We start from the raw sequence: 72,089 nt of genomic DNA on the forward strand, positions 1-72,089 counted from the left end.
TGACAAAGAGCTATTCTTAATTGAGAAGCCTTGTGTTAAAAATGTGAATTGTTCTCTTTTTAAGTTCTATGAATCCATTTTTCAATCATGGAGTTTGTTGAAATTTTCAAGAGTGGGTGATGAAAATTATGGAGGTGCAGAACCTTTGTTTTTTAACCCTCTTTTTAAGCTACAGCCTCCAGTATCAGATTCTGTCATTGAAATGTTTTTGAATGCTGGAATAACCAGAGTTCTAGATCTGCTTGATGTACCAAGAGGTCAGTGGCGAACCGCTCAGTCACTTGCTGATCAGGTTGGGCTGAGGTCAGTGAGAATAGTGGAAGGGGTAGTTAAGAGCTTTAAGGCTTGTTTCCCCCCAGAATTCACATTATTTGTAGATTATGTTCTAAATAATGGCTTGTTTTCAAAGCCTTTTCCAACATTAAAAGTTGTCCCAAAGAATTTGGAATTTGAAGAGAGCACAAAGGTTCTTTTGTTAAAGGGGTTTGAATATTTGGATTTCCAAAGTATGGGGAAGAAAATGGTTTATCATGTTTGTGCTAAATCGGCACACTTTGGACAGTTGAAGGAAAGGATAGATACTAAATGGAGGACGTATCTTTCAGTGCCCAGAGAAGTAAATCCCTCATGGAGGCTGTTGTACAAGCCTCCTATTCCAAAAAGATGTGGCGATCTAGAGTGGAGAATACTTCACGGTGTGTTGGCTACAAACAACTTTGTTTCTAAATTTAATGAAGTGGTTTTACCTGAATGTTCGTTCTGTAAGACTTCTGATACTGTTTTACAACTATTTTGTGAGTGTTCAAGGCTGGCTCCACTTTTTGTACTTTTGGAAAAACTAATTGTGAAACTGGGTTTTGCTTTTACAAACACCCTTTTTATTTTTGGTTGTAAGTATAAACAGTCATGGCGTGAACAGTGTGTGCTTGCCAATTTTTTTATTGGTCAAGCCAAGTTAGCAATCCTGAAAACACATCAATGTAAAAATGCTGGTCAAGATGTTGATTTGTTGATTCTTTTTAAATCATTGGTTGAATTTAGGATTGCCATTGAATTTGCATACTATAAACAAACTGATAATGTACCTTTTTTTACAATGAGGTGGGGTGTGAGAGATGCTTTAGTGACAATTAGTGATTTTGGGAATTTGGTTTTTAATTGGTAAAATTACCAATTAATTTTGTGTGTGTTTGTCTGTTTTTAATTTATTTATTTTGTGTGTGTTTTTGTATACTAGCTCTGTGATGTTCTAGAAAATGGGGTGAATTAAAAGGGTTTCAAAAGTCTCTCTCTCTCTCTCTCTCTCTCTCTCTCTCTCTGGGGATTGTGGGTAGTAGGAAGTGGGAAGAAGAGTTCAGGAGCACGCTTTTGAGAGTTTGTTTACTTTAATCTTTTTTCGTTTCTTTCTTTTATTCTTTGTAAGATTTCGTTAAAGGATTTAGGTTAGTTAACAAACTTTAGTTGAGCGCCGACTGAGGTCGGACAACATAATGGGGTCAAGCGGAGATTTCTCACGCTTGACTCTTAAGCATGGATTGAAATGCACACCTGATGATTCAATATCTGTGGAAGATGTGGTGGTTGCAGTCAGCGAACAGGTTGGTGGGTTAAACATTAAGTCAGCTTCAAGGATGAATAAAGCTGTTGTTGTTTTTCTTGCTGATGTTCAGTTGGTTGATGGTTTGGTTGAAAACGGGATTACGATTAATGACACGTTTGTGCCAGTTATGCCGTTATCGAGTCCGTCAAAGAAAATTGTACTATCGAACGTTCCTCCGTTCATTAAGAACGAAAGTATCCAAGGCGTTCTCGAAAGATATGGCAGATTAACAGCACCTATAAAAATGATTCCGCTGGGTCTGAAAAATCCGAATATCAAGCACGTTATGTCTTTTAGACGATTTACGTACATGATATTGAACGAGCAACAAGATCCGCTCAACTTAGCTGTGAAACTTACACACGAAGGCAAAGATTATACAATCTTTATTAGCTCAGATCACATGCGGTGTTTCTCGTGCGGAGAACACGGGCATGTTAGACAAACATGTCCAAATAAACAAACCGATAAGCCGTCTAATTTGCAAACAATTGAGCAACAAGTTGAACAAAACAATATTCTAATCCCCGTTCCTGTTGTTGAAACAGCACAGGAAAACACTGATGGAAGCTTAAGAAATGTAGAAAATCATGATAGCCTGGCTGAAGAGATTGTAAATCTGGCAAGTAGCGGAGAAAAATCTACACTGACAATAAATGAAGAAGATAAACAATCAGAAAAAGAGCAGACAGTTATAGAAGATGATAAAGCAGAAGGGGGAAGAGAGGTAGCTGAAGAAGAAAGCTACACTCAGATGTCCTTTGTGAGTTCAGGATATGCTATTTCTGAAAACGATTCAGATAACGACCTTGAGAGCATAGATCTTTCTGATGTAGATGATGCTGAAAGAGCAGAGTCTTTTGGCTCTAGATTGTATACAGTAAAACAAATTAACGACTTTCTAGACAGTACTAAAGGAGTTCGCAAACCACAAATTGAGACATTTTTCCCTGATTTGAAGCGTTTTTTGGTGTCGTGTAAAATGGCAATGAACAAAGCAACCTTTGAAGAACTAAGCAGACAGAAGCGTTATCGCCTTAAGAAAATAATGACAAAAGTAAAGAACACGGTAAATCGTAATGTAAAGAAGGTTTGAAAATTTTCTTTTCATTTTTGATGGAGAGAAAAGAATTTACAACCTGTGTTTAGACGTCTTTTGTCTCTTTATTAATAGTCAGCATCATGGCATCCTTACATTTTGGATCTTTGAATGTTAATGGGTGTCGTGGTGCTGAAAAGAGGTGTGCTTTGTTTGATTTTTTTAATTGGAAAAAATCAGGTATCGTTTTTCTGCAGGAAACCCACACAGACTTGAATAATCAGGTGCAATGGCAAAGTGAGTGGAAAGGTAAATCTTTCCTTAGCCATGGTTCGAATGTTAGTGCCGGTGTAGCAGTTCTTATTTCTTCAGATATACAAATACAAGATAGTAGAGCTGAAGAAATAGTACCTGGCAGAATGCAAATTATAGAATTTAAGTTATATGAGTTATTTTTTTCTCTTATTAACATTTATGCTCCGAATGATGGTGTAGAAAGAGTTCCCTTTTTAAAAAAATTAAAAAGTGTTATTTCAAAAATTCCAGGAAATAGAATAATAATTTTAGCTGGTGATTTTAATTGTACTCTTGATTACACTATGGATCGGAATCATGTTGAACCTAATCACAAATCGTCTGAAACTCTCAAAACCGTTGTTCAGTTTCACAATCTTGTTGACGTTTGGAGAGAAGCCTTCCCTAGAGATAAACAATACACATGGTTGAAAATTAATTCTAACACAGTCTCTGGTGCAAGACTTGATAGATTTTACGTTCAAAAGAACAATAGAGGAAGATTTCTTAATAGTAAAATTTTGCCAACTTCATTTTCTGACCATCATTATATTGTAGTATCTATGACCATAACACAGAGCATTTCCCACCGTAATATCTGGCGTTTTAACAATAGATTATTGCAAGATAAGTCTTTTGTACAATTTTTTACTTTGTTTTGGAGAGAGTGGAGAGAGAGAAAGTTAAAGTATAAAACTTTAGGCCAGTGGTGGGATATTGGAAAAGTACAGATCCAGCTCTTTTGTCAACAATATTCAAGAAGTCGTATGATGGAACTCAAAGAAAAGGTCCAGTTCTTGGAAGAGCAAATTCTCAAGTTAAGCAGCTCCATCACTGATGGTGAAGAGACAGAAACTGCAAAAATGCTGAAAGAGTACAATCTGATTTTAAAGAATTTGTATGAAGAAAGAACTCGTTGTGCATCCATACGGGGAAAACATCTGCATTTAAACAGTATGGATTCTTCTACGACTTACTTTTTTTCATTGGAGAGGAATATCAGAGAAAAGAAAAATATAAACTATCTTAAATTGCCAAATGGAAAAGAGATAATGGAAAAGAAAGAAATAATTTCACAAACTTTACGTTTTTATGAAGATTTATATACAGCACAACCTTGTGACCTAGAAACGACAAATCAGCTTTTAGATGGACTTCCACACCTTAAAAAAGAAGATAAAGCTGAGTTAGATAAAGCCTTGTCATTTCACGAGTTAACTGAGGCCGTTCAACAACAATCCTCAGGAAAATCACCAGGGTTGGATGGTTTGACTTCTGATTTCTACAAGGCCTTCTGGTCCCTCATCGGACATGATTTGTATGATGTGTTTTGTGAAAGTTTTGATTCAAAAATCTTACCCCTGAGTTGTAGAAGAGCTGTAATCACTCTTTTACCCAAGAAAGGAGATCTTGGCCTATTAAAAAACTGGCGACCAGTTTCTCTTTTGGGGACTGATTATAAAATATTATCTAAAGCTCTGACAAATCGTCTCAAGGAATTTTTAGCATCTATTATTCACGAAGATCAGTCCTATTGTGTACCAAAGCGGTCTATATTTGACAATCTTTTTCTTGTGCGGGACATGTTGTACTTAACCGAACTGCATAAGGTTGATCTTGGCCTTGTTTGTCTGGACCAGGAAAAAGCCTTCGATAAAGTTGACCATGAATATCTGTTCAAAATACTTGAAGGCTTTGGCTTTGGAAAACAGTTTATTTCATGGATAAGACTTTTGTATATGGATGTTTATAGTATGCTGAAAATTAATGGAAGTCTGACAAGACCTTTTTCTGTACATAGAGGAGTGAGACAAGGTTGCAGTTTATCTGGCCTCTTGTACACAATTTCCATTGAACCCATGTTGAGGATGTTGAGAGAAAAGTTGCAAGGGTTGTCGGTTCCATCATCTTGCTTCTCAAATACTTCATCAGTGAAACTAACAGCTTATGCTGATGACATCACAGTGATCATTAGATCTGAAGATGATGTTAAACATCTAATCTCATGCCTCAACATTTATGAGAGTGCTTCTTCAGCACGTGTCAATTGGGAAAAAACAGACACTTTATTATTAGGTCATTGGTTGAATCAGAATCTACCACAACTTCCACATCAGTGCCTTTGGAATCAAGAAGGTGTAAAGATACTTGGACTGTTCTTTGGGACTGAACAGTTTATGAAAAAGAATTGGGAAGGAATTCTAGAAAAAGTGACTGGCAAGCTCCAGAGATGGAAATGGATTCAAGCCCAGCTATCTTACAGAGGCAGAGTATTAGTAGTGAACAATCTAGCCGCCTCGATGCTGTGGCATCGTCTAACAGTGTTAGACCCCCCGAAAGAGCTTTTATCGCAACTTCAAAAAGCCTTTGTTGATTTTTTTTGGGGGGGCCATTATTGGCTTCCTTCAGGGGTTCTTTGTCTTCCTGTTAGTGAGGGCGGTCAAGGACTGATTCATCTAACCTCTAAGGTGAAAGCCATGAGGTTACAAACTGCCCAGAAACTGCTTTTCTCTTTGGACTCTGTACCGTGGATCAGTTTTGGTCTTTCCATTCTACGGGGAAAAAACAAGATGGGTTTTGATAAACAAATGTTTCTGATGTCAGAAAATGTTGTAAAGGATATGTTTAAGATCAAGTTTTATGGATCTGTGTTTGAAGCTTGGAGTTATTTTAAGCCAGAGCGAAAAGAACATTTTGGCTTTAATGAACCACTTTTTCATAATCCTTGGTTTTCCAATACTTTTATGATGTCTAGCGTTGATATTTCTAGCTTTGGTTTAGCTGGTGTAACTAGAGTTGGAGATTTGATTGATTTGACAAATAGAGAGTGGGTTTCAGTACAACATTTTACTACAAACATTGGGAGTAGATCAGAGAGAATTGTTGGGAATATATTAAAGAATTTGAAAACATCTTTTCCTAAATCCTTGTGGGAATATATAACAAATTTTATGTCTGGTAATAATTATTCAGAAGTTCTTTTTCCAGAAGTGTATATAACATCGCAGGTAGACCAACATGGGAATGATAATGACAATAATGTGAATTTGTTGCTCTCTTTTAAAGGTTTACAAAGCCTTCCTTTTTCTATAATGAACAAACAAAATTTATATAATGTTTGTGTAAAGTCTTTCTTTGCTGGTCAGTTAAGAGAGAGGAGAGATACAAAATGGAGATCTCATCTCTCGGTGACCGAGAATAAATCACCTTCATGGCGGTTATTGTATAAAAACCCCCTACCAAAAAGGTCTGGTGATTTACAGTGGCGCATTTTACATTGTGCATTACCAACAAAAGTTTTTCTGTTTAAATGTGATTATTCAGATTCTTCATTTTGTACTTTGTGTAATGAACTTGATACAGTTTTTCATGTTTTTTGCGAATGTTGTAAATTATCTCCGCTTTTTAATGTTTTGGATAGAATTTTGAGTAGTTTAGGGATATTTTTTTCAAAAACAGTGTTCATTTTTGGATGTAAGTATTCTCGCGATAAGTGGGAAATCTGTACTTTTTCAAATTTTTTGGTAGGTCAAGCAAAATTAGCCATTTGGAAGACTTATAAAATTGAAATGGAGGGACAAAAAGTTAATATGGTTAATTTATTCAAGGCCTTGGTTGAATCTAGGATAAGATTAGAATATGAATTTAATAAAATGAATTGTGATATTCTAACTTTTGAGAAGAAATGGTGTGTAAATAGAGGTTTAATTTTTTATAGAAGGAGAAGATCTCTTTTTTAAATGGTAATGTTGTGATAAATTATGTTTTTTAGAATGTTAAAAATAAATTGCTTTAAAAGTCAAAGTCTATCTCTCTATCTCTCTATCTCTCTCTCTCTCTCTCTCTCTCTCTCGGTGCATGCTGGGAGTGTTTGGGCGCGTGTGAGGGTTCTCACGAGGGGAGGGTGAACGTGTGTTTTGTTTTAACTTTTCTAAAACTTCTGTTTCATTTTCCGGATAAAACTTAATTTCGTAGTGATAAGAGTATTTTGAGGATCAGTTTGGGAGCGGGATGTGTGATAACAAAGATGATAACGAAATTGAGGAGAAGAAAAGTGAATGTTTCCAAAAAATTGAAATGAACAAATCACAAGTGGTGTTTTTTACTCTGTGCTTTTTCTTTTCAGTTTCTGTCTATTTCTTATTTCTCTATATGGATGTGTGGAGAGTGGGATCATTAAATATTAATGGAGGTAGGGACAAGAATAAATTAGCACAGATTTCAGAGTTTTTAAGAATAGAAAAGGTTAATGTTTGTTTTTTACAAGAAACACATACAGACACTGATAATGAAGTAGAATGGGGATTATGGTGGAAAGGAAATTTTGCCTTGAGTCATGACACAAGAAATAGTGCTGGGGTAGCTATTTTATTTTCTGAAAGTGTGAATATTTTAAAGGTAGAAGAAATTGTTAAAGGAAGATTACTATTAACACAAATTGAGTATAAAGGAATAGAATCTGTATTTGTTAATGTTTATGCTCCTAATAATGGTCCAGAAAGGCTGGAATTTTTTATGGAATTACGAAATGTGATTGAAAAATATGATGATACTGTTTGTCTAATTCTTGGAGGTGATTGGAATTGCACAATATACTTTGTTGTTGATAGAAATGGAGAAGAGCCCCATAATAAGTCAAGTGATGCATTAAAAAAGGTTGTCAATGAATTCCAGTTAACAGATGTATGGAGAATGAGAAATGAAGGAGTAAAGCAGTATACATGGCTAAGAGTGGTTGATAATAGAATTAGTGGAGCGAGATTGGATAGGTTTTATTTAAAAAAGACATGGAACAATAAGGTGATGAATACTTTTATTAGACCTAATGGTTTTTCAGACCATCACATGGTTATATTAGATGTTAATTTGAAGAAGACACCCAGATCTAATTATTACTGGATTTTTAACATTAAGTTATTACAGGATGTCTCTTTTTGGGAAAATTTAAATTGTTCTGGGATATTTGGAAATTTAAGAAAAATTCATTTGAAAACCTAAGCCAATGGTGGGATGTGGGCAAGACAAATATAAAAATGTTTTGTCAAAACTATGCTTTCCACTCATCAACTATTTTGAAAGCAACAGTGAAAGCTTTACAAAATGATATTGAGATCATTGAAAGACAAGTTGTAAATAATGATGAAGCTGTAAACTGTAATGGGTTAAATAAGAAAAGACAAGACCTGAGTTTTCTCCTACATGAGCAAGCAAAAGGAGCATTGATAAGATCAAGATACTCTTCCATAAAAGAAATGGATGCTCCAAGTACTTTCTTTTTTAACCTTGAAAGAAAAAATGTCCAACAAAAGATGATGTGCCATCTTCGTCGTTCGGACGGATCCGTTACATCAGATCCTACAGAGATGAGGAGACTGGCAGGAGACTTTTATAGACAATTATACAGAGCTGAGAGTTGTGACATTGACTGTACTGAAGACTTGCTTAAAGAGTTACCTCAGCTTGGAGAAAAACAAAAGCAAGCATTGGACGATTTAATCACATTTCAAGAGTTCACAGAGGCTATGCGGCAACTATCTAAAGGGAGATCGCCTGGAATTGATGGATTACCGGTGGAATTTTATCAACAATTCTGGGACATAATAGGACCAGATTTATATGAAGTAATTTTAGAATGCATCACAAATAATTCAAGGTTGTCGTCGAGCAGTTTTGTCATTGCTTCCAAAAAAAGGAGACCTCGGACTGCTAAAAAACTGGAGACCAATATCTCTGTTGTGTCTGGACTATAAGATTTTTTCGAAGTGTTTAGCAAATAGACTAAAGCACTGTCTGGATTTGTTGATAAAAAATGATCAAACATATTGCATTCCTAAGAGATCTATTATAGATAGCCTTTTCTTAGTGAGAGATATAATTGATTTTAATCAGAATAATAAGAATGATTTAGGAGTGCTGTCATTAGATCAAGAAAAAGCGTTTGATCGTGTTGATCATGAATATCTATTTAAAGTGTTAAAGAGTTATGGATTTGGTGATGTTTTTATTTCTTATATTCAGTTGTTGTACTCTAATGTTTATGTGATGGTGAAAGTAGGGGGTGGTTTAAGTGCTCCAACACCGGTGACAAGAGGCATAAGACAAGGTTGTCCAATTTCTGGACAATTATATAGCCTAATTATTGAAACCTTATTATGTAGATTGAGGAGGAATTTAAATGGAACGATAATCCCTCATGTTAATGGTCATTATAAGGTGGTTTTATCAGCCTATGCAGATGACATTACAGTGTTCATTACAGGACAAGAAGATATTGAAATTTTAACAAAAACTATTGAATTATATGAAAAAGCCTCCTCTGCTAAGGTTAATTGGACAAAAAGTGAAAGATTTATGATTGGTAAGTTGGAAAATTTCCCAAAACTTCCAGGAGGGTTGCATTGGAGAAAAGACGGACTAAAGATTTTAGGTGTTTTCTTTGGAAATGAACAATTTCAAAAGAAAAACTGGGAGGGTTTGATAGAAAAGGTGTCTGCCCGATTGTCGAAGTGGCGATGGCTATTACCACAATTGTCATATCGAGGAAGGGTTCTGGTAGTAAACAATCTGGCTGCTTCTGTTCTGTGGCATCGGACTGTTGTCATGGAGCCACCAGAGGAGTTGATCTCCAATATACAAAGGACAATAGTGAACTTTTTCTGGGATGGACAACATTGGTTGCGTGCTGCAGTATTATACCTACCAGTACAAGAGGGTGGACAAGGACTGGTGGATGTGAGAAACAGAATCCGTGCTTTCAGGCTACAAGCTGCACAGAGATTTCTGTATGATAAAGATGTGCTTTGGGGAAAAACTGCAAGTGTGATCATGAGGACAGTTGGTGGCTTTGGACTTGATAAACAACTCTTTTTAATGAAGCTTGAAGAGATTAACCTGTCTGAGATCACTGTTTTTTATAGAGCTATGTTGCAAACATGGAAAACTTTTATAAGAACAGAACAGAGTATGGACAATCTGGAACTTTGGGCACCAGAGGAGCCACTTTTTTTTTATCCACTGATTCAAACTAGACTGCTGTCTTCTGTGACTATACGACAATGTTTATTAAGGAATGGAATCGTAAAGCTGGATCATTTATTGAATGAAGATGGATGGAAATCGATTGATGAACTTCAAGAAGCAACGGGCTTGAGATCTTCACGTCTAGTGTCAAAGCTAAAGGAAGAAATCTACAATGTACTACCAAGTGGATACAGAACATTTATTGCACAAAGAAGACATGAAAATGCCCAGGACATGGGGAATAATGTGAAGTTTCCAGAACTGGTAATTTCTCCAGCAATAAAGGAGGATGAAGACGAAGTGGTGGATGCCATTTTATCTTTCAAGAATCCTCAGTTTTATTCCTTTAAAAGCATGTCAAAGAAAGAACTGTATAACGTCACAGTAAAAACAATCCATCAAGACTCTTTGAGAAAACAAAAAGTTTCCAAGTGGCCAGATTTGTTGACCCCAGACTTCCTGATAAGAGACAGGTGGAGAGCCCTATATAAACCCCCTGTAGAGAAGCGTTCGGGGGATCTGCAGTGGAGGATTATTTATGGGGCGATAGCAACAGTTACAGATATAAAGGGGGAATGTCGATTCTGTGGGGAAAAAGAGGATTTGGAGCATTTGTTTTTGAAGTGTGAGAGATTAAAAGGCATTTTTAAATTGCTTGGGAGCTGGTTTAGGAAATTTGATGAGAATTTTTCAGATAAGGTGTTTATTGGAGGAATAAAATATACATTTTCAAAAAGAAAAAAAATGTGTTTATTAAATTACCTGATTGGAACAGCTAAACTGGCAGTGTGGAAAACACGGAAAAATAAAGGTTTACACTTGGCAACTATAGATCCTGAAGAAATGTGCAAGCGGCTTATAGCAGGGAGGCTTAAGATTGAATTTGCATATTATAGGTTGACAAATAATTTATTTGGTTTTTGTGATATATGGTGTGTTAATGAAGTGTTATGTATGTTACATGAGGATCAGTTTGTTTTAAATTTTTGAAAAGGAAAGATTTTTAAGGAGGTTTTAATAGTAAGAATGCAAATGTATTAATAGTAGAGGTTATATTGTTCATAATTGTGAAGGAAAATGTATAAATAAAGGTATTGTTAAACCTCTCTCTCTCTCTCTCTCTCTCTCTCTCTCTCTCTCTCTCTCTCAATTCAATTCAATTCAATTCAATTCAGAAAGCTTTATTGGCATGACAAAAAAAGTACATTTTGTATTGCCAAAGCATCACAACAACATAGAAAATGATTTATAACATTTAGTACACAAAATTATAATAATAGTTAAATTAAATAAAAAAGATAGTATTATATATATATATATATATATATATATATATATATATATATATATATATATATATATATATATATATTATCTTGGCTAGTTATTGCAAAAATAATAATACAGATAACATAAAGCAATAATAATAGTGTAAACAAAGATTAATAAATAAAATAAAAAGGATTAAATTGCAGAAATCATGTATATATATATATATATATATATATATAAAAAAAAAAAGAAAACACTGAACTTGAGCATTATAGATGTGTGTAGGTGTGATGGGATGGGTTAGGCTGTGTGTGTGTGATGGGGTGTGTTAGGCTGTGAGTGAGTGTGTGTTTATTGGGTGTTTGCTGCTATGCTCGTCCCTCAGGATGTGGAGAGATGCTACAAATCTTGCTGCTATATTGGAGCATTTGGCTTCTTTGCCAAGGATGAATCTGAGTTTTTGGGTTGGATTACAGGTGTTAAATTGGGGAAATATCTTATTAATTTTGGGGTAATATTGGTCTCTGATGTGTTCATATTTTGGGCATTCTGTGAGAAAGTGCAGCTCGGTCTCCGGCACTCCCAGAATGCAGTTTGAGCAGAGTCTGTCCTCGCGGGAGAGCCAGGTCTGTCTGCGCCGGCCCGTCTCGATTGCCAGGCTGTGCTTGCTGAGTCTGTACATCGTCAGGGTTTTCCTGAGCTTCACATCACTCACTGTGCTCAGGTAGTTCGCAACAGTGTACTCTCGATTTAGTGCCGAATAACATTCCAGTTTGTGTTGGTTTTGAATGGTGTTCGTCCAATGGGTGATGTACTTGTCTTGTTGTGTTGATAATTTGTGCAGGCCGAATGTGTGTGAGTGTGTGTGTGTGCTGAGGCGTGCTGATCTCTGCCGGAGAGAGCTCAGTCAGTCTCAGCACCAGCTTGCACAGGGGACTCCTCGCTACGCTCAGCTCTTGGTGTTTGAGGGCTCTGTAATGGTATGTGTTGGGGTCGCTTGTTTTCAGGTGTTTCCAGAATTTGATGGCTCTTTTTTCGATGTTTAGAAGGAGAGGGTATTGGCCTAATTCTGCCCTGCATCCGTTGTTTGGTGTTTTTCTTTGGACTTTGAGTATTCTTTTACAGAAATCTAAATGTAGAGTTTCAATCGGATGTTTTTCCCAATTTAAAAAATCAAATTTTATAGAAGGACCCCACACTTCACTGCCATATAAAACAATTGGTTCAATTATTGATTTAAAAAGTTTGAGCCAAATTTGGATTGGGATGTCAATTTTGATTGATCGTTTTATGGCATAGAAAGCCCTTTGAGCTTTCTCTTTGAGTTCATTCACAGCCAAAGTAAAGTTACCAGTTGGAGTTGTTTTCAGGTAAGTGTATGCTTTTGTGCTCTCAATGGTTCTGTGTGAGAGTGTGAATGTGTGTGTTGGTCCCTGAGATCTGGAGCGTTTCTGGAACATCATGACTCTAGTTTTCTGGAGGTTGACGGTCAGGGCCCAGGACTGACAGTAATCCTCCAGCAGATCCAGGCTGTCCTGAAGCCCCTCTTTAGTGGGCGACAGGAGGACCAGGTCGTCTGCATAGAGAAGACACTTGATCTCTGTGGAGCATGTTCTAACGTATTGGCCAATTGGTTGATGTAGATGTTAAAGAGGGTGGGGCTTAAACTGCATCCCTGTCTCACTCCGCGCCCCTGGGGGAAAAATTCGGTTCTTTGGTTTCCAATTTTAACAGCGCATTGGCTGGCTGTGTACATCGATTTGATCAAATCATAGAATTTCCCCCCTACTCCACTGTCGATGAGTTTTAGGTATAATCCTTCGTGCCAGATTGAATCAAATGCTTTTTTGAAATCAATGAAACAAGCAAAAATTTGTTCTTTGTTTTGATGTACATATTTGTCAATTAGTGTTTGTAATGTAAAAATGTGATCGGATGTGCGACATTTTGGAAGAAAGCCAATTTGGCATTTACTCAAGGCATTGTGCTTCATAAGGAAGTGTAAAAGTCTGGCATTTAAGATGCTGCAGAGAACCTTCCCCAGGTTACTGTTCACACAGATGCCTCGGTAGTTGTTGGGGTCTAGTTTGTCTCCGGTCTTGTGGATGGGGCTGATGAGGCCCTTGTTCCAGATCTCAGGGAAGAACCCTACGCACAGAACATCATTGAACAGTTTTAGCATGGCCAGTCTGAAGCTTTGGTCTGTGTGTTTCAGCATCTCGTTCAGGATGCTGTCTACACCACAGGCTTTCTTGGACTCAAGGACTCCTAATTTTTCTTCATTGTTATGGGGAAATCTAAAGGGTTTTGATTTGCTTTAATTGATCTTTCCAAATTGTCTAGTTTATCAGTTATTTCATTTTGATTAGAATTTAGAATTTCAGTTGGGCTGTATAATTCTTGGAAGTGGTTCTTCCACTTCTCCCCGTCTTGGATTGCCAGAATTTCTTGATTTGGTTTGTATAACATTTTCCATTTATCCCAAAATTTGTGTGAGTTTATAGATTTTTCAATTTCTTCAAACTGGTTTTGCAAAAACTGTGCTTTTTTCCGCCGGAGTGTGGCTTTATATTGTTTTAGTGCCTCACAGTAAAGAAGGCGGAGGTCCGGATTTTCTGGTTGTCTGTGTTTTTGATTTGATAAATTTCTGAGTTTTTTTCTCAGAGCCTTACAGTCCAAATCAAACCATTTGTCAGTCTCTAAATATTTTTTCTTTGGTTTAACAATTGTCAAATTACTTTTTTGTGCTGTTTTGTAGAATATGTTATTTAGGTCTTGTACTTCCTGATTGATGCCGAATTGGTTTTTAGGGTATTCCTGTATTTGGAATGAATGTATGAGGGATTGTATTTCTGAAGATTCGACGGCAGTGCTGTAATTACTGGCACTGGTTTCAGTCCATTTGAAAGACATTATTTTGGTCATTTGATATGGGGTCCTAATTGGTTTGTGTGATGTTTCAGATTGCTTTATATAGAGGATGATTTGGCTGTGGTCTGAGAAAGGTTTCAGGGGTTTGACTGTGAATGCTCTCAGAGAGGAAAGGTCGAGATCTGTGATGGTATAGTCAACAGTGCTGTTCCCAAGAGCTGAGCTGTAGGTGTATCGGCCGAGCGAGTCCCCTCGCAGTCTCCCGTTGACGATGTACAGAGCCAGTCCTCGGCAGAGCTGCAGCAGCTGCCATCCGTGAGCGTTCACGGTTTCATCGCAGTTTAGTCTGCTGGGGTGAGAAGGGTATCACAGGCAAGTCGTTATTGCCTGTGATGAATCTGGTTACCGTGCGATTCAATGAAATCTAATTCTGCTCCTGTTCTAGCGTTTAAGTCACCCATAAGCAGCACATTTCCCTGGGCCTGGAAATGGCTGATTTCTCTTTCTATATTTTGGAAGGTTTCCTCTTGGAAATACGGAGACTCGAGGGGTGGAATGTAAATTGCACAGAGGAAAACAGGCTTAGATGCTGATATCATTCCTTTTTGTATTTTTAGCCACAAGTGGTATTGCTTTCTTTTTATTAATTCTATGGACAACTCAGATTTAATCCATATTATCATCCCTCCCGAGTCTCTCCCTTGTGTGACTGATGTGAGTTTGACTGATGGTAATATAATCTCTCTGTATCCTGAGGGACAGCCAGTGAACGCATCTCCTCTACACCAGGTTTCCTGTAAGACGATGACATCTATGTCTTGAAGTTCTTTCATAAAATCAGAATTTCTACTTTTTAGGCCAAAGACTGGGGAGTTTAGACCTTGAATATTCCACGTAGAAAAACTAAGTGATTTCATTGTAAATTTTTAAAGTAATGTGTATGGTTTGTTTGCTATTTTGAGAAAAGAGAAATGATGCAAAATTACTACAGATTAAAATTAGAACAATGAATGATGGGGTTAAAGTTATGGTAGGAACTCAAAACATCAACAATTCCATATTAAATGTACATTAATACCACAGAATAAGGTTTTTTTTTTTTTTTTTTTTTTTTTTTAACCACTGTCCACTGTGTGTTAGTAGGTGAGAGCAGATGATACTCAGCATGTGTTGGATGTCGTGGAGTTCAGCGTTAGGGTGGTCTGCTCCTCCGCTGACAGCTTGGGCGTAGCTCGGTCTGCCTGGCTGGGCCGGGCTCTGCTGTGGACGGGCTTCAGCTGCCGGAGCTGTGGGGCTGTTGTAGAACGGTCTCTGTCTGTAGGGGTCCTGTCTGGGTGCTGGAGCTCTGGGCGGCGCTCTGGGTGCTGGTGCTCCGGGTGGAGCTCTGGGTGGTGGAGCTCGGTGTGGTGCTCTGGGCGGTGCTCTGGTCCGGGCTCTAGATGAGCTGTGGGCTGGGATGTAGTTTGCTGGAGTGTGTCTCGATGGATTGGCTGGGTTAGGGCTGGTTAGGGCTCCACCTGGGGCTGGTCTGGTTGGTCCTGTTTAGAGTGACATCTTTGAGTCTCTTTGCGAGGATATGTACCAGGTTCTTATAAAGGTGGACGTGGTCGTATAGACATTCAGTGTCCAGGTCTGGATGGTGGGCCAAGTGGACGTTGGGCAGGAGGGCACAATGTCTAGAGATGCTGGAGTTTATTTTATTGATTGTGTTGGGGTGGAAATCTGTCCTCTGAAGTAAAGTGGACAGGATGATTTTGGAGTTGGGGAAGGTTTCTCTAGCTTTATCCACGACGGCTCTGAGGGAGTCCGACACTCGGTCCTGCTGGCTCGGCAGGTCGTTGGTGCCCGTGTGGATAATGATATGACTGGGCCGGCCTAGCTGGGACTCTGTCAGGAGCTCCAGGGCTTTGTCAGTGGTGGGACACCAGAGTTTAACAGCTCTGTGCTGGGGGAAAAGTTTCTTAATATCGATGAATTTGCCGTTTGAATCGATGAGTAGAGCTATTTCGGGTTCCTCTGTACTGACTGGTGCTGGGCTGCTGTGAGACAAGGGCTGCTCTGCTGAGGAGTCTGATGGGGGTGCTGTGACGGCTGCGAGCGGGCTGGGTCGGGTCTCTCTGCGCTGAGGGCTGGGTGTTGACTCCCTGTGTTCGGCAACTCTGGGCTGGAGGGCAGTGTTTGAGCTCTGTGGGTCTGCTCTGGCTCTTCTCTGGCCAGGAGGATCTCTCTCAGCTCTTCTCTCAGGGCCTGGATCTCGCTGCGCTGCTGCTCTCTCTCCTCCTGTATCTCTCTCAGCTGCTGCCTCATCTCTGCTGTGGACTGCTCTCTGTCCTCTAGCTGGAGTCTCAGTGCGGTCAGCTCACACTGATAGCTGTCCTTCTCTGTCTGAAGCTTTCTCATGTGCTGTGTGAGGGCTGACAGTCTCTGTGTTAAGTGCTCTGTGTTCTGCTGGAGTTCAGTGTGAGCTGCACATGTGTCCGACTGCTGCTGTTTCAGCACAGTCTCTCTGAGCTGCACCATCTCCATCTCCAGCTTGGTGAAGTGCTCCTGTAGGAGAGGGATAGCTCTGAGCAGGGAGGGGGAGATGTGCTCAACACTTTCTGCAGGAGTGGGTCTGGGATCTGAGGTGCTGATCGGTGGATTCTGCTCAGATGACGAGCTTTCAGATAGTATAGCTTTCTCATGTTTCACAATTTCACCTATTGTTCTGTAGTCCGCCTGGAATGTTTTCAGGTCCCCCTGTACCATGACTGTGCCATTTTTGTAGATGTTCACAGTCATCACTGTGCTGTCAGGGTCATGCGGTTCTCTGATTTTGACTTTCCAGCCATTACAGATGCCTTCTTTCTTTACAGAGGGGTAATGGTTGATGATGGCTTTATGCCAGGCGCTGGGGTGATCAGAGAAGTAAATGAGGTTGCAGACTTCTCCAGTTTTGAATAGATCTGCAAACAGAGTCTCTGGATTGTTTGTCAGAAGTTTCTGCTTATAGGTTTTCCTTGCAGTGTCAGATTTCACCTCAGAGGGGTACTCTCTCTCTCTCTCTCTCTCTCTCTCTCTCTCTGTGTTGAAAGGCTACTGTTCTCTGCTTTAAAACAAATAATTTGCACACACATTTCTGTCATTTTTTTCTATCTGAAGCTTTGCCTACATGCTACATTTACGGTCTCTGTGTTTAGCGTGAAAGCTCACGTGATTGCTGCCGGCTCGGGATAAAATTCGTGCAGGACAGTCGTGCCGTGTACCAGCTGCTTTGACGCGATTATCAGTTAAACTGACTCGCAACGTGTGCAATATTTCACAACCTCCCGAGTGTCCGAACCTGGTCCGAACTTGCACCGTGTACGCCCGCCTTTAGTCGCAGCAGTCAGCTGTTTAAATTGGATCCGATTCTTCAAGATGGCACGTTAAGGGTTGGCGGAAGACTCAATAAGTCTGCCATGCCAGAAAGTGCTAAACATCCAGCAATTATTTCAAAGCACAGCAGAGTTGCTACATTGATTTTGAGAGATATACACCAAAGAACAGGACACTGCGGACGCAGTTATGTCTTGGCACAACTGAGATGCAGGTACTGGATCCCACAAGCCAATTCTGCAGTTCGAAAGATAATCAACAAATGTACAGTCAGGGTTCTTGCAGGTTTCATTAAGTCAAATTTAAGACCTTTTTAAGACATTTTAAGACCATAAAGATTGAAATTTAAGACCTACACGACGCATTACCAAATAAATATTCAAATCAAAGAATTAATTTTATTTTAATGAATTCAGTAATTGAAAAAGCATTAATTTAATTTACAGATAAATCACATTAGTAACCTTCCACACCGATATAATAATGGATGTTATAATTATATATATATATATATATATATATATAATTAGATATAATTTTTTTATAGAAAATTGTACTTTGCATAGTATACTGTAAAAAACACATAATTAGTTGATTTTAGTTGATCATAGTTGATCATAACTAGAGATGAAATGGCATGAACATTTAATTTCATGATTATAGTGACAAAAATGATCACGGTTACCACAGAATCCTGTTCAAAAAGTACTAATACTACACAATGAAATCAATTCACCAAGTTTTATGTAAAAAACAGCAAATAACAAATAAATTTAGCATCAATATGCACTTTTTGTTTACATAAACATTAAAATAATACCATTAAAAATGAACATTTTTAAAGTGTCTTGCATGTTATATACTAAGTTAAAAGTAAAAAAAAAAGGTTTGACAAAAAAGGTTTTATAAAAAGATAAACCTCACATATTTCAGACTTTAAATATTTTTTTTATAAAAAGAATGAGTCCAAAAAGATAAATTACTGACACTTACAATGCACTTTAGCTTATCTTTTATTATTAATAGTAAAATTAGGTCAGATTTTCCCGTGGCGTCTGTCGTTGCTATGCAACGTGCCCTGCGCTCTCCACAACGACAAAGACGTTTTAGTGGCTAATGGATTTCCACCGGCGAAAAACGCCTGCTGTAGCTCTGCCACAAGATTTATTTACGGAGAAGAGAAAAACACCCGTAGTGTTTGGGTGCACCCCCATCCTTCATGTTGATTAAGCTTTCAGACAGCGCCTGGAAAAAACGAGCGCGTCGCTTCAATTATGAGCACGCTTACCGCGCGCCTACATTTGAACGAACTTGAGCGCGCAAAAGACGCGATATGTGAACGGCCTCTTGGCGAGCTAACTCCAATCAGGCCGCGAGCGACGTGTTGGAGACCCCAGCTCTAGAGCTCCGCTTTGTAGGCTACGACTCGATACTTTTTTGCTACTTTGTAATAACTTTCTGCGGCCAGCGTTTCTGGAAATAAACGAGGGTAAACCCTTTTTAAGACCTGACTAAATGAAATTTAAGACCGCGGATGAAAATCTGGCCGTTTTTAAGACTTTTTAAGGCCTTAAATTTAAAGTTCAGAATTTTAGACTTTTTAAGACCCCGCGGGAACCTTGACAGTGTGTCGCAGGATTAATGGAAAGGTTGGCGAACAAAAGATGGCAAACCTGCCTGAAGATAGGCTCTTGCCAGATAAGCCTCCTTTCACAAATACCGGTGTTGATTTCTTCGGGCCGTTTGATGTCAAGCGGGGCCGGAGTACAGTCAAAAGGTACGGCGTGATGTTCACTTGTCTCACTCTCAGAGCGGTGCACATCGAGGTTGCAGATAGCCTTGACACAGACCCTTGCATTAATGCAATTCGTCGCTTTATGTGCAGGAGAGGTCAAGTTACCATCATGCGTTCTGACAACGGCACAAATTTTGTGGCTCAAAGAGAGTTGAGAGAAGCCATTCAAGGACTGGATAATGTCAAGATTGAAAAGGCCTTGCAACCAAAGGGAATAAAGTGGATATTCAATAGCCCAGCTGCTTCTCACCAAGGCGGTGTTTGGGAAAGACAAATTCGGACTGTGCGAAGAATCCTTAACTCCCTTCTGAAAGAGCAAGCAGGGAATGATGATTGTCTTCTGACAATAATGTGTGAGGTCGAAAGCATTATCAACGGTAGGCCGCTTACAACTGTTTCAGATGATGTGAATGACGTAGAACCTCTAACACCCAATAATTTACTGCTGTTGAAATCTCAACCCAACATGCCTCCAGGGATTTTCAGCAAAGATGACATGTACACAAGAAAGAGATGGAAGCAAGTTCAATATCTTGTGGATTTATTTTGGACTAGATGGACGCGTGAATACCTTTCACTTCTTCAGGAACGCCAGAAATGGCTAAAGCCAAGAAGAAACTTCATGACAGGAGATGTTGTGTTACTAGTGGATAGTTCTTCCCCACGGAACTCCTGGCTCATGGGAAAGGTAGTTGAAACGTTGCCGGATTCCAATGGAACAGTAAGAAGAGTCAAGATAAAGACCAAGACCAACACTCTGGAAAGGCCTGTAAACAAACTGTGCTTGTTGGAAGAGGCGATGTCTGAAGAGTGAAGAAAGAAGAAACAAGTTGATAGTTTATGGACATTTAGAAATGGTTTGGCTCTCAGTGTTTAAGTTTATAATTGCTTAGTCATCCTGCCTAACCAATTAGGGGTCGGGTAATGTAAGAGCCACATGGGGATTAGTTCATCTGAAATAATAATTTGGTAAAAATAATAAGAAAATATTTCATGAAAATTTATAAGAATTATTTTAGTTTAAAATGCATATTTAGTAATGTTTAGATCTGATTATATTTAATTATTTTGAGCTTCCAGTCAGATCGCATTACGTCATAACGCAAGCGATTGGATAGTTTCAGTTTGAAGTTAGAGACGTTGGAAGCAACACAGTTTTTTGACCGTGCGTACCATGTCTATGTAACAGTTTTTGTTTAATGTTTTTGAAGTAAACATTTAAAAAGAAGATCGTGGTTTGCTCGTGTTTCAAATACTGGTTACAATTTGACTGACTTCAAAAGGTGGTACAGAAGAATTAGACGCAAATAGGTGCCACTGCCACTACATTCTCCACTCGCGGTCCCAGCCGACTCCCTCCTCTCAATTGACGAAACTGTACATCCAAAACTGTGGGAAGTGTACTATGAACACACAACTGGCATTAGAGGCTTCAAACCAGATTTCAATAAACTCCGGAGCAGTTTCACCAAACTGTTGTATATGGCGGGTACTGAAAGCATTAGGTTTCCTATTAAGAATTACAGATGACACTTAACTTAAGTTACAAGTTAAGATTTGTGTAAGATCTGTAAGTGTAACTGTAATTCACTTCCTCTGAGTGGCGCAATCTGCTAAACCATGTATCTCGAATCCCGAACCATTCTGGTCGTGTGTTCGAGTCCCATGTGGGACGACTTTAAAGTTGTCATTTAAATTCCTTCCGGCTCTGCACTGCTGTTGGTGCTTAAATGCTCGCTGTGCTTCATTTACATTTATATTTAATTTCTGCTGTTTTTGTTCTTGCGGCTCTGCACTGCTGTTGGTGCTTAAATGCTTGCTGCGCTGCTGTGCTTGATGTACATTTACATGTATATTCAATTTCTGCTCTTTTTGTTCTTCTGGCTCCGCACTGCTGTTGGTGCTTAAATGCTTGCTGCGCTGCAGTGCTTACAGTACTTGCTGTGCTTGATGTACATTTACATTAAATTTCTGATGTTTTGCTCTTCTGGCTCCGCATTGCGCTACAGCGGCTTTTGCTTGCTGTGCCTTGCAGGGCTTGGCCCCGTATTGCTGCTTGCAGCTATATTATTCTTGATTGTTTCTGTCTAAATGCTCACATTACGAAGTCAATTAAATGTTTGATCCAAGCTACAAAGCTTTACAATTTGTTACTATTTCAGTAACCTAAATCTTATAACAAGAAGGTGATTTTTCGTGGCCATAAAATAGCTTTCTTCGAATTATAAGAAAGTTTTGTTGAAAATTTGATGAGTTAATCTTACGGCCGTTTGCTGGACAAACAGACTGTTCGATAACTAAATTAATTCCATTAAAGGTTATCTCATACAATCGATCTGTAAAAGACTATTGATATATTAGTGACGAACCATAACACGTTGTTGTAATCATTCATATATACAATCGATCTATTTTCAGCTTCGATAATTTAATGTAACTGTAATATGTGATATATATTAATCATATTCCTGATTGGTTATTAAAATTCCCTATATATCATTTGAGCTAATGTTAATGTAATACCTAGATTCCTTACTATTAAACATCGTATAAATTTTAAAATATTGCTGATTACTTACAAAGCACTAAATGGTTTAGCTACGCAGTACTTGAGCGAGCTCTTAACGCATTATAGTCCTTCATGTCTATTGCGATCTCAAAATTCTGGCCAGTTAATAATACCTAGAATATCAAAATCGACTGCTGGTGGTAGATCCTTTTCCTATTTAACACCAAAACTTTGGAACAGTTTTCCTAACATTGTCCGGGAAGCAGACACAGTTCAAAGCTAGATCAAAGACACATCTCTTTGACCTAGCATTCACATAATACATTATAGACTTTTATAATTCAATGTTAGGCTGCATAGATTAGGTCAGCCGGAACGGGAAACACTTCCCATAAATCCTGATGTACTCGTTACATCATAAGAAGAATGGCATCTACGCTAATTTTAGTGTCTTTGTTTATCCCAAGGTTTTCCCGCAGCCAGCCGGATCCAGGCTATCTAGATCTGACGAAGGACCATCGCCTGGACCCGATGACTACGCAGTGCTGAAGCGCCAACTAGTCTCTCCCTAAGGAGAGGATCCCTTTCCCACTCTACAGATAAAGCGTTGTCGGGAAAATTCATTTCGCGTACCTACCCCGAAGTGATAAAATAAAATTAAATTCTGTATCAAAATTTATAAGGAAAGACCAGTACTTTGTTTAGGCTTGGTTTGTAGGGAATTACAAACCTGCACACATATATTCAAACGTACATAACTATAGAATCAATTCTTAATGCTCATGTGAACGCCATCAGCGTTTATCACAGGTTCGCGTTTAAAGTCTGTGTAGAGAGAATGGTGTCGTCTTGGTGGGCCCTAATTTAATAACAAATGATAGTTGTGACGGAAGCGAATCAATCAAAACTAACCTTAGCTGGAAAATAACTTTATTAAAGAGCCGATATAAAGCCAAAACAATCTCTGTTACCTTAAATTATACGTTTATCTCTGTAAAGCTGCTTTGAAACAATCTACATTTTTAAAAGCGCTATATAAATGAAGATGACTTGAGTATGTTTCCCCCCTGGTGACTATTTCTCAAAAGCAATTTCTTTTAAATTTCTCTGTGACACTTTGTTGAGAAGTACCCTGCTGGGTATTCTTCAGGCATTTTTTAAATTCATAATTACAGCCATTTGCTTTGTTACTGAATGAATGAATCGATGACTCTCTCATAAAGACAGTGACTTACTGCCACCTACTGGCAGATTTAATTTAATATTTAAAAGCATCACTTATTTTTTACAATCACTGCATATTTCTCTATTGAACATTTCTTTATTTAAAGCATTATTTATTTGTAAAGGTAAAAAATGCACTAGAAATATTGATTTAAGGGGGCAAATATAGTCCCTTACTAAAAAAGGTGTGACTGCAGAGGGCAGAAAGTACAAAGCTAGGTTAAAGATACAAACAAAGAGGGATTCAAACAAACAACATATAATAAGGTAGAATTTACAGACTGTGAGCTGAAGAGTAATATTCAGAGAAAAAAATATGATTTTAAGAGATTTTTTTTTTTTTTTAATGAGAAGGGTGGATGCTTGACGGATGTCTTGAGGAAGAGCGTTCCACAACCTGGGAGCCACATAGCTAAAAGACCTGGCACCCATGGTTACCAAACTATTGAAACTGACTGATTATGGCACAGCCCAACCTAAGATATTTTTCACCAGCCGCCACTGATGTCAACTAAGGGTTAGGGTAAGAAGAATAAGTTGACGTACTTGCAGAGTTAAGATATTAAGCAGACAGTGAAATCATTTAAAACACATATTTACATTCAAATATTAGACTAACCTTAGAATACAGGTTTGTCTCATTATGTCTCACATCTCATATATCCATGCATTGTTGGTCCGTGTAACGCTTTGCAGTTCTTTGTTCAATTTGCACCATCAAAATTAACCAAATGAAAAATTGGCTTAAAACTTTCATTTTCCATTTCTTTGGAATAATTCACAAACGGATAATTGCTTCTCAGTTAAATTTTCAATTCTACAAGCTGGGTTGTTGCGGCCGAGTCTGATTTTTGAACAAACATAAAAAATTACTCATTGCTGTGATTTTCCATTTCTCTGTGTTTTGCTTTCGGTTGGACTGTACCAGTTCCACTGGGGTGTGGAGATGCATTAACCATAGGCAGAGCGCTGTAGCGTTTGAAGATGGTGAGTGCACGCGCGGCCGGGGCTTTCTCTCTGCTCGTTCTTATGCGGGAAAAAAAGAGATCCTGGCCAGTCTTGGAGCCCGAAACAGGAAAAGTGTAACATCTTAAATCAAAATTTTATAACCTATTTGGTCAGAAACTTCATCCAACGTCATTCATTTGATGAATGCTCAAGTCCGATTTTAGGCTATCCTCAAGGCCGAGTCCAAGCACGAGTCATCAGTCCGCGAGTCCAAGTCAAGTCACGAGTCCAGAGAATAGAATCTCGAGTCGGACTCGAGTCCAGAGAATAGGGACTCGAGTCGGACTCGACTCCGAGTCCAGGACTCGAGTACTCCATCACTGATCTAAAACAATAATTAGGCTAGCCTACTAATGATGACTTATAATAGTAGCTATTAATAAATCCTTATGTTATTTAATCGGTGATGGCTTATTCTGTTTGTCGACAACTTATAAACACATTAAATAAAAGAGGTTAGATAATTATATAAAAAGTATGGAGATTGAGTCAAAAGGACCAATATTGAGCGTGCACGTGCAATATCTCAGCGAGTCAGCGAATGCAGAGCGAATTTTGAAAGTGCGACCCGACATTCGTGTGAGAGAGAAGGAAATTCGCCTGCGAAGAGATTCGCTCTTGCGCATTAACAACCACTCAAGTGTTACAATAATATGCTCTTGACAGTCGTTATTAAAATTACACGATAGAAAGAAACTGCCTCAAAAGAACTATAGCTAAAGAAGAGAAGAAAGTGTGAAAGTTCTGACACAAAACAAAGTTGTTACGTATCCTCGCGCTTTAAGTGGGTATACGGAAATCCTTGGCCTTTTCTAGTGGGTATACGGCGTATACCTGCGTATCACGTAGACTACACCACTGCGATAAATCATGGGGACTCAGACATGCCATACACATAATGCTACAGCGCTCTAATGCCTATGGTTAATGCATCCACTTAATGCATTAAACACAAAAACCTCATCTTCAAGCACTATTTACAAAACCTCTGACTCCTCTTGTAAAATGAAACGTCGCCTCAAAGAGTTTTACCTGTGATCAAAATCAAACAAACAAAGTGATCAAAATGATATACACTATCAAGTAGTCAGTAAACAATACACCAAAAAATAGAAAACACATTGTTCAAAACATATAGTTCTTAAAAGATATCTATGGACTGCTATTCTGTTTGTAGACTTACTCGTGACACCTTACTGTACCGGTCATGAGGTGGAAGGATGAATCCTATTGCAGACAATATGCAAACACACAAGGTTTATTTATAACAGAAAACAGGGAAAACAAAGCCCACAAGGGGGTAAAACAGAGGTAAGGATGGTTGACTAACAAGCAAGACAATAACTAGACTAAGAACTGGGATATACTACATACAACTATTCAGACAAAAACTCTTACTTGACAAGGAACTCTCAGCAATGGTAAAAACACAGGCAGGTTACACATTGATTGACAATGAACCAACACAGGACAGAAAACATGAGGGGATGAAATAGGGAGCAAATGAAGAGGGCAACAGGTGATAACGGTGAAACAATAATGACTAAACAAGGATAAGAAGGGGGCGGGGTTAAGTAACCAGACAACACAAGCACATGGCCCAAACAAATGGCCATGTGCTTGTACACAAAACATGGGTCTGTCATGATCCTGCCTCAAGACTAAAGAAAGACAGGGACTAGATGGCAGAATCATGACAGTACCATCAAAAAGTTCATTTGTGACATACTGTATGACTGCACTTGATAAACGGAAATAAAATGAAAAGTAAAAAAACAAAAACAAAAAAAACATAGTTCTCAGGGAGATGTAAATTTTTAATCTCAAAACAAATTTCATATTTTTCCGTCATTGTCTTTTGTCATTGTCATCATAGTAGCTCAAAATTGATCAGAAATTACTACTCTGCTTTGCTCTTTGCAATTTTATTTTTTGTTCTTCCTCCTCCTTGTACCGCTATTCTTACAGTACAGTACCCTGCATCTCACAAACTTGTCCTTTGTCTCTTTGATACTGTAATTCTTGTTCTTTGTTGATATGAACCTGCAACCAGACAAAATCTATTGAGCAGTCAGTACTGTTAACAAATGGAAAGCACAATGTTCAGGGCCATACAATTTGTTCATTGTACAGTATACAGCCTACAATGCACTGTACAGTATACAATACTAAAAGGGACAAAAATCAAAGGAGTAAACATGTGATCAGTGCTTCTTCTTGTCTTTGGGTCAGGCCAGGCCAGTCGTCGACATCACAAGCAATATTGTCCCTCCTCCTCCCCGTCTTCTTCCTCTTTCTTGCTCCCCCTCTCCCCCTCTTCCTCTCCTCCCCCTCTTCCTCTTTCTTGCCCTCCTCCTCCTCCTCATCACCCACCTCGCATATGCACTCGTCCTCGTCCTCTCACATTGTTTCTTCTATCCATTTTCAGACTTTCTCCTTCCCACCTTCAACAACCTGTTTGCTCTCTGAACTGGCTTATATTGGTTGTGTCATCTTTTGAAACCGGTTAAATCCGTTTTGAGTGGTTGTGTTCAATCAATGACGTGTGTTCTCTATTTGTATTTGATTGTTGCCACTTGTGTTTACCTGGATGACATGTGCATTAGAGTGCAGAATGTGTTTTGAGAATGAGAATGTGTTTAGAGTTTTGCTGAAAAGTCTAAGTGAGATCTGCAAATTGTGTTTTACCATGTGAAATGGTTTAAGGTTGTAAAGCCCGCTATATTGGTCCAACGCCGGTTCGCCAATACACGGGGAAGGTTATCACGTGTTCTGTCCTCACTCATGCAAAGTATTGGTTGGTTAAATTTGTAATACATTAATCATGTATTTACTCGTTAATTCATCTGACTCCATAAATTAAAGGTTTTAATAATATCTGTGCCTCACTAAAAGTGAGCGAATGTTTGACCATTCCTTTTAACCGTTAAATGAACAATGTCAAAATCAGTTAGAATAATCACATGTAACAATTTAATATTTCAGATATCAGAGATCAATTCCACAATCAATTCAAATATCTAGAACATGGTTATACATTGGTTACACCAAAGAATCTTACCCAGCTTGCACCTGAGAGAGAGAGAGAGAGAGAGAGAGAGAGAGAGCAACCACCTATTCCATTCGTGTCCAGCAAAGAAGAGGCCCGAGAGAGCGAGAACACCTTCCTTTATTCTCTCTTGACCAGGTGACATGGGGGATGGGGGAAACCACCCTCAAATGGCTTCTATTCAATGAAAGGGGGGGTTGCCTTATCTCTAAACCAGTTTTCTCAAAACTTCTCTAAACCTTATTTCCTTTTATTTTATCTATCTGTATATGAGATATCTGTACCCCTCACTTTGAGACATTTCAAATGACACCAAAAACATAACAGTCAATGTTAAATATTCACATTAAACCATGTTCTTGTGTGAGTTCCTAGTTGTTTTCCGAGAGGAAGTGAGAGGCCGCATGGGGGAGGTCCATAGACCGGCCTCGACCAGTATTTTCAGTCTTACAAGGTATTGACAACAGACTGCACAATTAGCTAAATGAGTTCAGGCAACTGAGAACTTTGTTCAGCCAATGGGTTTTGGTGTTTTAGCAATTGAGAAAAACGGTAATTGAGTAAACTTACTCAATTTCTTAAGAGTGTTAAATATATTAATAATATTGATTTGAATTAAGTAATATTTTTGTTTCTTGAAACAGATCAGTTTCTCCATTCTCAAATATTTTGATAGAAATTTCACAAATATATTAAGTGTATTATAAAGACATAATTGGTTAGTCAAATACTAAATTCATTTAGTGAAAAAAACTTAAATATAACTGTAAATTTTAGATACAATTAACTGTTTTAATCAATTATTTTGGTAGGCTATGTTTAACTCAAACAATCAAGTAAACGATTTTCAGAGATTTTATTAAGTTAATAAAGTTAAATATTGCTGTAATATTTACTAAGCCACATAATTATTTTTTAGAGTGTAGGGAGGCATTATCTGAAAAAACAGAAACTGTTCATAACAAGTTTACAAGATCAGGCAGCATTTACCGTAAATGGAAACTGGAAGTGATTTGGAAATAAAGCATGACTTGACATATTCCTTTTCCCTGCAGTTCACAAAATGTATTGGGCTCACAAAATACAAAATAACAGTTCAAATGAGTTATACAGTAGTAGCAAATGAGTATTCAATATGATGCATATAACGGGATGATGGTTCTACCCCTCAATGTCTACTTTTGTGTTTCAAAGATGAAATTAGGGGGAGTAAATGACAAACACATTAAAAAAGAAGAAACAAAACTTTGAAGTGAATTATTCACTTAATTGTCTTAAAAACCTGAAATTCTACATAAATTATACAATTAAATATTTTACAACTGTCCCCATGTTTTCGGTCAGTCCTGTCGCGTTACATAAAACTCTACATAAAATGTGTGTAATACACCTTTAAGGGTGTGACTAAGAGGAAGTGACATCATTTGATCGAGGTGAAGCTGCAACCCGGTATCACCAGAGCCCGTCTACGGAGAGCCTTGGCACTTCCTATTAAGTCCTATTGTACCGAATTGTGGTTGTAGTTCCACCAGAGTTTCACTGGGGGTGATCGCGGGCGAGTGCAAAATGAATGGGAGTCTATGGCGCTAGACGGCTAAATTTGTCTCTTTCACCCGATTGCCGTTGAGAAATCTCAGATTTGATTGTAGGTTTTGCAAGTTCAACATGGGCTATAGGTCGAAAGTTGAATGAACGAGTACTTATGTCCTTTCGATTTCTTACAGGTTGAGTTGTTGTTGCCCATAACACGCTAGCATTCTGCTAATGAACGCTGATTGGTCAGTGAAGGACTGATTACGACCAGAGATACCGCTTGATGGCATCGTGGCATCCGAAGCGGGACCGAAAACAAACAAAACAAAAACTCTTCTAGCACGTGTATTTACTGTGTCAGCTGTGTTGTCGATGCCTCGAGAGAAAAGAAAGTGCAGAGCGCGAAAGCACCAAAGCGACTGAAGGATTGCCGTAAAGCAGTATCTCTGGTCATACGATGTGTATGACGTCATTGACATTTTAAAAGACTTTTTAAAGCAAATAAGTGACTCTAAAAAATCTAACACCCAGAAATGTGTAATTTCTTTGCATCTCCTTTCGAATACAACATTCAAATTACTAGACAAAAAATTATATCCTGAGAAAAGTGGATTTTAATGGGTATAGCGCCATAGACCTCCATTCATTCTGCACTCGCCTGCGAGCGCCCCCGCATGGACAGAGACGTGTTACTGCAGCCAGTCCAGAAACAGAAAGTAACCAGAGAGTGCCAATTCTCTTCCTGTTAGACATTTGCTGAGTCCCAATAGAGTGCCGAAGTTATGACGTCACTTTGTAGGCCAAAACGCGGAAGTGAGTTAGCATTTTAGCACTACCGGTTCCCTCGTCCTAAAGTCTATGGGTTTTTTTAATGGGTTTTTGCTAAATCGCCTGAAATAAGGTCTGTGGTTAACAAAGCCTCTAAATATTTTCACGTTTTGATCTATGACATAAAACACACCAGTTATAACCTGCTTGTGATTTTTTTTAAACTTTATTGTGTCTTAAAAACGGTGGTTGCTAACAAGTTGCTAAAAGGGACTACATCCTTTGGCGGAGACTTTAGACGTCATCGTGACAAACATGAAATCTCTCACTAGCCCGCGTTTCAGCTTCACGTTCTTAGAAGTTTACCTTTCAGTTAATATACATAACGTTATATACTTAACGTTAGTCTTTTCAAATTGTAGTTTTTCCAAATATTGTTGTACACAGAATTCTGTGATATTAAGGTAACCGATTACCAGTTCTTTATTTCTGTGGAGAGACTGTTTTGTCCCGAGATGCAACCACAAGTCGTCGAATGAAAGATGCTCATTTTACCGTTTTCCGTCTGATGTTACCCAGCGGAGACTCTGGGTTCGTGCCGTAAGGTAAGCTCACACAACGATGATTTCCATGTGAACACCGTATTTACTGCCTTAATGTGGCCACGACGAAACTTTAATGGTGAATTGCTTAACACGCTAATGTTACTTTGACGGTCAGATGGAGTAAAAAAGGCTAGCAGTAGCAAGAATAAACGTTTTTCATAACCAAATCAACAGCTAAAATACCTTTTGTCTTTCTCTTAAAATATCTAAAAGCTTGTTTACTTTGCCACTGTTTAATAGATTAGATCCGTTGCAGTTTTATTAAAGGCTAACGTTACGTCGAGAAATGTTAATTGTTTAATTAACTGTTTAATTAAAATATTCAAAATAATACCTGGTTTATTGACTTTTATTGTAACTTGTTTGGATATAATTATAGAAAGGGTGGGTCCTGCACCCTGATATTTGTGAACTTGGCTTTTACCCACTTATAATAATATGATTGTATTTGTAAACAGCATTACCGATAGTTAAGGCATTAGGTAACAATGATATTAATCTTTGTTATTTTAGTAGTAAATGTTAACTAGCCTATATTTAATGTGCTATATAAACGTGGACAGATCAATGAAGAAAATTAATGTAAATGCTGGAAAACTCCATTCTAATTTAATACAAATATTTTATTGTGTGAAATTTGTAATTTTAATCTGTAAAGGTGTAACTTCCATAAAACTAACATTGCTTATTTTGAATTTATCCTTAGACGAGCTGACCGGAAGCCCAGTGTCCATTCTCGCATCTGCAGCTGTCATTTTCCTGCAGGGGAAAAAAAATGTCCGTTTTGTTTTTATCCACAAATGATGTTCCCACTGGACAAATTTTGGAAGATCATTCATACTCCCTGAGACAGGATAGCGCTGATGTGCCTAAAAATGTTCCACCACCCATGGATGAAGAGGAGGAAATGGCTACACAATTTATGGCTGACAAAGATGATGAACAAAATATAGTTTGTTTTCAGTTTACTTATTTTATGAAAATAAAGATGCTTACTACAACTCTTGCTGTAAGGTTTCTGTGGCTCAGTGATTAGAGCATTTTGTTAACTGTGCAAAAGGTTGCGAGTTAAATTCCCAGAGAACACGCTGATATGTAGCCTTAATGCACTGTAAGTTGCCTGTCTGACAAATACACAAATTAAATGTTAAACTATTGTATACTACTTGTATACTATTGTAACTACACTCCAGTCAGCTCACAGTAATGTGAATGTGAGATAAAATTTACTACACTGGCTCTCACATTGGGGCTTGTGGATTACCAGGTAAAAATATATAGAAAATGTTAACAAAATGAGTATATATGGTTTATTTGGGGAACATATATGGTTTAATTATAATATATTATAATAAGCATTTGCTATTGGACAATTCTCTTTAAATTCAACATATAAAATTATATACAACTATTATATTAAATGTTTGGAATTTAACTGTGTTATGCTTGTTCAGAGATTATTTGTATAGGTATCTTAAATGCATAGAACACTGTTATAACTCTATCTCTCCCTAGTTTTACTTACCGAGACTCGATAAACCTTGTCCCTCATGCTGGCCCTTACAATAGCCTACCGGCAAGTAAACCAGCATCTAAGCTGCACTTTTCTACATGTCCAGATTTATAGTGGTTCTCTCCTCGATCTATGGTTTTTCTGTCGTCTAAGAAAAAGGACATAAGATTGGAAATTGATACGGCCATAGCTACCGTTAGTGCTTCTGAGATGGTAAAAGCGCGTTTTTTTCCTGGCGAATTAGCAAATGGTATGCAAACATACAATCAAACATAATACAGTGAAAGATAATCTTTAAAGTTTATTTTGGGGCACAATGATCAGGCATAATAATCTTAATCACAAAGAAAATAATATTAAGGTTTATATAAACTAACAAAATAATAAACGAATAAATAAAACATTAACAAAAGATTAAAAAAAAAATCTCAGAGAGGCACGCATAAAATTAGTTTCTAACAATTTTGGAAAAAAAAAAAGGGCAATATTTCTCATGAAAAAATGGATAAGTGTTCATACCATAGACTGTAAAAATAGGTTCATACCATAGACTGTAAAAAAATATGGACGTAGTGTCCGTGACGTCACCCGTAGGTTTCTGAAGAGCATTTTTGAAGCCTAAAGTGGGCGGAGCCGGCCGTCGCCATCTTGGCCTTGCGTCACTCCCGGATAACAGAAAATAGGCAAACAGTGCGTGAGTGGAGCTGAGGAGCCTGGCCATAGATATGAGCCTGGCTATCTGAAATCACCTAGCTCGACGTGATCGAGTTAGCTGATGATGTAAAGCCAATTAAAAGTTCCTGTTTTTGCCCTTCGAAATATTATAATAGTTAAAAGACATGGCTACAAGTGAGACTGTGTATTACTTCGAGAGTGTTTGTGTGTGACAGTGATTTATGTGCATACATGTCAGTCACTCTTTCATGGTCCGTCAGCGCGGCATCGCTCGTCAAGTTCGTAGAGAGCTTATTCAGTCCATTTTAAATTCTGATTTTGGCCGCCTCTCAAATGGGTTAAACCGTTAAACCATAGATATATTGCCTTTGAAGTGCAAGTAAATGCGCTAGAAAATCCGCGCTCATTCATGTGCATTTATTGCACGGACGGAGAAAGCGCCGACGCCTGCATGATTTCATCTGACGGTACATAAGCATATTACCGGTATAAGCCATCTGTTCCATGAGAGCAGAACGAACGAGCCTTTATTGACGTTTTAAATGTGAAAATTGAGTGCATGTTCACAGAGGAAAACAACTGAAATACAGCGCTGGTTGTTCTCTCGAACGATAACGACGGAATCCAAAGACGTGGGCTTTGTACCGAAGTATTAAATTGTATGAAATAATCCCGAAAAAAAGTACAAACACTGCAGAGAAGGCAAGTTCAGCAGCTAACATTTGCTGAGGTGTCGTGACGGCTAGTAACAGCAGACAAACGGCTAGCATTGACATCAGCGGCAATCCATCTGTCACTCAAGTGGCCACACCCTTAAATTTAAATATTAATCAACTAAACGGATGAGTTATAAAAAAAATCACCCCCCTCACAGTTGTTATGAAGGGCAAAATTAGCTGTATAGAGCAAAGCCACATAGAGATCCAGGCTGTAAACATGTTTTTTTCTGCTGTAAAGTTGGTAATTTTAACATGAGGGAGATACAGATTTGACTCACTTCTGCAGCCAGGCCAAGCGGCCAGTCAATGAATTGCAGTTTAACTCACTTCCGTGTTGGTTTCAAGAGAGAGACGGGGAGGTTGCCGCTTGACACAGCGCAGATCATAATGAGCGAGCGTGTTTTTTAAATAAAGCTTGAGGAAGCTTGATGATGACGTTGATCCGCGACCATGGTGTGCTGGTGTGCTGTATAGTCCGTTTATATATAAGATAGCAATTGCATTTGGCCCGGATCCGTTTTAAGCCCCTTGCCTCCGTTTCTATCTTAGAGACGTTTTCTGATTGTGAACCAGATCCGTGCCAGATAGAGGTTTCAGCTTAAACATTCTAACTGCCATCAGTTCAGTATTTATATCATTTTACAGATCTGGCCCAGATCACTTTTCCCATAGGTAACCGAAAGACATTAGCTGTGTCTGACACTGATTTGGTCCAGATCTGCAATATGAATCTGAGCCGATACTGTTTTCACATAGGCTACACTGGTGTGGCCCGAATCTGTGATAGCCTACATATCTGAGCCGACTGCATTTAAAAAAGGGCTAAAAACTGCTCTGGCCCATATCTGCAAAACGGATTTGAGCCAACACTGTTTTGACAGAGACTACCTGATGTGGACCACATCCGAAATACTTCTCTCAAACTGTGTGAAGAACTCCGTGGAATAAACATTTTCAAAACAACATGGTTACCTGTCTGCATATTTTTTTTTTCTATCTAGAGCATGAGATAAATGCATTGTCATTAAGCTGAGCAATATTATCAGTGTTTAAAAACTATACAGCAACATTGTGTGATGCTATAAGGTCCGTTACAGCACACACTGTAAAAAAAGTGTAATTTTACAGGTAATTGTCTATTTTATTTTTTTTTACAGATTTTTACCGTTTTGTCATTATTATAGCAAATATCTGTAAAATAAAAGGCATTTGCTGTAATTTAAAGGTCCACTGTTAAATTTGCAGGTAATTGCTTGTATTTTGGTTTTACATCAATTTTACGTTTTTTAAAAGGAACTTGTCTGTATTTTTACAGAGTTATGTGTAATTTTACAGAAATTATTAGGTAATATTTTACATATTTTGTTCTGTGAAATTAGAAAACAAAGTAAAGAAGGTATAACTGCGGAAATCTGCATCTATTCAATATGTTTTCCTTACAGATTAAGCATGTGGGGGTTAAAGTGAGTTTTTTTAAGGTTAAATAATAGTATTTGTACATAGGCTACAGTAGGCCTGTATTGAATTATTTTTTATTTCACATTTTATTTTATACTCATTTTGATCATTATTTCATTGTCTTATTCTCCCATAATTTCATGTATATTTTATGAATATTTTTCCAAATCTCCGTTGCTACACATTCAGGGCTTTGTGTGTGTGAGTGCGCGCGCGCGCGCGCGCGATGACGCAGATTCAAATTCGCCGCCATTACTTTTCCGCTGTTTACTCCCGCCCACAACGGTTAACGTTAGCAAGCTGATCAGTCGAGTTGGGCAAGCGGGAGATTTGAATTCAGTCTACTCTCGTGAAGTGGATTGTGAGATCAACAGTAGCTGCGTTTACATGGACACTTATAATCGGATTGACGGCTCAATCGGACTAAAAAACCTTCATGTAAACACCCTAATCGATCCAATTGAGCTCGATCCGAATGAAATTTCGATCGGATTGAAAGGGGTGGTTTATCCCTTTTGTAATCCGATCGAGAGAACATGTAAACACCTGATCGGATTGAAAACCGAAACTGAAAGGACTGCGCATGTGCGATGACGTTAACTAGCGTAATGACGTATGACGCGCGGAACGAGCTGTTCTTCCTGTTGAATAAAGTGTCATATTAATAAGTTTCCCGTCATTCTAAAATTCTCATTTCACTCGCGCGTCTGTGAAGTGAAGCAGGACAACGTCCCACCAGTCCTTGTTTTGGATTCTCATCCACAGACGTCTGGTTTTGGCCGCCGGGAGGGGCATTTTTACTGCGTGATCAATAAGCAGCACGGCAAAACGGTTAATATGCTCTAAATTATGACCAGAGACGAATTAATATTACGTCTGCTTTTTAAAACAAATAAAGAACCAATAGAGGAGAATATTTATGCGCGAAAAGCGGGAAACTCTGTATATTCGTGCAGTGTGCGCATGTCAAAACATCAGATCCGATTTGAAACTTGTGACATATAAACGCGCACATCAACCCGATTACTTTATTTATCATTCATGTAAACACCTTGTTCGGATTCATCAATCGGATTGATTTCATTCCGATTGTGTCCATGTAAACGTAGCTAGTGGTTCAAAGCAATCGTATTCGTAAAGAGGCGAGCAGCCGTGAGCAGGAGTTCTGTAACCTCTGTTGTCAGTCAGTCCGTTTGGATTCTTTGGAAATAACGCCCTTTTCAGTGAGCCTCGTCACAGCGGACATCATGCCAACCGATCACCGGCTGAGGTAAGAGTCTCATTATACTAAGTTACATGTGAACGATATTTCATATTACATTTGTGTTACGTTTACAGTTTTCAAGCTAACGTTAGCATTCTTAAATGATGTTCTGTCATAACTGGCGAGAGCTGGAGGGCAAAACACTGAAAATGTAGCATCATGCGTCTTTACATTTTCCATCTGTTTTAAGAAAGATCAGTTGAACCCACATCTCAAAAGACCTAAAACAAGCTTTCGTAGACTTGTTATACATATCAAAGTCCGTTTAATTGTGTATAAAATCTTTGTTAATACGCGATAGTATCTGTCAGTAAATCAATCTCTTAAATGGCGGGACATTTTGAAACACTGCCTGGAAGCTGAAAACTCTTCTCTTAAAAAATATCCTCGGTTTTAATTATAGTAACCACGTTTTTGGCGGATTTGTATTACCATTTTTAATAACCACAGTTATACTACAAATACAAATAAGCCGACCAAGGTTTTTTTTTTTTTTTTTTTGTGGTTAAGCCATAGTTAATTTTCGTAAGGGTTAACATTGCTATCTCAAGACTGGTAAGAAAACGAATTCAGTAAATACTGTACTTGTTGATGATACAGGATAGCACATGAGACTAGAATATGAACACATGATAAATAGCATATTCTGGCTGCATCTGCTTGCCAACACGCAGCTATAGAATGCATACATGTGCATATATTAGGCTTATAAAATAAAAGTTGATAGAATGTTTGTGTTCTGATGAAGAAATTAACGTACATTTTGGGCTCATCATAGTAGCCTTTTTCATAGGATACTTTTGATCATTGGTTATGAAAATTGCATTGATCCAGATGAACAGACAGTTACGTTAGGTGTCTCGTCTCAGCTCAAAACTTCACTGTTAGCCTTTCCTGCTCAGCTTCCAGATCATAGTCAGGTTTTGCATTGTCTCAGTGGAACATATTCTTACATGTGTAAATGTAATACTGAGTTGTTAATTTTTTTTTTGTGTGTGTGTGATTTCAGGTCAAGTGGAAAGCAGAATGATCATGGCAAACAAGGTATGGGAAGAAGTAATTTAAAATATTGTCATGGCCGAGTCTTCTGATTCCATATGATTGCACTAAAAGTGGCAGAAAATTTAATTTGTTTTATACTATATTTTCCCATATGAATATTCATTTGATGCTTGTGAGGCCACTGGAGCTGCACAAGGTTTGGTTTTACTACAGTAAAACCACGATTGTGTTAGATTCCACCCATATATTTAAAAAAAAAAAATTTTGTAGCGTAACTAGGCTTTGTCATTTAGAAACATGACTTTTCCTATCACTTAATGACACATCTCTACCTTTCATTCCAGCCAGAGGATCTGACGGTTATCTCAGCCTACCTGATGGAAAATTCTTGCTGGATGAATGACCTTCACCTTCAACTCAACCTTGCCAAGACAGAACTGCTTATGGTTTCAGCCAAACCATCCTTGCTGTGTGATCCTGCTGATTTGCTTTATACAACATCAGAAAGATCCGGCCCTTCCTATCGGAGCCACACAACTCCTTGTCTAAGCTCTTGTTCTATCCAGACTGGACTATTGTAATGCTCTCCTGGCAGGCCTTCCAGCATCAGTCAAACCTCTGCAACTGATCCAGATCTATGTGTCTCCAGAAGCTTGTGTTCTGCAAGTGAACGGCACCTTGTGGTGCCATCATCCCAAAGAGACACAAAATCACTTTCACTGACCTGACTGTTCCCTGCTGGTGGAATGACCGGCGCAACTCAACACATTTTCAAGAAACTGCTAAAGATCCATCTTTTCATAAACACTTGACCCAATAATACTAAATCTTTGTTTTAATAAAAAAAATAAAAAAAAATAATAATTTGTGCACTGTGCTACACTAACTGGGACTTGTCACTGCACTTGTTGCTTCTATTGTTCTCTTAATTTTAAGTCACTTTGGATAAAATGTAATTGTAAATGTTTAAAATAAGTTATTAGAGTATAAAGGTATACAGCAATTGTCATTGGATATTTTTACATGTTCTAAATTATATACTAAGCTTGTATTTCCTATCATTCACGTATCCTGATGTTCAGTGTTTGTTTAATGAGTAATGCTGTAAATGTGCAGGTATTCTGTACTTATACATTTAGTTAATTTAACAGAAATTGACTGTACATTTGCTATTATTAAGTACTTAATTAGAGATTGGTCAAAGTTGTGAAACTGGATCTGCAAAAATTAAATCTGTAAATATACAAACTTTGTATTTTAATTTATGTACTTATTGCATTTTTATTCATAACTTCATAGTTATTTAACACAGAAAAACTACATATTAAAAGATAATTACTGTAGATAGACAGAGCATTATTATAAAATAACTTTATGTATGCCTAGGTAGCATAGGTTAATATGATACCTTAACTGACAAAAATGCCGAAAATAAGGCAAAAGGACAATCCAGTGGTGATTTAAGCGGAATCGTAACACATCCGGCACAGCTCCGGTAGGCGGAATCGTTTCACGCACCCGTTACGCATCTGCAACAACCCCTAAAAACAGACCAGAAACGGCTTCGGCCCGATGTGCGTTTGGACTCAGGAACGAGTCCGTGAGGCGGATGCGGGCCAGACCCGGCTCTATCGTTTTGCGGTTGCGGCCCTGTTCCGTTACAGCGTCCAGTGGCTATCTGGGTAGCCTACCGTTAGCATTTTATATCTGACGGCTTTATTTAGGCTTCAAAATGTATACATTTTGGATTAACTTGTAAAGATTATCTTGATAGACAAAACGTGTTAGGGTCACAACTCTTTGTTGAACACAGATCTTATTTTTTGCAATTTTCCAAAAGTCTATGGGGAAAATGCATTGCTTTTCGATCGAGGGAACCCATGCGCCGCTAACTTCCGGGTTGTCCTACAAAATGACGTCATAACTTCGGCACTCTATTCGCATACTATCCGTCCTAATAGTATGCGAAACTAGAATTAGTACGTCCCAAATCGTAGTATGTTGAAATGAGTATTCCAAAGATACCCGGATGGTCTACTATTTCCGGTTAGAATTCAAAGTGCAGATCAATGCACACTCTAACGGCTAATATTGCCCACAACCCATTGCGTGCGGGAGGGAGGAGCTTTGCGGTGATGGTGGTGACCTGGCAGTCGGATGCAGCAGCGGAGATGCGTCCTCAGTTTTTAAGTGTAAGAATTAAAATGTTTAACCCTAATTAAAGTTATATTTTATTGTCTCGTAATATTAATGGGTTTATGTTGTGCCAAAAAAGTACCGTGTTTATCTTGTAGGGTCCGATGAAGATACTGAGCGCCATTGCAGGCTACAAAACAATAAATAAAAAGGCTCTAGTACAGTGTCATGCAAGTGTCTTTTTTATGTATTTCTTTTGATGTTTCTGTCTGACTTATTTGTAGTAATACTGTGGCTGTACAAATGTTAACTTTATCAGTCCAACCAAAGAAACATGGTTACTACACTTTTACTATAGTAAAAGCATGGTTCATTTTCATCGGGGTATTTTTAAGTATTATACATAAGTATAAGATTAAGTATAAAATAAGTTAAACAATAGTTACACTATAAAATTTAAATATTTTAACTCAGAAAATAAGTAGCTTTCGTTACACACATTGCACATGAACGTCAGAACCAGCAGCCTCACAAACGACCTGCGTTTGGTTGATCTACGACGACGCCCTGCTTCACTCCTCAATTTGGTAAAACACATTGTAAATGTATTGTGGAAAAAAAGATGGGAATAGTAAATAAAATTATATTGGATATATAAGAATGAATGAAATGTAAAATGTTTTGTTAACAGTCGCGGTGTGCGTAACTAGGCAACCACGTTCACGTTTACGTTGCATGACGTCATCGAAGTATGTCCCAGAACGTGCATACTCTTTTGCTACACACTCAAAAGTATGTAGGCTACTTTTTCATCACAAAAAAAGTACATACTTTTAGGTCGTAGTATAAGTAGGCGAATTTGGACTCAGCCATTAATACACACGCTGGTCCACTAGCGGATGCGTGTCAATGTCACGCTTTGCCTCCTCAAGGCGTGAAAATGACACGCATGAATGAAGGTTGAGTACCAGCAGGGGGCGATCATTTCCTCAATGCCAACAACTCCCCACGGACCAAAGAGAGAAGCGATATATTGCATTCTCCAAAATTCCTGCGTCGTTCAGGTCGGTCAAAGCCCTTCTTATACTGTCTATGGGAGAAGCTCGCGGGCAATCGGGGAGACGTGGAGGCAAAATGACAAAATAATTAATCAGAATACCTAGCAAAAGTTTCTCCTGCTCCTAGCTCATGGACAGCTCCTACTCACGCTCTCCGTCTCTGCAAGTTTCGGAAGGGACAGAGGTGGACGAAGTACACAACTTCCTTACTTGAGTAAAAGTATAGATACTACTGGTCAAATATTACTCCGTTACAAGTAAAAGTTGTAAAGACCTATTTTTACTTAAAAGTACAGAAGTACTCGTTTTAAAAAATACTTAAGTATCAAAAGTAAAAAGTAAATGTCAATGCATTGTTTTATTGTTGCATTGTTGTATGTAATACTTAAAGTACCGTATGCCTCTGAATCTACGCCTGCCTACCTACCATCATATCAATATCACATTTATTTCTAGAACACAGTTCCAGTAGTGGGATTGAATGTGAGATTGAATAAGTGCACTCAATAACGTCCACAATGGTTTCGGACACACAAATGGCTGTTCCCTCAAATATTGCCCTATTTAAAGTTTTTTGGCTTTTAGTATGAATATGTTAACCTTACTGTTATCTATAAGCTAGTGTGCTCCAAAAAAGTGACAAAAGTCGCATTTAGAAGACCAAACCCAACGTTGAAAATTAAAATCAGGTTTATGTCAGAATCCAATGTCAGTTTGACGTTGATCTCCAACGTTGAACAGACGTTGTATTGTGTCTGAAAATGAAAATCGGGTTGACGTCAGAAACCAACATCGGTCGGGTTCTGACGTCAACCTGACTTTTATTTTCAATCAATATCCAACGTCAATCTGACGTCGGGTTCTGATGTCAATCAGATGCAGGGTTCTGACGTCAACCCGACTTTCATTTCCAACCAAAATGCAACCCCTGCAACCAAAATCATCCACTGACTGATGTTACTTTCTACTCAAGGACCTTGACAGAATTGTAGTGGAGTAAAAAGTACGATATTTGTCTTTCAAATGTAGTGAAGTTAAAGTAAAAAGTTTCCAGAAAAAATAATACTAAATAATAATAATACTAAAAGTAAAGTACAGATACTCAAAAAGTGTACTTGAGTACAGTACTCAAGTAAATGTACTTTGTTACTGTCCACCTCTGGGAAGGGAAGGATTCAGATTTCTTTTGCCACAGCCATACGGGTTGCTCATGTCATCTACGTCGTCAAGCTCTGTTTGAGTCTGCGCATCAGGAACGGAAGTCCTAAAAAATCGCTAAAAACGGGCTTCACTTGTCTCAATTGAGTTCCAATGAGATGGCTCTGTCCACTTCTTATACTGTCTATGGTCAAAGCCATATTTTTTATTATGGTTCTGTAATTTAAGAAAATCTAATGTTGCTGTAGCCTAACGTTATATTTGTGTGTGTGTGGACTGTGGAGCTTTTTAATGGTGCTACAGTGGAGTAACAAATATGTATTGTGTTTTACAAATATAAATAAATGAGCCTAGATAATATTTCACAAATATTAAAACAATGTTAATATTTCAACATTGCTACTAAGTGCTAATCTGTCTAGATATGTAATAAACATTTTGCAAAAGAAAACCTTAAAAAGGTTAATTATAGATAAAGTAAGACACGCCGTTCACCGGTCATTTTCCTCAGCTGTAGGCAAATCAGTGCTTCTCCCTAAATTAATCCTCTAGTTTAGCTCCATCTACTGTTTTAGGAGAGGAAGTTGCTCAACTGCATTTGTGAGAAAATCTACCAGGACACATTTGTGAGAGAATCGAGCCGAGAGATCTCATAAAAAGCCAAGTGTCTCACAACAATCATAACAGACAGATATTCATTTGTATGCACTAGATTTGGTATTTGTTCAAAGGTTACATGCAATTTGTAGGATGGTTTGTATTTATTTGTGAAATATTATCTTGGCTCATTTATTTATATTTGTAAAACACATTTGTTACTCCACTGCATTTTCGCTCAAATTGACCTTTGTACCTGCACATTGCTTTCTGTTTGTTTGCGAGTCGAGTTTTCCTTTGCAAAGCAGATCGAGTTTGTTTGCAAAATGCTGGATTTGTTTGTTTAATTATGGCACAATATTAACTCAGGACTTCTTTTTGTCTGTGTCGAGACATGAGCCAGATTTCAAGTAAGGAACATTTCTGTGGAACTCTTAAGTCATATTCTTATTACAAACTTATTCACTTATTATTAGCCAAATAGTGTCTTGGTTTGTTTAATCTGTAAGAAATGCAAGCAATTTAATGCCAAGGTAATATAACACTAAGTGTAGTGTTTTGGGGGATTTCTGAGGGTAAAATGGCTCCAGTTTATGTATGATTTATCCAGATCATGCATGATGGCACTTATTAGGCTTGTTTGAGATAAGCAGGTTCCACACAGTTGTTCACCAGTGATCATCTGGTTTTAAGTGTTGTCCTCTCCAAAGTGTTTCTAAGTGCAGGACTAACCAGGCCCATTACAATGAATCCACTAATTACTCCTACACTGCCATTGCTCTTCACTATTGCCAACTCACGATAACACAGCACTCCATTCCCTCTGCTTTTCTATTAATTTTTTTCAACAACTTTCATCTGTATTGTTTTAATTTACTGTTTGTTTTAAGACAATGTTTTTTCCTTATATAAAAATACATATGAAATTATATTTAGAACCGTTTTATTTAAAAAGGTTACAAAGAGACATGTCTGCAAGATCAATGTATAATACAAATATGCTGGCTCTGTTCTGTTTCTTTCTTTTTAATAAATTTGCAAAGTTATCAACAAATCAGTTTTCTGCTTTGTCATTATGGGTAGAGTGTAGACTGATGTGAAAAATAATTTAAGCATAAGGCTGCAACAACATAATGTGCACAGTGCATCATTTAACTCATATTTATGTGTGGTATCTTTGAAATAATATACATGTCAAAGTGTGATCAACGGCATAGACAACTAAAAAGAACAAGAATGGGTGTGGGCATTTTTTATTATGCATGTATGCTTGCAAAAATGAAAGTGAAATTGAAATATAGCCTACAGTATATAAAGGCTCTGATTTCACTTGCTTAATACAAGTCAACTGTACTCCAGGAGAGAGCTGATATAATTATATTGAAGGGGGTGAAAAAAAGCAAAAATAAATAAATAAATAAATAAATAAATAAATAAATAAATAAATGGGATCATCAGACTCACAACCAGTGCAACCAAATCCAGGTGAGAGGGTCTTTCTTCCATATAGACACATTCTCAGAGAGATACTACCAAATTATTGTTAAACTTAATTGCTAAATGTGTTTCTATAGAACTGGATACACCATGGAGGGAATTTGACTGGGGGTAAGCCGTGCATAATCTATTCTGTATGCAGACATACTTTATTTATTTTTTTATGTACAGGCAAGTCATTGTGCACAGCAGTAAAAACACTGATCTGTTCAGATAAAACTGCAAATACTGTGTGGGGTGAGAATTTATTTCCCTGTAAAATATGTTTAGTGGAAAATTAGAATTGGCCATGATAATGCTGATGTAACTTTCTAACATGATATTATAACATTAATACTTGTATTAATTATTTTAGCATGGATATGTATCCAACATTTTACTTGTGAAAATGCCAAAAAGTAGAAAATTATCCATTTTATCCTCAGATGTTGATATCATTAATGGCATTATTGATTATTTTTTTGAAAATTATTATTTTAATAATAATTGTATTATTATTTTAACAGGGTAATACTCGAACATACTAATTAATGATGAATATGCTTATAAAAATGGTTTCCTCATTTTGAGTGATTCAATATTTTTTTAGATATGCAATCTGAAAATAATAAAATAAAAACTGTATTTCATTTGATGAGTCTAAGTGGTCATTAAAAAAAAGTCACTTCTTGGATGTTCCCAGTCAAAATTAACCGACCACATAAAATTAAAAAGTTAATGCAGAACATCAAATTTGATATTGTGGCTTTATAGACCTACGTGATTATACCTACTTATTATATTATTAACACTTTACCAAAAATAAAGCTCAAATGAAGTTAGGAAGTTTTTGTCCAGTGAATGTCGTGTTTTTCGTCATTAGAACGGCTGCATCTGAGGCAGTCAGTCCATCACATTTTCATAAGCTTAAAGGTAATGAAGATTATTGTAGCTGTAGCCATGTTGGCGCTCGTTTTTTCTGTTTTTTTTTTTTTTCTTGTTTTTTTTCTTCTGTAATTTGGCCAAAATCTAACATTATAATGAAGCGCTATACATGCTATTTTGGCTGTAACTCGACGACAAATACGACGCTCTTCTCCGCTCCTCAAATACATAAAAGATTACACTGTAAAAAAAAATCCTAATTTTACAGAGAATAACTCTAAATTTTTTAGAGTATTTTTCTGTTATTTTAAATTATATTCAAAACTCTGTAAAATTACAAACAATATCTGTAAATTAATTAATTGACTGTTAATTTAAGGATTATATCATTAATGACAAATTACAGTAATTCTTATTTTTTTTCACAGGACAATTAGGCTACTGTATTATTTAAACAGTATTTTTCTGTTTTTTTTTTAAATTACATAAAAAGTTGTGTAAATTTACAATAAAATTATGTAATTAAATATGTAGCTCATTATATTAAAGGTTTATATCCATACTAACAATCTAACATATTTCCTTGTCATTTTAAAGTAAATGTTATTAGTTTTACATTTAAGTGTATTTTTACATTTTAACTCTGTAATTCTGGATACAAATTTAATGCAAGCAAACTGCACAATTATTGTTAAATTGATCTTGCTGGTCAGACAGCAGGCCAACAGGGTTCATGGTGGAACATGTGGTGTGTTTAGGTCCTCCTGGGAAGTTTGTATTCATGAGGTTTTATATATTTTTTTATGTTTTAAATTAATTTATGAAGCCATTACATATTATATTGTTATATTATAATGCTCATATTTTGTGCAGGCATTAGCTTACTTCATTGTAAATAGAAAAGCCTGACAATGTCACTGCTTTAAGTATTGTGGTATTCCTCAATGTTTCTCACTTCAAGATCAGGGTTAAAGAAAATTCTGAGCTTCCTACTCATATTTTCATCTTTGTCGTGGCGTTCATGTGCGTTCAACTCGTAAATACGATCTTTATTACATGACTTGAATCCACCAATAGCTCTAGCTTAGGGACAGTCCATACAAACACTCTTTGCAAAATTACATTACAGACTGTCTCAGTGAGAAGTTCTTTGTCCTGTATCAACGCTAAACGGAGTATCCATGCTGTTAAATAAAAGTCTGTAGACAAGGGTTAGGGTTAGAGTTAGGGTTAACCTTTCTAACCCAGCCCCGGTTTCACATTACTGGTGTGCATCTTGAGACAAAACAATGACACTGACATATTTTAAGATAAGTTAGTGCAAGTTGCTTTCAGGTAAAACAGCTCAAATGTGCATTTTAGTCTGGGACTACAGGCTTAAGCCTTGCCAGTGAAACCCGGGGTATATGTTGTAAGTTGTATAGAATTATGCCAATGTTAGCAAAGTGTTGCATTGGACAGAGGATTAACCCTAAACCAACAGGTTGTGTAACAGTGCCACACAGGGTGAAAAGCAAGACATTATCAGGCATAAGAGTGTTTCTAAAGGAAAGGTCAATAATTTGTTAAAGTGCAAAAGGGTCATTATGGGTCACATGGATGTAATAATGTCAGCCAGAGTATACCAATCCATTAGTTTTTCATATAGGTCTACATACAGAATTTTATATGAATACATATGCAGTGTTTGTTCTGTTTAATATATAATCTGTTTGCTCTGTTAAACTGCTGTTTAGCAGAGCAGTGGCAAATATATGTTGTTATATATGGTATATAAGTTATTGTAAGTTTAATTTTTAATCATGCACTGCAATGAAAACACCATTTAACCAATTGAATAAATATAACTATGAAGGACTAAAAATGACAGAACGAAAAATAAATAAATAAATAAATAAAAGTAGAAATATATAAATAAATGCAGAAATAATAGTGAAAATAAATACATTTTGGTAATATAAATGGCTATTTCTGTATTTTTACATGTATTTATTTATTTATGCATTTCTATATGTATTTATTTATGTATTTATACATTTATTTATGTATTTATATATTTATTAATTTATATATTTATATATGTATTTATTTATACATTTATTTATTCCTACATTTATTTATTTCTGTATTTCCACATTTCTACATTTATTTATTTCTGTATTTCCACATTTCTACATTTATTTTTCCCTGCGCATGTATGCTAATTGACCAATGGCTAAGTCACGCCCCCTCCACTCACTCGGACAAACAGTCAACATTCGGTAACAGGCGCTTTGGCAGCTGTCACAGTAGGAGATATTTCACAGGAGGCAATTGATGATTTTTTTGGAGACAGAAAGATTATATATCATCTCGATGTCACCAAAAGGGCCTTAAATATGCATTGGAGGGTTATATTAATAATTTTATTGTTGAGAAGGTCGATAAGCTTCAGCTCCAGAACAAAGATTTACAGTTCACAGTGTAAACGTTATAGTTTGGTGCTATTTCGCTTCAAACGCTCGCTTTATACGCGCGTCCTATTCGCTTTGGATTCAAAATGTTCAAGCGTCGAACTAGACGCGGATACGCGCGAATTTGACGCTCTACTCTATTCGCGTTTGGTGTGAGCGCAGAATAATGAACAGGCTGCGATGTCAAGATTGCATTGCTGGAATGTGTGTGTGTGTTTGTGTGTCTGTGTGTGTCAGAGAGCGGGCGCGATCGAACAGTGGAAACATAAAAACATACTCCATTTAGTTCATACAGGACATAATTAAAACTGCAAAGTGTTTAGCCTACTTATATTTGTGTAAAACACAACATTGTGCTTTTGTCAAACTGTAAACTCTTGTCAAACTGTAACCTACAACTGTCACCCAACCAAAATCACACACACACGCTGTTTAAAAGTCAAAATGACAAGAAAAAACATAAAAACGAATGAAAACTGATAACCGCAATGCATTGCAATGGACGAGGAAGCAAGAATGTCCGAGTGTATTGGGTTAGCTATGCGTACTGTGATTGGCTCATCGCGTTTGGGGGCGTGGCTTAGCCATTGGTCAATTAGCATACATGCGCAGGGAAAAATAAATGTAGAAATGTGGAAATACAGAAATAAATAAATGTAGAAATGTGGAAATACAGAAATAAATAAATGTAGAAATGTGGAAATACAGAAATAAATAAATGTAGGAATAAATAAATGTATAAATAAATACATATATAAATATATAAATAAATAAATATATAAATACATAAATATATAAATAAATGTATAAATACATAAATAAATACATATAGAAATGCATAAATTAATAAATAAATACATGTAAAAATACAGAAATAGCCATGTATATTACCAAAATGTATTTATTTTCACTATTATTTCTGCATTTATTTATTTATTTCTACTTTTATTTATTTATTTTTCGTTCTGTCATTTTTAGTCCTTCATATATAACAGCCAGCCTACAAATACAACTAAATAAATAGCACGTGTATATTTTTTCCTATTTTTTCTTTTTAAAAAAATGTCATCTTTTCTTGTAATTGTAATGTTACACCACACTATTGGCTGGCTCTCCGAGTTGTTTTGAACATGATTGGTTATTCTGACTGTCATCCAGGAATCTGGCCAATGACAACTATGCGCGCCTTTTACTGGTCAAGTTTGAATTGAATATCCGTCTGTTGGAGCGAGTGGGTGTGTGTGCTGCTGCTCTGGATCTTCAGTACTAGCCTATTCGGTTTTGTGGCTTTTATATTGTTTAAAACATGGATTTTTTTTACATCGGACTGCTACATTTTTATTTTGAGCGAGTTGCGGGATGTTAATGAAGAACAAACAAGGAATATGGACAACGCATTAACAACGTGTAACGGACATATTGCAATCTGCGGAAGGTAAATAACTTTTTATTTTATAAAAACAATTCTGCTACATCAAAATATAGTGTGTTAAATTGAGAATCTAAACGCGATTAGAGCAATATCGATATTAGTACATGTTTCAATGTATTAGGCTAATGTTATGTGTTGCTAGCATGTGTAAATATTGTCAGCTACGTTAACTTATAGTTTTTGAAAAGAAAAAAACTCAGCATAGGAGCTTTACAATGACTGAGAACATTGTCTCTTTAGACAGAGAGGAACTCGAACCACACTATTTGACTCTAGAAGAATGCTATGCAAACTAGGCTTTTGAATCATGTTGATCGCGGGATATAGGCCTAACGTTACCGATCAGTCATCATAATAAGTAACGTTATATGTATATTATAAACATAAATAATTTTGGAGTTGGTGAGAAATTTTGCAAGCTTTCGCAAATGCCTCTGTTAGTAAGTAAATACAAATAGCTAATATTGCTGTGTATGTGTGTGTTTCCCTCATGATCCAGGAATACTGGGAATAAATATGATCCAGCCACATGATCTTAAGATGCGGTGAGTATTGTTATATTAAAATACACGTGAAATAGAGACAGAACATGTAAACTCTGCTCAAATGCACACTGGTTCAAACCCTCCAGACAATATTGTACCTATCTTCTTGAGTTCACAGGCCTAGCTGACCCAAAAATTAATGTCCTTTCAAAATGAAAGTATTTTCAAACCTGTATGACTTAGGCTACTTCTGTGAAACACAAGAATGTTGGGAATAAAACAACATTGGAACCCATTGTATGGAGAAAAAAAAACAAAAACAGTGAAGGCATTTCTCAAGATATCTTAATTAAGGTTCTACAAAAGAAATTCATACAGTTTTGGAACAACATGGAGTAAATAATGAGAGAACTCTATTTTTTGGATGAGCTGTTCTTTTTAGGACATGTTCCCAGGGTCCTTTGCTAAATTAACCATGGTTTTTATTATAGTAAAAGTTTAGAAACCATGTTTTTATGGTGGATTGATTACAATACTTTATTACCATTTGGTAGCAAAACTATGGTTGATGTTAGTAAGGGTTCTCCAGATTTATATAACACTTAAGGAACACATTAAAAAATGGTCCTATGTCACCCAGATCAATAGTCTGTTAACACACAGGTAATAATTAACACACTTTTTAACTTTTTTTTTAAATATATTTTTTAGATCAAGCATTGGAACAATGTTTACGGAGCAGAACAGGCACCAACAGAGAAGCAAGCCCATCATTCAGTAGTAAGTATCCACTGCAGTATATACAACAAAAAAAGTTCTCTCTTTTTTTCTCCCTCTTGCCATCCCAGATGTATATCTGACTTTCTTTCCACAGAGATTTTTTGAAAAATTATCCATTATTGTAAGCCAATATAATGCAAGTGCATGCTCCAGAAACTACATACAGCCTACAAACAGCTGCTGTGTTGTTCACACAGGAAGTTTTCTGCACTTATCATATGAGCTTTACAATGCTCTTGGATTATTGTCAGGATGTGTGTTTGGACTTTTTCGACCTTCAGCATTTTGTTGTCAATTCACTTGCATTATTCGACACGCGAACACAAGAGATGGATAATTTTTCTAAAAGTCTAGTTTATTTATTATTTCTTTGTACAGATGACAATGTTATTAAAACGATTCCCGTTCGCACAGATCGGCGAAAACGTCTAAATCGCTGTTTTATCCATGCCACAAAGTAACTGGTGATGCCACTCTGTAAAGAAAGACTACACGCCTGTGCACATTCGCATTCACACACGCATGCCTATAGACTAAACACATAATACGCATATGCATGCCTTTACCGTTTTCACAGATTCACATTTCAGTAGTTTAGACCGAGACGATTTTAGTTGGAAACTGAGTCGTGTAAACGGCCCCTTACTAAGCATATATTAAAAAACCCCAGGGCATAGGGATGCTCACTTTTGATTGGAATTTGCCCACTGTCATGCAGATTTTAGCTCAAACCCTAATTAAACTGACCTGAACCAGCTAATCAAGATCCTCAGGATAACCAGAAACAGTTTGGAGCTACACTCTGCAGGACACTGGCCCTCCAGGAGTTTGGCACACATGAACTGAAGGGATAGTTCACAGTCAGGCAAACAAGAAAATTCTCCCAAATAATTTACTCACCCTCATGTTGTTCCAAACCTTTATGCATTTTTTGGTTGCCAACATTCTTCAAAAATATCTAATTTTAATGCATGGTTTGAAAAGACATGATGGTGAGTAAATGATGACAGAATTTTCATTTTTGGGTGAACCATCTCAAGTACTTTAATAATCTCACACAATGAGAATATACCTTTTTTTTAAAAAAAAAACACACATATAATATATTTAATTCCCTGGAGGATGAGAGAAAGACCCTCATTACCCATATCACAGCAGTCTGAAAACACCTCCAGTTAATACAAATATTGTTGGTTTTATTTTATAATACAAATTGGCATTTTTAGGCGTTTACCTTGCAATGATACCTCTGGAAAAGAATGTCCATTGTTGTGAATCTACATGTTCCTTCTTTTGGTGATGCACATTTTTCAATCGGACATAAGTTTTAGATACCAGACAAATCAGAAGACAAACAGACAATTTAAATAAAAATGTATTAAGCTTGTTTAAAGGAAACAAAAATAATTTAAATCATTTTGAGAGAATCATAGTGTGTCCTTTTTTTTTCTTCCCAGATGCACCAAAATGATTACTGGCCGTTTGCTGGATTGCCGTTTATTTGCTGTATCTGTCACTTCTGGTACACTTTTGTTGTATTTAACTTATTAATAAACTTGTATAGTAAGGAATAAGGATTCTGAATGTAAAGAGCATATAATATTTAATATCAGAACTATGCAGAACTATGTGACCCCCAGGGGTCTGAATAATTCCATTTTATTTAGATTACAAGTTTACATTGTTTAAATACTATTCAATTATATGTAAACACAAGTGCTGCAAATTAAAGTTTGAGATCATTTTAATCAGTTTTATACAGTTTTTTTACGGACTTATTTTGTCTTCTAAAATAAAATTTTCTTACATTCTTGAGCACGTCTTGACAATTTATTGAATGTGTTTGATCGTTATAATTTAGGAAAGATCTGTTAAATTACAGTGTTTCTCAGTAGAACTTTCAGTGCCGTCACTTTATTAAAGGTGTTTGATTGTAATAATTTAGGAAATACCTGTAAAATAACAGTGTTTCTCAGTAGAACTTTTAGTGCCATAACTTTATTAAAGGTGTTTGGTCATTATAATCTTGGAAAAATCCATAAAATAAAAGTTTTACACTGTAAAAAAATTATCGTAAAAAAACGGTCAAATGACTGGCAGCTACGGCTGCCAAACAAAAACCGTAAAATTAAGGTAAAATATCTTCATTCAAACAAGGAAAAACCTGTAAAATAACAGTGTTTTTTTTTCTAAAACTTTTAATGAAAAATTCTGTAAAATTATAGTTTTTGCACTTTATTGGAATTAAGATATTTTACTTTAATTTTACGGTTTTTGTTTGGCAGCCGTAGCTGCCAGTCATTTGACCGTTTTTTTTTACGATTATTTTTTTTACAGTGTACCCTTTATATATTATGGAGGGCATTTTCTGCCAAATTTAAATAAATAAATTAGTGATGCACCGAAATGAAAATTCTGGGCCGAAACCGAAAATTTAGGATGCTCTTGGCCGAAAACCGAAACTGAAGCCGAAAACGGCTTCTTTTAAAAACGTATATATACTGCTTGAATTTAATGGATCTGAAATGAAAAATCACAATATAATAATCAAATTTTATTAACAGTTACATAACAAAACATAAAATATTTTTAACAATAAATATAAATAATAATACCAAATAATATTATTCTTCAAGTTTTATGTTCCATCAAATAAAATAGTTTTTTAAAAGTTGTGCAAAAAAAATCCACAATTTTGGAGATTTTTGCAGAACAAATGTTACATATTGCAACTTTGGTGTCCTCTCGTATAGGGCTGTCACTTTTATGAAAAATAAATCCTGTTCGATTTTTGAGACATAGGCTAAGTGTTCATTGAATCGTTAGTAAATTGCCTATATTTGGCGTTGATCCGTTTTCAACGCCAAATATAGGCAAATCCACGGACAACTAAACAGGCATTAGGACGACCGTAAAGAGGGCGCACAAGTCAGCAATGTGGACTGCCATAACATCAATGAAAAGCATTACTGAAGGCTACATATTATGCACTATATTATGCTGAAATAGGCTGTGTGTGTGTGTGCGTGTGTGCGTGTTTGTGTGTGTCAGAACCTGCAGGTGCTGTGTGATGCGTGTTCGCTGCGAGCGTATACTGTAGTGACAAGCTGGACGCGCTCCGAGAGAAGGCTGTTAAAATCGATTCCCTATTTTCGTTTTCGAAACTTGTGTTGGTTGGTCCGATCGATTGTGCAATAAGTGACAGCCCTTTGACATGCTTAATCTTTGATAGGCAGACGCGTGATAACAGCTCGACCGTGAGTGAAACCTAAGCGCTTGCGCACGGATGGGAGGGGCGGATGACATTCATTTTCGGTTAAACGTTTTCGGCTGTTTTTTTTATTATTTCGGCCCGAAACCGATAATGCCATTTCGGCCGAAAATTTCGGTGCACCCCTAAAATAAATTAAATGATTAAAATTAAAACCAGATTAACGATTTCATTACAGAAAACAGTACGCAAAATATGTGACAAAATTGAGAATGAAATTAAATGATTTCATTTTCACAGCATTATCCCTGTCAAATTGAAAAATAAAATGCAATTGGTGATTTCACATTTCATTTTCACTACAGTCTCGAGGCAAGACTGCCAATATTAAAATGAAAAGCCAAACGTGAAAAAGAAACTACAAATACAGTTTTTACAATGCTCTTTAGTAACGCTCACGCAAAAATAGTGACACAATTCAAATACAAATGTAAATTTTCGTTTTCATTTTAATTCCTCTTTTATTTCACAGTTTTCATTTTCGTTTTCATTTTCAAAGACAACCTGCATGCAAATTCTATGTTAATGAGTGGGTGTGGCTTATTCTAGTAACGGCGCTAGAGGCACGCCTTCTGTAAAGCGAAGTCGTCGACGTCCCTTGTGCATGAGTTGAATGTGTGAAACGAAATTATTTAAATGTGATTATATTGTAATCGAGACGACGAGATATGGCGAAATCTGTTAGTGAGCTTTTGCGGGAAGCTGCCGCAGCATTAGAACATGGAAACAACCAGCCTGACCATGTTAGTTATGATGTTAGACTCAGAATAGACCATAATCGACGATGAGGTTCATTCATGTATTAGGCTGTTTTGGAAATTCAACTATTTGGGTGTACAGAAGTCTTAGTAACACAATTTCTACAACAATTATAGCCAGACATTAATACCCACTGGCTTTAACCGAGAACCTCGGCCAATGTTTCATATTCGCGTCGTGCCTAACAATGCCCTTCAGCCGTGACTCAGTATCTTTATCTACAAGATAAACACGGTACTTTTTTGGCACAACATAAACCCATTAATATTACGAGACAATAAAATATAACTTTAATTAGGGTTAAACATTTGAATTCTTACACTTAAAAACTGAGGACGCATCTCCGCTGCTGCATCCGACTGCCAGGTCACCACCATCACCGCAAAGCTCCTCCCTCTCGCACGCAATGGGTTGTGGGCAATATTAGCCGTTAGAGTGTGCATTGATCTGCACTTTGAATTCTAACCGGAAATAGTAGACCATCCGGGTATCTTTGGAATACTCATTTCAACATACTACGATTTGGGACGTACTAATTCTAGTTTCGCATACTATTTAGGACGGATAGTATGCGAATTGGGACTCAGCAAGTGATTCTAAATGACTTCACTCTCCGTTGAATCCAATGGGGTCGCTGTGTCCAGTTTATATACTGTCTATGGGTGGGGTGGAGTTATTCTTCTCCTTCTTCTTTTGTTATTTGCGGCAGACTACACGCATCTAAGGCGTATTGCTGCCCTCCACAGACCACTTGATGTCCTTATAGTCCATGCAAACATTTGACAACAACTTTTGTTGTCTCATAGTCCTTAACAATTAACAATTATTTAAAAAGTAATTGGACAGAGTATGCAAATGTAAATGGATCAATGAACACAATTAATAGAAAAACTTAAATATAAAGAATGGAAAACGAGTTTCAGATAATGTGTCATTACTACAGAGCTTGTGGCTATTTTATGGGCCCTTGGATGGGTGGAGGAAAATGGTACTGGTAAAAGAGTAATATGCTCAGGCTCAACTGCAGCCTAAATGGCAATAAAAGGAAGGAAGTGTAGGGCCGGATCAGATTTAATAGTAGAAATACAAGTGACATTGAATCGAATAATTAATATGGGGAACACAGTGGGATTTCTTTGGGTTACAGCTCACATAGGAGTCCAAGGAAACGAATAGGCCGATAAAATGGCAAAAAAAAAAAAAAAAATAAACAAACCTGTATATAAATTTTGAGTATTGGAAGTAATGTATGGAAGGGTTGAATGTCAATTATTCAGCAAGGATTAATAAAATGATTGCAAAAAGAATGCGAAGAGGGAAATAAAGGCAGACATTTTTTTTTTTTTCAGCCAATAGTGAAAAATTCAATAAATAGGGGTTTAGGAAGGAGGGATAGTGTGGTTATTACTAGACTAAGATTGGGGCACTGCACATTGAATTATAGGCTGGCATTTGTAAAGCATCCAGATGACAGATGCATATGTGGAGAAGTGTCGAATCTTTCTATTCCTGTGAGAAGGTCTGAACTCAAAGCACATTATTCCTATTGCTGTTTTACAGGGATTAGTCAAGGAAATAAAGGAGGATAAAGTCTCAACTGTGTTATTTAGAACTGCAATAGCTCCACTGGGAATGGCGTCCATAACTATGGCAAAATCACGTGTGGTGACAGAAGCTTTATGTGAAGTTCTGTAAAATGTTGTTTTCATTTGACAGACAAAAAGAAACCCTAAAAAAAAAGCTGGAAAACTTCTCTCCGAGTTCTCCAGATGTAAAGGACATCAAGATTCTGGTTGCTGGACAAATTGGAGCAGGAAAGTCCAGCTTTATTAACTCTGTCGATAGTGCCTTTCAAGGACGGATCACCTCTAGAGCACTAGCTGATTCATCTGGTGGTGGCAGTCACAGTTTCACACAAAATGTAGGTATTTGTCAACTATACAGTTGCATGTTTTCTAAAAGACCTATAGATGTCCAGTTGACCTACTCTTGAGCATTGAGCATTTTAGTTAATCATATGATGATTTCTTGGAAATTGTTTACAAATATTTATGCCTCTATATTTTTGGTCTTCACTAGCTCGAAGCATATACCATCAGAAATGGGAAAAAATCTTTGCCCTTCGTCTTCAAGGACATAATGGGCTTAGAAGCTGAGGCAATGGCTGGGTCACAACCAGATGACATCATCAACATTGTGTTTGGCCATGTGAAGGACGGCTATAAAGTAATAAACCCCTGTATTGTGATAATAACATTTCGACATAAAGTTTGTGTGTGTGCAATAGGTTTGACATTTAACATATATTGCTTATTTCCAATCTTAGTTCAATGAGGAGAAGGCACTCACTCATACGGATAAACATTACGTCAGTGACCCTACCCTCTCCGATCAGGCTTTCTGTCTGGTGTACGTCATAGCCGCAGATACAGTCAAAATTACAGATGATAAACTTATTGACAAGTTGAAGATCATCCGCCAGAGAATCAGTGATGCGGGTAAATTTTAATGTTTGATTATGATTTTCATTCATGAGTTCACATACATTACATTACATGAGAGAGAAGTGGGCATAAAGTGGGTTGAGTTTGTGTGTGTGTTTTTCAATGTGTAGGTGGAAAAAAATCCAGATACAGTAATGCCAAGTGCAAACAGGGTTACAAGGCTCAACTTTTCTGCTTAATTATTTACATGACCCAGAAAATGTATGTAGGTCAGTTATCTAGATATGTACAACAAACTGCCTTAAATGTGAAAAAAAAAAAAAACTTTTGTACAAACAATGTAAAGAACCTTTACATTGCCTCTGCATTTGCTGTAGGGATTCCTCAAGTGATTGTCATGACCAAAGTGGATGAAGCGTGTCCGCTGGTGAACAAGGATCTAAGGAAGATCTACACTAGCAAGAAGATCAAAGAGAAGGTATGTAATATCATCCAAAGACATACACGTGTTTCAATTTATCAATCACATCTAATTTTCTGACCTAACATTCTGTTCCTGTCCAGATGGAGATGTGCAGTTTCAAAACGGGTGTGCCATTGACAAACATCTTCCCAGTGAAGAACTACCATAATGAGATGGACACGAAGGGTGACATTGATGCTCTGACACTAAAGGCACTTGAACAGATTGTTCAGATTGCTGATGATAGATTGCTGGACATTCAAAGCTGATAAAAATCACATATAATGTATTTGGAGTGGGTCATTCTTTGATTGTGATGTCATTTTCAATGTGTTTAGTTTTACAAATATATGTACAGCAGGGTTCAAAGTCAATGAAAATCTGGGACTCTAAATCTAATGTAAACCTGAAAAATAATAGAAAGATTCTAAATTTGATTATTTTTTTTAAGAAAAGAAAAGTTACAATGTTACCCCACCCCCCACAAACCTTTTCACATGATGAACACAAAAGACACAACCAGTGGATACATTGGCACATTTTTATTCATTCATGTACACAGTACAACACACACACACATTTTTTTTCCCGTTTTACTTTTTTTTCTTTTTTTACTCTCTCCTCTAAAATGTTTTTTATATTTACTTACAGTAAGATGTGTGTGACCATCATATGACAGTAAAAGAGCACACACAAACCCTATTCTAATATGGAATTGTATTGGAATGGTAAGGAATGTTGGGACGTGACAGGAGGGTCTCCATTCAAGGATACAATATGATGAACACGTCTAAGAATGTGCCACGTATAGTTGAAAATACCATCATTTGCCTATAAAGATAACATTCTGGGAGTCAAGACTATAAAGGAGAAAGGATGCCCTCCCTTCACTGTCACACTCTGCAGCCACTCTGTGGGACCGTACGACTGCTGGCCTTTTCTTGCAAGAAAATAAACCTCATCAAAGACTATTGGAAATGTTTGTCTCTTATTCAGTGATAGAATTTTGTTTGCCACCACACCTCCCTGAAGGTTCTCGAGGCGACGGTAAAGCGACTCAAATTTGGCCTTACTCGTAGCCCAGCCTCCCTCATAGTCATACCATTGACAGAGACATGGGCAACTAGAGTGGCTTGAATTTCATCTGAGACTGCTTGTCTTCTTGCCCTTGCCCTTCCTCCTCCTCATTCTTATCCCTCCTCGATCTCTTCCTTCATGTCTTTCTGGATCCATTGTTCTAAAACTCAGTAAACTGATTTGGGCCCTTTTATCTATCTATTGAAGGATCTGATTGATGTGTTAAATTTTGACTCTTAGTTTTTCCACCTGGGTAATTGTGTGCTAACTGAGCTGAAGCTGTGCTGACTTGAGTGAACAATATTGAATGCTAGTGCTTTCTAAATGACAACATGGTGTAGGCAATGAGAAATTAAGGGATTTGCGTGTAGAGTTTTGCAGTGACAGTTCAACAAATCTGACTCATGTGTCAAAACAGGGAATAGTGTTTATAGTTTAGGGAAATGGGTGTGCTTTTTGATAAATGGCATTATGGTTTTGAAATTTTAGTTCAAAAGCCTGGTTATAGTGTTTAAGCAATTGAGAAAAACTGTAAAACAGGGACATTAGTTTGGCTGTAATGCTCAGTCACTTGCAAAATAGTAAAACCAACATGAAAAAGAATCGTGATAAAAACGTGAATCGTTATTTTCCTGAAAAAAATCATGATATGACATTTTTGCCATATCGCCCACCACTAGAACTATCCCTTTAAGCTAGCCATTCCTGCATCACTTTGAATAAATATCATTTGATAACTAATTTTAATGTATTATTCTTTGGTATTTTGAGAACTGCAGTAAAGTGCAAAATCAAGTCAGATTTAGAGGAACAACAAAATTTGACCAATTTCAATTGTTAGACAATTCTTTTTGTTTTGCTAAGGTATTTTGGTTGCATTTTGCAATTCTATTGACCATGTACTTCTATTAACATAAAGGGTTAGTACCAAAAAAAAAAAGAAATTACATTTCAGTTTTACATTAAACCTAATTTCATCTATGAAATAGGAAAGGACATCTTATGAATTAAATCAAATACTCATTTGCTATTGTAACTCAATCGTGATGAACTGCAAAAGTCAAGTTAAATTTAGCCATTAATTCAAAATGACTTTCAGTTTCTATTTCTAGGAAATGCAGCCTGTTATATGAACATGCTATGTGTCTGTTTCTATTTCTGAAGTATCTAATGTTTGAAAATATATGCATGTCAGTAAGTGACTGATAGCTTGGACTAAAAGGGTGTATGTGTGGTTCACATGAAGAACCTTTAACCTCCATGCAACCATTCTATTGCTCAAAAGGTTCTGAAATTTGTTATAAACTTTTAATATTTCTATTTTCATAGTATTTTGCAATAATATGCATGTCAATAATTCAATTCAATTCAAATTTATTTGTATAGCGCTTTTCACAATACATACTGTATTGTTTCAAAGCAGCTTTACAGAAAGTGCATTTCAGAAATGTACATAGAAAAATACAGTTAGTTAATTAATCATGCATTAATTTAGGGCATAAACATATCGCCAGCGTCGAGTCGTCTCTTCACGGGCGTCGAGTCGTCTCTGCACGGGTGTTGGGGCATCTGTAGTTTCCATGGGAGGCTGGATACAAACTGGAGCAGACAATCTGTATTTACAGATAATAACAACAGAAAAGCAGATGGGAAATAATTAGCGTAGCTGCTGTTCATAACAATAATGCATTCAATCTGATTCAACTGTATAAAAGGTAAGTATTATGTGAATGCTTGGCTAAAGAAATGCGTCTTTAATCTAGTTTTAAACTGGGACAGCGAGTCTGAGCCTCGAACAATATCAGGAAGGCCATTCCACAGTTTAGGAGCTAAATATGAAAATGCCCTCCCTCCTTTAGTGGACTTAGATATCCTAGGAATGACCAGAAGCCTCAAATTTAGTGATCTTAAAGAGCGCGATGGATTGAAGGGCGATAGAAGTTCCGTTAAATACCCAGGAGCTAAACCATTTAGTGTTTTATAGGTCATTAGTAATACTTTGTAATTGATACGGAACTTTATAGGTAACCAATGTAGAGATGATAGAATTGGTGTTATATGATCATATTTCCTTGACCTAGTAAGAACTCTAGCAGCTGCATTTTGGACTAACTGTAGCTTGTTTATTGAGGATGCAGGACAACCAGCTAATAAAGCATTACAGTAATCTAGTCTTGAGGTCATGAATGCATGAACTAACTTTTCTGCATCAGAAACTGACAGCATATTACGTAGCTTAGCAATGTTTCTAAGGTGGAAAAAGGCTGTTCTTGTAACATATGAAATATGATTTTCAAAAGACAAGTTGCGGTCTAATATAACACCCAGGTCTTTTACTGTAGTGGATAAAGTAACAGGACATCCTTCTAAAGTAAAGTTGTATTGTAAACTATTGTGGCAGTTTTTTTGACCAATAAGTAATACCTCTGTTTTATCTGAATTTAATAGCAGAAAATTACACGTCATCGAGTATTTTATATCTTTAACACACTCTGTCAATTTAGATAATTTATTGTTTTCATCTGGTCGTGATGAAATATATAATTGAGTGTCATCAGCATAACAGTGGAAATTAATTCCATGTTTTCTTATAATATTACCAAGTGGCAGCATATATATTGAGAATAGCAGAGGGCCTAACACAGATCCTTGCGGCACTCCATAGTTTACTGACGTTATCTTCGATTTTTCCCCATTTAAACACACAAAATGGTAGCGGTCTGATAAGTACGATCTAAACCAGCTTAATGCCTGTCCATGAACACCAGTGTAGTTTTGTAGTCTATCTAAGAGTATTGTGTGATCTATAGTGTCAAACGCAGCACTAAGATAGAGTAAAACTAGTATTGAGATACAGCCTTGGTCAGAAGCTAGAAGTAAATCATTTGTAATTTTAACCAGCGCAGTTTCTGTGCAATGATGCGGTCTGAATCCTGACTGAAATTTTTCATAGATATCATTTTCTTGCAAGAAAGAGCACAATTGAGCGGACACAACCTTTTCTAGTATTTTAGACATAAATGGTAGATTTGAAATGGGTCTGTAATTTGCTAGATTATTATGATCTAATTGTGGTTTCTTAATAAGAGGTTTTATAACTGCCAACTTGAATATTCTTGGAACATGACCTAAAGATAAAGACGAGTTAATAATATTGAGAAGAGGCTCTTCCACTACAGGTAACACTTCTTTCAGTAGTTTAGTTGGTATTGGATCTAATAAACATGTTGTTGGTTTAGATGCAATGATAAGTTTATTTAGCTCTTCCTGTCCTATAGTTGTAAAGCGCTGTAGTTTTTCTTGAGGGGCGATAATTGAGGCTGAATTATAAGGCGCGATTGAAGATTGTACATTTACAATTGTGTTTCTGATGCTTTCTATTTTCTCAGTGAAGAAATTCATAAAATCATTACTGCTAAACTGTAACGGAATATTTTGCTCAGGTGTCGTCTGTTTATTTGTTAGTCTAGCCACGGAGTTAAATAAAAACCTTGGATTATTTTGGTTATTTTCTATTAGTTTGCGGAGGTGCTCAGCCCTGGCTGCTTTTAGGGCCTTTTTATAACGTGACGTACTGTCTTTCCACGCGATTCTAAAGACCTCTAAATTAGTTTGTTTCCATTTACGCTCTAAATTACGAGTTTCTCTCTTGATAACATGCGTAGTATTGTTATACCATGGTGCTTTAGTTTTCTCTCTAACCTTTTTTAATCTAATTGGTGCAACAATGTTTAATGTACTAGAGAAAATGGTGCTCATAGTGCTAGTCATTTCCTCTAGTTCATCTGTTTGTTTGGGTTCACTAATCAGCTGAGTTAGATCAGGTAAGCTAATTGAGAATCTATCTATAGTGGTTGGAAGGATTGTTCTGCCTGGTCGATAACGTGGCGCAACGTGACAAATTTCAGCAGTACGTAGTATGCAAGTGACCATGTAATGATCAGTGACTTCATCACTTTGCGGTATAATATCTATATCGGTTGGATTGGTTCCATGTGATATAATTCAATCTAGCGTATGATTAAGACGATGAGTGGGACCAGTGATGTTTTGCTTGACCACAAAGGAGTTTAATAAATCTGTAAACGCAGCCCCTAACGCATCATTTGTGTTATCGACGTGTATGTTAAAATCTCGAACAATTAATGCTTTATCGACATTGACCAATAGATCTGAGAGAAAGTCTGCAAACTCTTTTAGGAAATCAGCGTAAGGCCCAGGCGGTCTATATACGGTAGCCAAGGCTAGAGATAATAGGGATTTCTTTCTTACATCTAAGAGAGTAACATTTAGCACAATTACTTCAAACGAATTAAACCTGTGACCTGTTTTCTGAGTAACATTAAGAATATCTCTATAGATTGTTGCAACACCGCCGCCACGACCAATCAGACGGGGCTCATGCTTATAGCAGTATCCTGGAGGAGTAGACTCATTAAGACCGAAATAATCATTAGGTTTAAGCCAGGTTTCAGTAAGGCAAAGTACATCGAAACTATTATCTGTGACCATTTCATTTACAATAACCGCCTAGGTGTGAGCGATCTAATGTTAAGAAGACCTAGCTTTATAAATTGTTTTTGTTCACTAATATTGAGATTTACTGGTTTAATCACAATTAGATTTTTCCTGGATCCTACAGTAGATTTAATGTTTGACCTCACTAAACGAGGAATAGACACAGTTTCAATATAATGTTCTACATTGGTACTTATATCAATTAAGTTTGGACAGCAAAGAGTGTGATTTGGACTTTGACTTACTAGTCATATGGTGTGTAACGTCTTGGAGATGTTGTCCGACAGAAGAGCCGCTCCGATTCTGCTGGGGTGAAGACCATCAGCACGGAAGAGCCTAGGTCGCTCCCAGAACAGATTCCAATTATTTACAAAGAGCAGTCTCTGTTCATTACACCATAACATTAACCATTCATTTGGAGCAAGTAATCTACTGAACCTTTCTTGTCCTAGTCGGTACGTGGGAAGCGGTCCAGACACGATGATCGTTGTTTCAGGCAATGTGCTGCGTACCGTCTCGATCAGGCTCCTGTAGTCCTTCTTCAGAACCTCTGTCTGCCGCAGCCTGATGTCGTTCGTTCCCGCGTGCAACACGACAGCTCCGACGCGCTTGTCACTGTTCAGGATCTCGGTGACCTGCGCAGCGACATCAAGAACACGAGCACCAGGAAAGCAGTGAGTGCGCACCTTACCTTTACCTGAGGTAGCGTGGACATGCCGGACGATGGAACTGCCGATGATCACAGCGTCGCGTTCCGTCTCGCGTAGAGGGGAGAAACGGTTCCGGGTGGAGATCTCGAAGGCCGGGAGGGGTGGAGAGGTCCTTGCTCTGGTCCGGGCGCGTCTTCCGCTGTGGAATCACCCAGGGTCCATGGTGCTGTGTCGGTGCCGGAGTGAACGAAACCAGGGATGATCGCGTCCTGGCTGCTCGGGTCCTGTGCAGAGAAACACACGGAGTAGACGATGTCGGAGTCAAAAGGTTACTAACCACTGACTTGTGAGCATCGGCGCGTGATGTTTCAAGTGCGGATCGCCGATCTCGCAGCTCGGCCTGCCTCTCTAGTAGTTTATATTACAGTTTTTTTCAATTGTTTAAGCACAATTTTGAAAACAGGGCCCGGTTTGTCAAAACACTACACACAATTAGCACAACACTACACCAAAGTAGCACAACACCTCTGATCATTTGCAAAATGGAACACTTTTGTCAAAACTATACAAAGTCTTATAAAAACCTTATTTTGTTGTCATAACATTAACACAAACATCATATGGTCTGACTCTGTTTGAATCAGTTAAACACTCCTGTGCTCAACCTAAAACACTTTTAGCATTTACACAGATGAACACCACATGACACCAATTGTGCATACTAATGAAAATATTTATTTCTTTTCATGTACTCAAGTCAGCCAATACTGAAAATTTCAACAAAACATTCATAACAAAACATTTTCCAGTTTCCATACAGTATTACTGAACATACCATTGTACTGTACGCCTACAGTAATACAGTAACATAAATGACATATCCAGTTCAGTACAAAATAAAATAAAATAAAAAACTAAACATCTCTCCGCCTAGCTGGATCTGGCCACAGGCCTTGTCAACATCACAGGCTATATTTTCATTTGCAAGGAAAGGTGCAAGAATCTTTTTGAGTGACAAATCCACCCTTGTATGGATGCTGGTTCAATTTGATCACATGCTTCCTCCATAGCTTGAATGAGGGGCATCTGGACATAGGGCCGGAGATCATAAACCTTCCACCGCCATGTTGAGAAGAACTCCTCGATGGGGTTTAGGAAAGGGGAGTATGGTGGAAGGTATTGAACTGTAAATTGTGGGTGTTGATGAAACCAGTTTTGGGCCAGAGCAGAACGATGGAAAGCAACATTGTCCCAGACAACATTTGGTCCCTTTGGTTTGCTGCTGTGATAATATTGTGCAATCTGTCTAAAAATGTAAGAATGAGGTCAGTGTTGTAAGGACCCAAGCTGGCATGGCAGTGGGGGACCCCATCCTGTGTAATGGCAGCACAAAGGGTAATGTTACCCCCACATTGCCCTGGTACATTGACAAGGAAATTACATCATGATAAATTTCTGTGTCAAATGCATACAAGTGTGTTTAGTGTTTAGCAAATCACTGTGTGTAATGTTTTGCAAAAAGTGTGAAGCTGACAATGTGCTTACAGTTGTGCAAATCTAGCCTTGTGTTTTGCTCCTTGAGTGTAAGGTTTTGCTTTGTGGGAAAGTTTTAATTTTAGTGTGTAAGCAATTGAAAAAAAATGTAATTGCATTGTATTCTTTAAAATTATTAAAAATTGGGCCTGACTGTTCATGTTCCAATGATACATGATGTCTCTCCACACTTCATAACCTTCCTCTGTTTGCAAGAGTGGAAAAGCTAATCTTACTTGTCACATGACATCGGATACTCGATTATTTTGTTGTAATCAGAACAGTTACACTGCTGATAACTCTCCTGTTTGCATTTAAATCATGTTAATTTTTAAATGAGTTCATATGAATATTGCTTGCTATTAAAGACATGCTTTTAATCATGCCCACATATCAGTGAACTTATTACATAAATGCATTCAACGTTTAATTATGCAACACTCTTTACAGAAAAATGTCCCCCAGTTATGGATATACTCACAACATCATCATCAAGTCCTGTGCTGGGCACATTGGGCAACAAGTGTCCTCCAACGTATTCGATCCGTTGCCAAGTTCTCCACATCTTCCCATGGGACACTGACATTCTTCAGGTCTTCGTGAAACATCTGTCTCCATCTCTTCCTTGGTCTTCCCTGTCTCCTGCATCCTCCTGGTGGTGTCCACTTCATAACCGTCTTTGGGTGGTGTTGTTTGGGCATGCGTAGGATGTGTCCAGCGAGGTACACCCTTTGCTCTGTCTCAGTCAATGAATAATGAAAATAATCATTTATCTTTTTCCATATTGTTAAAGCATTTTGTTTTCTCTTTTCAGCTTCATAAACTACTTGAGGTCTGCCTAATGCCTTTATCAAAAAAGCATCAGTGATCATCAGGAGTTTTTAAAATGTATAACTTTGATATACTATACATACACTGTAAATGTTAGAAGCACTTTAGTACATGCAGTTATCTTTAATTAAAATATTGCAAAACTACCCCTGCTGTAGGCCATTGCTTAGAAAAAAAGTTTCTCTTTCAAATGTATTTATGCATCAGATTATCCACACAGAGGAGTCTTTTGTTTTAAAATGTGAGTTGTATTATTTAATTAGAATGAATACATTTAATAGCCTAAATCATGGACAACAAACTTTGTTGAGTCACATTTGATTATTGGAGTATTTTATCTTTTCCCCCCTTCTCTCTTCTAACATCATGATTGCATTATAGGTTTTGATGGGTTTTGTGAGACCATCTGATATGGAAATATTTTAAAGAAATGTTGTAATATAATCATCATCATCATCATCATCATTTATTAGCTTTTTTGTATGAACACCAATAAATATAATGGATGAACCTTGGCAGTAAACAAAAATCAATTTATATATTTACACTATTACTATTACACAAGGATAATGCACCATTCAGTAAAACAACAAAGAAACAGTGCCAAAATTTCCTCTTGGAAAGGCAGCTGGTCAGATTTCCTCCAGCCCGAGGTCCTGTGTATGTACGACTCCAGAGCTCGGACCAGGCATAACAGATGTAATGTAGCTTGATCACCCGACACATGTGGTGGAGGATGGAAAGCCTGCAGAATTATAGACCATGCCACATTTGTCGGCACATTAGGCACATAGCCGGGTGTGGGGTGGAGAATAGCCCTCTCTCTACCAGGAGCAAACTCAAGGCAAGAGGGAGCAACGGATAGCGCCTGCAGGTCCCCGACTCTTTTTAGGGACGTAATAGTGAGAAGGAAAGCTACTTTTAAAAAGAAAAATTTGCCTACATGGCCTGCTAGAAGAGCCATAATGTCCGAAAACCATACTCGGGCTGGCCAGTACGGGCTACTAGGAGTAAGCTGATCCCGTGCCACCGGACCCTCTCTAGAACCCCTGGGAGCAGAGCGATCGGGGGAAATGCGTACAGACGTTGCCTCGGCCATGCCTGCACCATGGCATCCAGTCCCAAGGAAGCTGGATGCGTGAAAGAAAACCAGAGTGTAAGCAGAGTTGCCGGAATTCAGGCTAAGTCCATTTCACTCGTATATAGAAATGAATGAGCCCGAGACTAAGACCAGCCCGACCTGCCGCCATATATGCTTTTCCTACCAAGGCTGATGTTGTACGGCAGGGCTTGGAGGGAAGTGCCGGAGCTCTCATGGACGATGCAGCATCGAGCGAGAGACAAGATGCTAATGTCTCTTCAACCCGTGACATCGTCCCATAGCCCTTCTCTTTTGAGCCAAGATAGAGGAATATACATGAATATTGGGGCTAGATAGACGGGACGAAAAGGGCTTATTCCACGATCTCGACATCTCTGTGTGGAGATCGGAAAAGAATGGGAGGCCCTGGCGCGAAGGCTGTGACCGGGCTTGCAGGAAGCGCTCATCCAGTTTGCTTTTTCTCGTCGCTTCCTGCTTTTCTTCTGGCCAATCAATTTTTTATTTGGCCACTGCCCTGGTCACAACCTCCAGCAGCTCCTCGAAGGCAGGAGAATGGGGTGGCGAGTCCTCACATTCTTCTGCCTCGATGCTCAAAATATCTACCTCATCGGAGCCAGATAGTTCGAGAAAGGGCCGAGGCCGTCTCAACATCATCTGCCAGCTCCATTTGCGATCCCCATGAATGCAGACGCAGAGCGAGTGTGTGTCACCCTCGCTCAAATAGCGCGGGCAAGGGGACACACAGCCTGAATTGCTTATCTCCTTGTCTTTTGCCCGCCATAATAATAGTGATTGAGTGCAATGTGAGACAAACAACACCAAATAAGACGTACAGTTCACACAGATCACTGTTGTGATCCGACGTCCTTTTATAGCTTCCGCATCACCGTCACATGCGACGTCACGAGTGATGTAATGACGCAACACCAATCGAGATTGGACTAGTTTCATACAGGCTTCAGTCGCGTCGCGCTGAAGGCGTTCCCCAATGTGTCGATTCTAGATGCAGCGCATGTTCCCTCGAAAGGGAACCGTGTTTTTCCCTAGGTTTTCCGCATCACAGACCGTAAACAAGTATGTACCACTTGCAAAAAAAAAGCAACGCAATACATACCATTTGCGGTACAGTAAGTGCATGGCTTCGACATGTCACATTTGTTATGTGTGGCTCAAGACACATAATATAAGATATTCCTTCCGCGGAAAATCTGTTTCTTTCATACAAGTAAGTATCAGGAAAGGCAAGGTGATTTTGTCTGTCCCTAAAAACTCTTTCTCTACGAAGTGCTCATCTAACAATTTGCGCTGAGATGTCTACATAATTTGGAAGAAAAGGTGAAGCCATTGCAACAGACACTGGGAATTAGTAACGTCGTCTGTATGTTTCTTTGCTCACAGCTGATTGGTCAAACTTCAGTCTGAGATCTCGAATCCAGAACATAACCTGCCCCGGAGCAGGTTTGCCGTGCAGCGTAAGATACCATGCCACCTAAACCGGCTTCATGGTACAGGACCCTGGTACCATGTTTTGTTTAACTTTTTTAATTAAATTAAACAATCTGCAGTGCATTATCAACATTTGTCTCAAGTATTCTGTATTATTTACGTTACAACACACCCATTACCCCATAGTGACATCTAGTGCTTATCTCAGGTAACAATCTGATATCATTACACTCCCAGCCTCCGCTGCATAGCATATATTACTGGTGATTGACCTGGTTAGTTATGGGGAAAAGACATGTGTTTGTTTTGAGTAATGAGATGGCACATAGTAAAGCACATTCAAAATGCTCAGCCTAGTTTCACAGTGTGTGTGTGTGTGTGTGTGTGTGTGTGTAGGAGATGGTGGCTTTTCTTTCTTGGCTTTGCACAATTGACACATAAAAAAAAAGTAGACAGTTCGTTTTGTTTGGCTAAGGCCAGAGCCATAGAGAGAAAGAGTTGCGACACTCTTTGATGTCGCCGCTATGGCTGTCACGTGGTTCATGTAAGCCCCAATAGTTCCAAAACATACGCTGGCTGTCATGTTCTTCTATGGGACAGACAGCAGCGATTGCATTATTGAACGGTAAATATAAAATAAAACACACACCCAAGTAATTTTTCAGCTGTTATTGCATTATTGCATTTTGTTAATGTCAGTTTTGCATTTGGAGATAAGTTTTAGGCTATATTTTTGGAGGGAAAAGCTTAGTGTTCATGTTCGCATGGGTAGTAGCACTGGCTTTAGCGGCTCTAACTTAACTTTTCCATATCATTCATCTGATGATAGACGTCTCATGATATTTATTTTAGCACAACTGGGCTGTATTAGGCTATTGATTCCCGTGATTTTGTTTATAAATTTTGATTCAGCCATTAGACCTTGTACATTCGTGATCACGCAAAGAGGTCTACCGTGGCGGTCCGTTCAGAAATCGCTTAGAAGCTAGCTCACTTCTTCTGATGAAAGTGGCCACCCCCAGGACCACAACGTGAAACATTATCATGTTAAGATAATATTATTTTAAGATTAAGCCATACACATTATCAAAACTATAACAGATTAAAAACGAATGTAAGCATGGCTGATACAAATGAAGGTTTTCAAATAAAATATTTTTTATTAAACAATGACAGACAACAAAAATGTGTGCTTGTGTGAGTGTGTGTGAACAAGAAAAACAAAAACCAGGGGCAGGTGATGAAACAGACAGGACTGGTGATGGCCATAACAATCCTAGAGGTCCAGCATTGTTCTCACAAGCCGCTTCACTCAAGACAATAAAACATAATGAAAAGTTAGTATATCCCAAAAAAAATTAATTAAATAAAAGTTGCTATAAAGGTGGCAGCGATTCATCACCGAACTCTTAGCTGACGAAGTCGCGCTAGCTAACTAGCTAGCAGGCAGTGATTGAAAATTGGTTGAAACAACCGACATAAAATATAAATAATTACGCTGTGCATGTACAAATGAAGACCAGTATAAGCATCGCAAAGGGCCTCTGAAACAATATAGACAGTTGACAATTCAAAAGAGGTCGATATTTCAGCAACTTAACTCTGGAACAACTCGACGCGCAGCAATGTAAGTGAATGGTGTCCAATGCCCAAATGACAATGTTTGGAACTATTCCGATCTTCATATCCCGGAAGTAGGCGGTTAAAAGCGCCGCCATTTTTTACAACGGAGGTCTATGGGAGTGTCGCAACTCTTTCTCTCTATGGCTCTGGCTAAGGCTTTTCATTTAGTTACATTTTGCTTAGCAATTTCAATGACTATTAATATTAAGTGAATAATTCACCCCAAAGTTGTCTTTTCCTTCTTTTTTTTTTAATATAAGTGTTTGTCATTTACTCACTCTAATTACATCTATGAAACACAAAATTATAGACATTAAGGGGTAGAACCATGTTCCCTACATAATGTATGCATCATATTGAATACTCATATGCTATAACACACTTAATCTGTTATTTTGTGTTTTGTGAGCCCATCTACATTTTATGAACTGCAGGAATTTGTAAAGCCATGTCCAATGTAGGATTTACTTCCAACTCACTTCCAGTTCCTATTTACGGTAAATGCTGCCTGATCTTGTAAACTTGTTATGAACAGTTTCTTTTTCTGTTTCTGTTTCTTAGATAATGCCGCTTCATCTTTTCTACAACCCTATTTCCGGAAAAGTTGGGACATTTTGCAATAATCTGCTATTTGTTAATTCTCTTGAACCTTTATTTAACTGACAAAAAAAAAAAAAAAAAAAAAAAAACAATGAGAATATTTCCAATGTTTTCACTGACCAACTTAATTGCATTTTGTAAATATAAATAAATTTGAATTTTGATGGCACACTTGATGGACAGAGGCATGATTATCACTGTCACATTACCTTTCCTTTTTTAATTATACTCAGACAGGGCTGAATGTTAACCTTTCAACAGGACAAAGCTCTCTATAGAGTTTAATTTGATATTAATGTAGGCTACAGTTGACTGATTGGTTGCATTGCAGAATGAAAGCCAGTGAGCCAGGGGGTGGGGGGGTGGGGGGGGGTGAAATGCTATTTCATGCATACTGAGTTTTTTACACTGTTAAAGAGTTGGATTCCCATGTTAAACATGGACAAAGTTTCAAAAATTAAATTTTACATTTGAAGGAGCATTTCTGTGCCAAAAATGCTCCTTCCGGTTTGTCACAAGTTTCGGAAAGTTTTTTTCGAGTATGGGCCTGTGTGACGTCAGATGGGGCGGAATTTCTTTATATGGGTCCTAAGGGCACTTCTCCCGGAAAGGCGCGGGCGCGCGCGCAACCGTAGACCAGAGCAAGAGACGAGAGCGAAAGCAGTACGCCATCAGAGCGCTCTGCTCGGCTTTAGGGAAGTCAATGTCACCAAAGAAGTGGGTTTTTGGTTGCCAGGGCAAGACAACCCTGCACAGATTCCCAAAGAGCCCAGCGTTATGGGACCAGTGGATGGAGTTTGTTTTTCCAGAGCATCAACGGAGTTGTGCAAGACTGTTTGTTCCCTGCATTTCGACGATGATTGTTTTATAAACAAAGCCCAGTTCGACGTCGGATTTGCAGATCGTCTATGCTTGAGGATGGAGCAGTCGCAATGATAAAGGTTCACGGTTGGTCGTGCGTTGGAACCGCAGGCGGTGAGTAAAACTGCTTGTCTGCTTCAAATGTCTGAGTGTTGTTAGCTATCGGAGCGTCAGCACAGCTTTAGCTTCGCCCACACGGCACGCCTCCAGCTGCTCGGTTTTTTCCGGAAAGACTCGGTACAGCCTATCTTTCTTTTATAAATATAATAAAACTAAAGACTTTTTGGAGATTTGAAGGATGCAATACTACTCTATAGGTACTCAAGATTAACATGAGATTGACTGAAAATGAGTGTTTCACCCCCCCCCTTTAACTTTACACCATTTAAGAACCTTCACTTTCAAATAGGCCTAATGAATTCTGCTTACTCTTACTAACTAATGTTAGGATGGTGTGTATAGATGAGGCTATTCAAGGGTTGCTCCATTTCTGTTCATTTTAGTACAGTTTTTCTCAATTGCTAAAACACAATTTCGAAACCTTGCTCCATTTTCTGAAAACATTAAACACAAAACCTCATCTTCAAGCACTATTTACAAAACCTACGGAGCCCCTAAAGGGACGTGGTGGTTTAAAAAAAAAAAATCTTTTGCGTTCCCCCGAGAAACTTTGCGTTCCCACGCAAAACTTTTGCGTTCCCTCGCGAAGTTATTTGCGTTCCCACGCAAAACTTTTGCGTTCCCTCGCGAAGTTATTTGCGTTCCCATGCAAAACTTTTGCGTTCCCTCGCAAAGTTATTTGCGTTCCCACGCAAAATTTTTGCGTTCCCTCGCAAAGTTATTTGCGTTTCCAATCTAATGTGAGCTCGGACAGACCCTTCCTGTTTAATGTCCCGCTGGCAGTGTTTCAGAGCTCCGTACGTTAATGGAGCGTTTCATAGTATTTGAACTTGGACTCAAATATAAAGAAATGCGTCAGTGCTTAAGGAGTTCAGTGAAGTTGACTATATTCACATAGGCTATTCGAACTTCCCTATTCTTGAGATAAACGTTGTTAAAACACAAACGACACCTATTTACAATCACAGTAATCTAGACAACGAGCTACAACCCGATTCTCATCAAAACAAGCTTTATAATGAGCACTTAACCACATAAAAAAAATAAAAAAAATAAATAAAAAAAACCCCTCCCCTTTCCCTCTAAACCTCACTTATCGGGCTTATGCTACTCTGAATAATGCCTGAACTTTGTATCTTGAGCACTTCTTGCGCTGCTTTTTGTTTTTTGCCTCTTCATGATGACTCGCTTAATCTAGTCCTACTTTGTAAGTCGCTTTGGATAAAAGCGTCTGCTAAATGACTACATGTAAATGTAAATGTATAATATAGGCTAAATTGATCTCTTTGAGCAGGCGGCTGAGAGACTAGTTCAAAGGGACCGTCTGCAAAGTGCAATATAACCCAAAAAACGACTACGGCATCAACTCATAGTCAAAAATACAAAAATAGTCATTAACTTCAATGTTACAAACTATAGTGCCACCCAATTCAGTTTACGCAGGCTACGCAGCTTTTGCATTATATTTGCTTACTGAATTTGATGGCATTACACTGTACACTGTATGTAGCCTACACTTCACAGTTCACACACAGTGAAGTTATTTAATATTTTTTTCTAAAATGGGTGAAGTTATTGCTTTTATTTCATAATAAATAATCATAAAAATTATGCTTTTTTTTATCAAACTAAGTAATGTAGTATAACCAGCAGGAGAGCAGTGATGTGTGAACTGAATTTGGTGACAATTCTGCACATTTTATATTATTAAACATATTCAATAGCTTCACTGTGACACACTGTACTGACTTCACTG

General features: G+C 37.6%; 1 protein-coding gene and 1 long non-coding RNA gene across 3 annotated transcripts; both read left to right on the forward strand.

Annotated features, from left to right (window-relative positions):
* The first annotated feature begins 42,874 nt into the window (after nucleotides 1-42,874).
* LOC311078041 (interferon-induced protein 44-like) lies at nucleotides 42,875-57,753 on the forward strand. 2 transcript variants are annotated; one of them, XM_084106692.1, is made up of 8 exons: nucleotides 42,875-43,009; nucleotides 43,099-43,132; nucleotides 54,782-54,986; nucleotides 55,145-55,291; nucleotides 55,392-55,563; nucleotides 55,680-55,778; nucleotides 55,887-55,987; nucleotides 56,074-57,753. In XM_084106692.1, exons 1-8 carry the CDS (start codon nucleotides 42,970-42,972, stop codon nucleotides 56,239-56,241), a joined length of 966 nt encoding a protein of 321 aa, XP_083962818.1. In that variant the 5' UTR covers nucleotides 42,875-42,969; the 3' UTR covers nucleotides 56,242-57,753. The 2 variants fall into 2 exon arrangements, with proteins under 2 accessions (XP_083962818.1, XP_083962819.1); XM_084106693.1 differs by lacking the exon at nucleotides 55,680-55,778.
* Nucleotides 47,481-50,798, forward strand: LOC311078277. Its single transcript, XR_014605107.1, has 4 exons — nucleotides 47,481-47,773; nucleotides 48,270-48,315; nucleotides 48,967-49,035; nucleotides 50,493-50,798. It is a non-coding gene; the product is annotated as an uncharacterized lncRNA (long non-coding RNA).
* Nucleotides 57,754-72,089: the final 14,336 nt, after the last annotated feature.

Source organism: Abramis brama, assembly GCF_963993115.1.
Source record: "Abramis brama genome assembly, chromosome: 2".
Taxonomy (NCBI): domain Eukaryota; kingdom Metazoa; phylum Chordata; class Actinopteri; order Cypriniformes; family Leuciscidae; genus Abramis; species Abramis brama.

What these genes read in the sequence shown, in the direction of transcription:
- LOC311078041 (XM_084106692.1), top strand. Translation starts at nt 42,970, where the DNA reads ATGGGATCATCAGACTCACAACCAGTGCAACCAAATCCAG. An exon ending in ATGTGAAGGACGGCTATAAA is followed by an intron (nt 55,292 to 55,391) that starts GTAATAAACCCC and finishes TTCCAATCTTAG; the next exon opens with TTCAATGAGGAGAAGGCACT. An exon ending in GCAAGAAGATCAAAGAGAAG is followed by an intron (nt 55,988 to 56,073) that starts GTATGTAATATC and finishes GTTCCTGTCCAG; the next exon opens with ATGGAGATGTGCAGTTTCAA.